Below are 72,089 nucleotides of genomic sequence, written 5' to 3'. Positions count from 1 at the left end.
ACTTACATGGAGGAGGATGTAGTTTTAACTGCCCATGTAAGTCATAAATTGCAAGCTCGCTTGTCTGCCGAACGGAATGAAAACAAAACTCCTAAGTAAATAACTTCATGTTTTATCATTAAACAGGGTTTAAAATATCAGGTATTGTTTCACATGGATGTAATCTGCTGTGTTCTCTGTGATTGTAATTGTGACAAAAATAGACATTTTTTAAATCTGTTCATTTAAACTTTAATAGGTAACATATGCTAGCATTGTGTTTGGTGTGTCTTTTTTATTTATTAGATTTTTTTCTGAAGAAGAGGAAAAGCAACAAGTTCAACATTCAATATTTATTGCTCAAAAAAGTGTTCTGTTTTTTGATACATTAACCTCAACCCCTTATATGGACCTGATGTTTTATTTTATTGAAAAAACAGACTGCATCTGTTCAATTCTGTTGAAAACAATAAATTACTTCAAGAAGCCACTTTTTATGTTTGTATTATCTATCTTTATAATAATGTAATAATTTAAAAGAAAATGCATCAAGTTGAAGGCTTTCCTTCGCATTGTTTGGTGAAATAAAAGATTAAATTAATTAATTAAAGATCATAATAAATTAATTGCTCAATTTTGAATCGCTTAACAGCATTAATGTTACATTGGCATAAATAAAAACATGATTAACATTGTACAAAACATAGTTTACCCACCACATAATTGTGGGTCTTGGTTTTGGTTGACAATATAGTGGGGCCCCTTGGCAGGATGGAGGAGGCGCTCCCACGGCAGTGAATTGGTGTAACATAGCTGGGAATTGTTGTGCAACAAGATCAAACCTCCACTGATGCTGCGTAGCGAACGCAACCCAAGAGACTGGATGTGTAGATTCTGAACAGCAAGGGAAAAGACACCCCTGAAAAGACAGTTGTTGTTTTTTTTTAATTGACAATCACTACATGTACATGATGTGCAATGCAGTATGACGCAGCAGTGTTGAGAAACATGGCCATGAAATGGAAAGGGAAGGAAAAACAAGACTATTTATTTACACTTGCTATGACCTAATTTGTACATGTTGTGCCTGTCCTCGTCCACACTGACTGTTACTTTTGTCCTGGCAGCCGTGTCTTTCCAGTAAAAGCAGCTGCGCTGGCTAATAATTAGCCTTTATAACCCTGAATCTGGCTCAACTGAAACGGAGAGGGTAAAGAGAAAGAAAGAACAGACTGAGCCTCAGATCAGTGGCATGTGGTGACACAGATCATGACAATGTTTGGGATCCAGAGCACTTTTAATTATTAAAATTGTTTCAAATAGTCTTCTTTTGTGGTTTCAGTTGTCTCTTCATAGTACACATACTCGCTACAGTAATGTGGCAATATTATCGGCGTTTACTGACAGAGAAAGCCTTACTTGTAGAGGCTGCGGCCTCGGATCACCTTTAGGTTCTCAAACACAGACAGGTCAGTCCAGTCTTCTGGCCAGGCATCCATGTACAAATAACCTGCAAAGCAATGTCCAATGAAGACACAATGTACACAGTGCAGAGGCAACATGCTCTGCATTTTTGCCTTGACTGCACAAACTGTTCTGAAGAAATGTCAAAATATCACATCGGATTATATTTGCAGGGTAAAATGATTAAAAAAAACAACCTGTAATCTCCTCCAGGTTCTTGAAAGCACTGAGTTGCTCGAGAGTCAGGCCGGTTGTGTTGGTAACGGCATCCCTTTATGACGACATTCAAGATAAGCGGACATATGACATGCAATTAAAGTAAAGTAGCATAAAAATCCAGCCTTACTTCCTGCTTTTTGCTTTAAGACTATTTGAAAAACACAGAGGAGAACATCTTACCAAGTAAAGCTCTGAGGGAGGAAGGCCAGACTTCCAAAAATCTTTTTACAAGCGTTGAACTGCTCGATATTGGAAGACGTTACCATGGTGACACCGTGATTGTCCATGACGCCAAGGTTGTCTACACCCAAACCGTAGCACACTGCAAATCAAAGTCCAAGGTTAAAGTAAAGTAATCAGAAAGTAAGTTGAACTAGTCATTCTCACCTTTGGGACAGTCTCCTTCACATTTTTCACATTTCTGAGTCTCGTTCCCATCGGGATGGGAGATGATGACTTCCTGGTTGGCTTTGGGGCAAAATAATGTGCACGCTACATCCATAGCCAGATAGTTATCTAACGAAAAGAAAGGAAGAATGGATCATCTTTCATCAAAAGCTGCACAGTGGCCTCTAGATTAGTGTTTCTCAACTGGTTCGGCACTATCACCCTTTAATGGTGAGCAGCGACCCAAATTAGTCATCACTCCAGTGAAAGATTTCAAGAATGTATTTTTCAACTTGATTGTGATATGTAACAGCTAATAAAAACCCAAATGTAGTATCTTGTATGTGAGAAATTGCCTACAAGTTGAATATTGTTTATAATATACAACTGGTTCACGCTCTATTCAAATTTTCTTCTATTTTCTGCAAAAGCTTCCTCAGCCTTTAATTGGTCTCTTTGTCCTAACAGTCTTAATCCAGTAAGTTTTGCAAAATATTTTAATTTATTGAGAAGAGCGAAGAAGAAGGACTCGCAGTCGGACGACTTGCACCTGCTAATCGGTTCTCATCACTTACTCATCACCTTTTATGCAAAACAAAAATGTTCTTACATATTGGTAACTGTTTTTGTGTATTTAGAATCTGTGCAAGTCCCGAAAGTTTGAAATCAAACCATATAGGTAGGGCGTAGATATTTATAAAATAATCTTGCCTTCCTTCACACTTCCCCCAAACAAACCGTTTAGAACAGGGGTGCTCATTACGTCGATCGCGATCTACCGGTCGATCTCGGAGGGTGTGTCAGTCGATCACCAGCCAGGCATTAAAAAAATAGTCCTAAAAATGAGCGATCATAAATATTCACTATGACGTCACTTTCGTCACTTGATTGACATTCACGGCACCCGAGGGTCTTCTGAGATGACGCTGGCTGCTGCCAGCTCATTAAAATTACCGACTGGAAGGCGAGAAACACTTTATTTCAACAGACTCTGGCGCCGTACCTGTCGTCAAAACTCCAAAGACCGACTGCACAGTTGCAGAATAAAAGCTCTGCTTCATCCTGCCTGCGCTACCAAAATAAGAGTCTCAGAAAGCTGGCGTGCACAAGCTAGCAAGCTACGGAGTTTGCCGACAATGTATTTCTTGTAAAGTGTATACAAAGGAGTACGGAAGATGGACAAATAAGATGCCAAAAACCAACCACTTTCATGTGGTATTGGACAGAAAGGAGGACTTTTTTTCTCCATTCGAAAATGCGGACGTTATCATCACCACTGTCTGATTCCAATCAATGCAAGTCATCAGAATCAGGTAATACACCAACTTATATTCTTGTCTTCATGAAAGAAAGGAATCTATATGTGTTAAACATGCTTGTATTATCTTTAACCACCTTTAACTTGTTAACAATATTAACTATATGTGTTAAACATGCTTGTATTATCTTTAACCACCTTTAAGTTGTTAACAATATTAACTATATGTGTTAAACATGCTTGTATTATCTTTAACCACCTTTAAGTTGTTAACAATTTTAACTATATGTGTTAAACATGCTTGTTTTATCTTTAACCACCTTTAAGTTGTTAACAATATTAACTATTTGTGTTAAACATGCTTGTATTATTTTTAACCACCTTTAACTTGTTAACAATATTAACTATATGTGTTAAACATGCTTGCATTATCTTTAAACACCTGTAACTTGTTAACAATATTAACTATATGTATTAAACATACTTGTATTATCATTAAACACCTTTAATGTATTAACAATATTAACTATATGTGTTAAACATGCTTGCATTATCATTAAACACCTTTAACTTGTTAACAAAAACATACATTTCATAAATAAGTAAATATAAATGATATATATGAATGAGGTAGATCCCCACGACTTGATCAATTGAAAAGTAGCTCGCCTGCAGAAAAAGTGTGAGCACCCCTGGTTTAGAAGTTGCTCAATTTGAGACGTTATACCCATTGGTTACATCAGCAGAGGTGAAGTTTTACCCGCAGAGTTTTCCACGAGTCCGCCATTGTAGCCTGACACTGTAGTCAACAAGTTTCTTGTTTTTCTCTATCCTGTTGTTGTGGGGCAGACTCGCTCGTCCATGCACATGCATCCTCCACTGTTGCCGTTTCTAATAGAAAGTAGTGTATTGTTCTAACATATCTGTCAGTAGACAGTACTCTCTTTACTAATACAACATTCTCCTAAAATACAATACTGGCTGTGTAGTTCCACAACAAGCAGCCAGGTGTTGCAAAGTGTGAACGCTGCCAGAAAACCAGTAGAAGTAGTAGTCACATGGCTCTGCCCCATCCAGTCCGCTACATAGAAATGTCATGGAGAAAAACTAACACCAAGCCGACAGAACAATGCGAACAGCTTGTTCCCAAAAGGAATACTATGTACGTTGTTTGGACACACTTTGGCTACATTACGGATTACGTCCACCAAAAAAGTAGTTCTCACAGGGACACGTCTTGACGCATGTGGCTCCAAAGTTGAACTTCTTGTCTGGGTTGAGTTTGGTCTGAAAGCTGACGGGGTCGTAAATGGTGGGCGGAGGACAGTTGTCTTTACACACGCCACTGTCATTGAAGTGTCGACACGCCTGCAGAGAAGACACCAGTGGACAATCTTTCACTGCGCTGAGAAATGTAACTTGGTAACATTCAAAGGCTTGTGTCGTCCTTACCAGGCAATCTGAGTCTTTGGGTCCTGTGCATCCGGCGGCACACTGCATGTGACAGCAGTCATTGGGCAGGGGGCCTTTACACCGCTGGCAGCCTGATGCACAACTAATATGCGTCACTGGGGGCAAAAGTGGACACATGTTCAGCTTAATTGCAATGTGTGTGGGCACAGAAAATGGTGTGAATAGGATTAAACATAACTCACAAGTTTGGCAATCCTCTGCTGTTTCTCCCCAGCATCTGTTCTTACATGCAGGAGCACAACTTGAACCTGTTTTTTGTAAAAAAAAATAAATAAATAAATAAATAAAATCATTTTGAGCTTGGCATTATAAAGCCACGTTGTCCAAAGTGCAGCCCAGTGGAACTTTTTGGCACGCAGATCGTTTTTTTAACTGGTCTTCTGGATATAGTATAAACTTAATTTTTTAAATGAGAATTACTATTAGATATTACTCTATTTTGCTTTGACACCGATATTACGAAGCTAAGATGACAATGTTTTTTTGAGAAATTTAGCATACATAGTAGGCCTGGGTAATAAATCGATTTTATCGATAAATTTGAGTTTTTTGTTGTTTTTGTTGACGATTTAAAATAAAAATAAAATGTTTCTCCTCTTGCTCCGCCATATTTTTTGCCCACCCACCCCTTTCTCTTTGGGTCCTTAGAGAGATTCACATACATAACTCAACAAGGCTAATACTAACGCAAACGAGAGCGAAACGTTTGCTCCAAAGAAAAGAACTGTGTCGTCAGTGTTTTTGTTTTGCGACAACAGGCATAGAACATAAGTCTGCACGCTGCAAATTTGTTTAAAAAAAGACAGCAGCACAACAAACTTATTCCAGAATCTGAAACAGAAGCATCCAGCCCAGAGGGGGAAATGCAACTCTTTACAAGGTCAACAAGAATGTAACAACAAACAAACAAACAAATCCTGGCTAAAAAGTAGAACTGCGGTGGAATCATTTACACAAGGTACCATGATGGGAAAAAAATCACTAAAGCGGTCGCTCTGCACATCACTAAAGATGTGGTGCCAAAACAGTGCAGAAGCATGTTTGTTGATCCACTTACTAAACTAGAGATCTCTCAATGTTAGTATTTTATGCAAGACCAAAGTTTTTCCTCCCATAAGAAGCTCTATATTGAATACATGTATTTAGTTAGAACATTGCATATTGATCAACATATGAACAAATCTATTGATATCTGTTCTTATTTTTGCTAAGAGTAAGATGTAATGTATGCAGTGCCATTTCTAACTACTAGTTGTTATGAATTATTATAATTTGTATTGATTGGTTTCTTTAAAAAGCAGGGGAAAATGTAACAAAAAACCCCATCACAAACCAAATATTTAGAGAAAAAAAAAAGTTTAGTTTTTTTAGGTCATATCGCCAGTGATGTCATTGTGGTTTGTGCAGCTCTTCTAGTCACCTGTGATTAAGAGTTGTATAAATAAACTTTGATTGATCGCGGGAGTTACGTTCCAGACCCCCCATGGAGGGTTCATTTCTGTGAAGTAGGGACACTATTTATTTTATAATGTATGAGGCTATTGTTTGTATTTTAGATCATTATAAAACCTCCTTATAATGATCTAAAATACATACAATAACCTTATAAATTATAAGATACACATAAAACCTCCTTTTAATGATCTAAAATACATACAATAACCTTATCAATTATAAAATAAATAGTACTAGTGAATGATGACTGAACAACATATTCACTTGTGGATCAATAAAGCTTGTCTAAGTCTAATGATAATGAGCCAGAGGTGGTGCGTCAGAGTGGCAGCGGTCACTATTGGCTTCTTCCGAGTGACAAACAAGTTAAGGAGAGTTGTTGACACAGTTTTTGTTTTTTTTAAACACTGTTGCCGTCATCCTTATATTTTATACCTCCTTCTTTATGTAGCAAGTTGAGATCAATTGACCTTGTAATTGGTGATAGTAGATAGCAACTTGTCGCTAAGTAACCCTCCTTTAGCATGTCAAGGTCCACTTTTTCTCTGATGGTAAGCAGCTTTCTGAGGTGCTTGGGTTCTGTGACAGAAGCCTTAAAAGGCGCAGAATGTTTGAACGACATCGTAAGGATTAAAACAAAAAATTTTCTCAGAAAAACAGTGAAACAAACACTCCAGCAGAGCTACACGGAGCTGAGCTAAAACTAATAGGAGAAAGGATGGTAATATCAAATAGATGCAGGTATACAAAAATACCTAAACAAATACAATTTTAAAATCCGCTCTAAATTTACTGCAAAGTGGCGAGAAAACACCGGTTTTCGCATGTTTGATAGACAAAATGTATCAAAGTAGAAGGGGAAAAGGTATATATTAAAAATAGGTGGGCAATACAATGCCCTAAAATGATCTGCTTACAGTTAGAAGCCTGAGGTTGCAGTCGGTACTGCTTGGCGTGGATGTTCTGTTCGTCCAAAGTGTCTCTCCACGAAATGTTCTGGGGGTCAGGGAAGCAGAGCTGGGGGTTCCCCCAAATATAGACCCCACCCAAAAGGATCTCTGCAGGGGAGATACATTTGTATTATATTGAATTTGAAAGGTTTGAAAGTGCGGCGACAGTTTCCGAACCTGTGAGGCTCCGGAGTCGAAGTGTCCTGAGTCCACCTTGTCCACCCAGAGTGTTATCCTCTACCACCAGGGCATAGCTGGAATTGTACAGCTGACTGCCTCGGATAATCCGAAGGTTGTCCAGAGGCACTAGGCTCACTGAGACATGAGCCACCAGCACATAGCCTTGTACCTCCACAATCCCCTGGTTAAAAATACGTAAAAAGGTGACTATATGATGCAACAAAAAGGGTAAAAGTTTTAGAAGGGGTGTCATAGTAAACACAGAACCAACCTTTGACTGAAACTATGTTAGACTACTCTTGCGAAGGCTTTTGCATTATTTCACATTATGGCGAATGAATGAATACCTGTAGGAAGGAGAGGTCGGGCTGTCCATGAAGGTGTGTGATCTCCAGGTTTCCATGGATGACCTGGCAGTCGGTGTAGAGCAGCTTTAATGTCTCATAGTGGTTTTCCAAGCTCGAAGGCAGGGCCAGCTTCATGTCTGTACCCAGGCACACTGCAACAGATGACAAGTCATCGATATGTTTGTGTGTTTACATTAGTGAGTGGAGAAATTAAATGCCCATTCCTATTTTACTTTTACAATACATACTTTACACATAATACAGAGCACATGCCATGTATTGTACAAAACCCAAAACCAGTGAAGTTAGCACGTTGTGTAATCTGTGAATAAAAACACAAAACAATGATTTGCAAATCCTTTTCAACTTATATTCAATTGAATAGACCGCAAAGACAAGATATTTAATGTTTGAACTGAGAAAATTAAAACATTTTTGCAAATTAAAGATGTAGCGGCGACCTGTAGTTACTGACAGTGGTTTTCTGAAGTGTTCCTTAGCACATGAGGTGATATCCTTTACACAATGATGTCGCTTTTTGATGCAGTACTGCCTGAGGGATCGAAGGTCCAAATCATCGCTTACGTGCAGTGATTTCTCCAGATCCTCTGAACTTTTTGATGATATTACGGACCGTAGATGGTGAAATTCCTAAATTCCTTGCAATAGCTCGCTGAGAAATGTTGTTCTGAAACTGTTGGGACAATTTGCTCACGCATTTGTTCAAGAAGTGGCGACCTTCACCCCATTCTTGTTTGTGAATGACTGAGCATTTCATGGAAGCTACTTGTATACCCAATGATGGCACCCACCTGTTCCCAATTAGCCTGTTCACCTGTGGGATGTTCCAAATAAGTGTTTGATGAGCATTCCTCAACTTTCTCAGTCTTTTTTGCCATTTGTGCCAGCTTTTTTGAAACATGTTGCAGGCATCAAATTCCAAATGAGCTAATATTTGCAAAAAATAACATTTTCCAGTTTTCGAACGTGTTTGCAGTCTATTCAATTGAATATAGGTTGTAAAAGATTTGAAAATCATTGTATTTTGTTTTTATTTACGATTTACACAATGTGCCAACTTGACTGGTTTTGGGTTTTGTATATGTTTACATAGATCTAATTCTTACTAGCCACAATGTGTGCAGAGATTCCCCCAGTGTCACAGAGCAGCACTACATTCAGGGTCATACAATATGACAATCCACACCAGTGTGGGGGTTGAGGGTTCACACATACTTGCATAGCTTCCATGCTTTAGTGTGCAGTCATATAGTGAGGGGTCCCTCCTCCTCCTTTTCTTTTTGAGGTTATAAATGACTTCCTCTGGCTTGCTTCCAACAGCCCCTCAATAGTCAAACCCACTTTTTCTAATGGGGCCCACCACCACTTTTGCTATCTGTGTACCTACTTTTACAGACATTGTAGGGATGCATCACAGGTTTTAATATCACATTCATGGCTCAGGTTATGCAGATCACTGAGTAGGTCCAAATATTGAGAAGGGGGGCTTAAACCTGACAGGAAAAACCACTGTCACTCTTGCTGCAGCAAATGGCGTGAGGGTTGACCGTAAGGCCGCCAAAAATACACACCCAGTCGTCACAGCTTGTGTCAAATGACAATTTCAGTGCCTCACCGCTCCAGCGATGACATCATAGTAAATCGTTTTACTTGTAAAATATGACAATCAAGTTACTAATAAATCAATTGATATCTATGTTGGTGCTGTCAAAATTATTTTTTAATCACATCAATCACACTTTTGAAGAAAAAAAATAATCAATGATTTATTACGCAAAATAATGTGGACGCATGTATTCATCGGAGTGAATTTTGCATTTTTACAGTGTTGTGTGTTAGTTAAGCCTTCTTTTCTTTTGATTTCTCATTGCTATACGAAAGTATTTCAGCAATGAAGTTGATATCGCCTTTGTTGTTTATTTTATTTTATTTTAGATTACATTTTATTATTTAATTTTTTTTATTTTATTCTTTTTTTTTTTTGTCCTGTCCAGCTACTCAGGCAAATCATATAGTTGAGGTAGATGCCCATGTCGGCTGTTCAGATTTACTTTACAAAAGAGAAGTGTAGGATACTTCTCTTGTTGCCTTATTTGTATTTGACTTTATTAAATGTATTTATATTATCATTTAGTGCAGCCGGGCCGGAGCAGGAGGGGATAGAAAGAGAAAAAAAAAAGAAGACAGAGGGGGAAATTGTGGGGACAAGAGGGGGATTAGACAGAGAGACAAAAACAACAACAGCAAACAACAACAACAACAACAATAGAGCAACATCAGCAAATATGATGGTAAAAGTAGTAGCAAATAAGCAGTTAGCGAAAAATAAAAAATAATACAGAAATGACAATGAGCATTATTACACTACAAATGGATCAATACAAATACCAATAGAAATAACGCTATTGATAATGAACAATACCAATAATTTACCTTTATTATCAACAATACAGTTGTTTAAATGCAACAATACATATACGTAATGATAACTTGAGATACGAAAGAATGCAGAAAAATGGAGGGGGAGAAAGAGAAGCAACCTACATTAACCTTGTAGATTGTTATAGTCACAATAGGTTAAGCTTTGTCAGTGTGCCATGTGTAATACCCAGTTTACCCTAGGGCAGGGGTCGGCAACCCGCGGCTCTAGAGCCGTGTGTGGCTCTTTAGCGCCGCCCTAGTGGCTCTCTGGAGCTTTTTCAAAAATGTATGAAAAATGGAAAAAGTTGAGGGGAAAATATTTTTTGTGTTGTTTTAATATGGTTTCTGTAGGAGGACAAACATGACACAAAGCTCCCTCATTGTTATAAATTACACTGTTCATATTAGACATGCTTCACTGATTCCAGTATTTGGCGAGCGCCGTTTTGTCCTACTAATTTTGGCGGTCCTTGAACTTACCGTAGTTTGTTTACATGTATAACTTTCTAGGACGTGTTTTATGCCACTTCTTTTTCGGTCTCATTTAGTCCACCACATTTTTAACGCTGTGCATGAATCCACAAAGGTGAGTTTTGTTGATGTTATTGACTTGTGTGGAGTGCTAATCAAACATATTTGGTCACTGCATGACTGCGAGCTAATCGATGCTAACATGCTATTTAGGCTAGCTATATGTACATATTGCATCATTATGCCTCATTTGTAGCTATATTTGAGCTCATTTAATTTCCTTTAAGTCCTCTTAATTCAATGTATATCTCATGACACACTATCTGTATGTAATATGGCTTTTATTTTTTTGCGGCTCCAGACAGATTTGTTTTTGTATTTTTGGTCCAATATGGCTCTTTCAACATTTTGGGTTGCCGACCCCTGCCCTAGGGCAACAACGTTAATATATGTTTGATGAAACGTGATTATGTGCATGAGTGTACGTATGCATATGTACTTGTATATGTGCTTGTACAGTGAATGTTTTATATTACAATCAACAATTGTAACGTCATATTTCTGAAAGAGGCACAGGGAGATGCGTTGCGCGCGTACCTACTATGTACAAAGTGGACTCATGAGCAAATACAGCCAGACGTATCAGCAAGTCTGTGATTGTTGTTATTGTGACACTTAAGTGACTGCGGACTGAGTCAATATGTTGACTAGTTCCGTGGAAGTTGAAAATGAAGGTTAAAACCACACCTTTAGCGTGGCTACGTGCCAGTCCATGCAACATCAGCATGGTTGTGTAAGCAATGAGTGACAAACACACGGCGCTCCTGCAGCAAGGTGAAAAACGTAGCAGTGCAAAGATCATCTGGTCACTGGGCTTAGTGGAGCCGATCCTTAGAAAGCTCCACAAACAAAACAAGTTGATCCAACAGAACTTTCTCTGAAGTTTAATCACCTTCACAACTAGTAATACAGTAATGCTTTTCAATGCTTAGATTTGTCCCCGAACACATTTTCTTCCCATTCACTCTGCGGCTGAGATGGAAACAAAAAAAAAAAGAAGTGTTGCTCAACAGACAAGCAGAACAGGATCTGAACACGACTGGAGTTACATACGTGTAGTCCTCACTCATGCCTTCTGTCATGCTGAGATTACCATCACAAACACAACTGGCTTTCCATTGCACACAACAAGCACGCACACACGCCACACACACAATGCTGCACATGTTCTACTGCTGTGTGGGAGCAGCTGCATTTGACTTTAAATGGCTGGATTGTATCAAAGGTTCAGACAAAGTGCAAATTGTTGAATACATAATAAATATGAAACTAGAAGAGCACAAGAAAGTGGCACAAAATACACAACTGACAACTGCGTAATATTACAGAAAGCTGCAATATTGAATGAGGTCCAAATAAATCGACTAAGTCCATCCCTTACTTTCAAGTAACATTTAAACACTGGTGGGACACCTAGTGGTGGTCTACATTTGTAGTTTACAGTGAAAGTACTAAATACCACTTCCATTCAATAAACTACCAATTGTCCTATAGCCACTCGGGCAGGCCTGGGCAATTATTTTGACTCGGGGGCCACATTTAGAGAAAAAAAATGTGTCTGGGGGCCGGTATATCTATTTTTAGGAACACTAATACAAAACCTCACAATAATGTCTGATTGAATGCTAAAAACGCCTTAAAAAACGTGATGGAATTTTAAAAATTTTTCTATGAAGGATAAAACTAAACTAAAAATATGTCACACCCCCTTTCGATCGACACATTGTACAATCAAGTGAAACGCAACAAAAATGCAGCAAACAGTGAAATATGAACGCGAAGGGTACAAAATAAACCCACCTATAATCTGATATATCTGATACATCACTAAGCTTTAGAACTTTGTTGTGAAAGTCTCCTTCCACGTCTGTGGAAACACTTCCCGCCCACACTGCTTGGTGCCTCGTCTGAATTGCTGTGACGTAGATTACCATAGTAACTAATTAGATGACCATAGTAACTAATTCGATTACCATAGTAACTAATTACATTACCATAGTAACTAATTACATTACCATAGTAACTGGTATATCATCAAAAAGCGCAGATTCCAACCATTGAAATACTTTGTATAGTTCCAGACTTAGAAAACATGACTGCACATCATAATGGCAGCTACACTTTCCATCTTAAAGATCTAAAAAAATTATTTGGGAATGTCCGGCGGGCCAGATTGAAAAGTTTAACGGGCCGCATATGGCCCCCGGGCCTTAATTTGCCCAGGTGGCAGAGGGGTTAGTGCATCTGCCTCACAATACGAAGGTCCTGAGTAGTCTTGGGTTCAATCCCGGGCTCGGGATCTTTCTGTGTGGAGTTTGCATGTTCTCCCCGTGACTGCGTGGGTTCCCTCCGGGTACTCCGGCTTCCTCCCACCTCCAAAGACATGCACCTGGGGATAAGTTGATTGGCAACACTAAATTGGCCCTAGTGTGTGGATGTGAGTGTGAATGTTGTCTGTCTATCTGTGTTGGCCCTGTGATGAGGTGGCGACTTGTCCGGGGTGTACCCCGCCTTCCGCCCGATTGTAGCTGAGATAGGCTCCAGCGCCCCCCGCGACCCCAAAGGGAATAAGCGGTAGAAAATGGATGGATGGATGGATGCACTAGGGGCATAGTGACTATAGCCTTCCCCACTATTAGAGAAGGACTGATTTAAAGTATATTTAGTGGTCAGAACTGCGATGAGGTGGCGACTTGTCCAGGGTGTACGCCGCCTTCCGCCCGGTTGTAGCTGAGATAGGCTCCAGCGCCCCCCGCGACCCCAAAGGGAATAAGCGGTAGAAAATGGATGGATGGATGGATAGTGGTCAGAATCCAGCAATTTTATCGACCTCAGCATGCATTTCAAAATGTTGGTTACGCTGATGAGCTGTTGGTGTTACACTTGCTGTATTGTTGGTTAAACAGCCACAGGACCAGTGTTGATGAGTTCATTACACTTAATGATGATAAAAGACCATGTGATCAAAGACATTTGCTCTGTTTTCCTTTCTCATCCACTCCAAATTATTACTAAAGTTTAAAAAGTTATCGCCTGTAAAAATTTTATGCTAAATTATATCATCCGTCCATCTTTGTTGTCTATCTGATTGGCATATTTGGAGGTGTGTAAAATCTCAATATCTCTAATGCTAACTGCTAGCGCATATATGGGACTTTCAATTGTAAATTATCATTGAGCTACAGCATTTGTTTGTTATTTATGTTGACAGTCACAAAGAAATTATTTTGTATTTTATGTAAATGTTCACGCTTTATGTACAGTCCCGATCAAACGTTTACATACACTTGTAAAGAACATAATGTCATGGCTGTCTTGAGTTTCCAATACTTTCTACAACTCTTATTATTTTGTGATAGAGTAATTGGAGCAAATACTTGTTGGTCACAAAAAACATTCATGAAGTTTGGTTCTTTTATGAATTTATTATGGGTCTACTGAAAATGTGACCAAATCCGCTGGGTCAAAAGTATACATACATCAATGTTAATATCTGGTTACATGTCCCTTAGCAAGTTTCACTGCAATAAGGCACTTTTGGTAGCCATCCACAAGCTTCTGGTTGAATTGTTGACCACTCCTCTTGCCAAAATTGGTGCAGTTCAGCTAAATTTGTTGGTTTTCTGACATGGACTTGTTTCTTCAGCATTGTCCACAGGTTTAGGTCAGGACTTTGGGAAGGTCATTCTAAAACCTTAATTCGAGCCTGATTTAGCCATTCCTTTGCCACTTTTGACGTGTGTTTGGGGTCATTGTCCTGTTGGAACACCCAACTGCGCCCAAGTCCCAACCTCCGGGCTAATGATTTTAGGTTGTCCTGAAGAATTTGGAGGTAATCCTCCTTTTTCATTGTCCCATTTAAAGCACCAGTTCCATTGGCAGCAAAACAGGCCCAGAGCATAATACTACCGCCACCATGCTTGACGGTAGGGATGGTGTTCCTGGGATTAAAGGCCTCATCTTTTCTCCTCCAAACATATTGCTGGGTATTGTGGCCAAACAGCTCAATTTTTGTTTCATCTGACATCACGTGGACAAAGACAAGACCTTCTGGATGAAAGTTCTGTGGTCAGATGAAACAAAAAGGTGAGGCCTTTAATCCCAGGAACACCATGCCCAACGTCAAGCATCGTAGTCACACACACACACACTAAGTGTGGTGAAATTACCCTCTGCAATATATATATATATATATATATATATATATATATATACATACATACATACATACATATTTATATATATATATATATACATATACATACATACATACATACATATATATATATATATACATATATATATGTATATATATACTGTATACTAGGGCTGCAACTAACAACTAATTTGATAATCGATTAATCTGTTGATTATTACTTCGATTAATCGATTAATAATCGGATAAAAGAGAAACTACATTTCTATCCTTTCCAGTATTTTATTTTTTTTAAACAGCATACTGGCACTATACTTATTTTGATTATTGTTTCTCAGCTGTAAATGTTGCAGTTTATAAATAAAGGTTTATAAAAAAAATTTAAAAATTAAATTAAATAAAAATAAATTTCAAAAAAGCCTCTGCGCATGCGCATAGCATAGATCCAACGAATCGATGACTAAATTAATCGCCAACTATTTTTATAATCGATTTTGATCGATTTAATCGATTAGTTGTTGCAGCCCTAATATATACACACACACGTGTGTATATATATACATATATGTATATATACACACACGTATAAGCTATTTTGACGCTATAAATATGGAACTTGGAGCAAAGCTATTTCGACATAAATGGATTGCTTACACAAAATCAAAAGGAAACGTCCCCGGCCAGCTAGACCAGACTGACAGCTGTCCATCGAGTGAGTCACTATAAAATCGATCATGATACACGCAGCACGCCATGCGTGTTAGTACAACTACAGTGCATACGCCGTCTGGCTAGCTCAGGTGTGTACAAACAAAACATTAAATGTGGGCTAGTACTTTACAGATACAGTTGTTCATGTCTTTCGGTCAGTACAAATTGGTGTTGTATCGCAGTGTTGTGCAAACGTGTTTCATGTTGTTGTAGAAGCTTGCTTATCTCTTGCTGTAGCTAGCTTTTACGGACAATACCATAGCATGGCGATGTGTTACTACGCTAGATAAATAGTTCCTTAGTGTTAGCTCTTACAATAACGCTACAGCTTGGTTATTATACGGGTTACGGAACATAAATGAAGTATTGCTGATCGTTTTTGAATGCATATTTAAAGTGATTGACAGGTAGAATCGATTGCTCCCATTAGCTGCATTGCTAGCCACCTAGAACAAGCCGATTTTTATATGTTAGAAAGCGGGAAAACATTTTTTTATCTTCTTGTCTCTCATAAGGATTGTGAACGATAGGCAAAATTCCTAAAAAAGTGCAGTTCCTCTTTAATTATGCAACTCCACAACATTAAACTGTTTCCTCAAAGGCTGATAATGCCATGGACCCTTCCTCAGCTGTTATATTACTAACATGTCATCTAGACTGGTGAGTCACGTCTGGCCGGGTTAACTTGAAACTGTGGCCAACTTCAGCAGAACTTAATCGCTTCACGGTGAGTTTGCCTGGAGTGGGGAAAAGGACATGAAGCCACCATAAGTCATGCAGAGAGTCTTTGTGAACGACGCAGCTCTTTTTATTTATTCTGCAAGTACTGTATTGTGTATTCTTCTGTGCATCAAGTGATAACAACCTCTGACAGCGCTCATGCTGAACTGATGCTTTGGATTGATGGACACGGTAAAATAAAGTGAACAAACTTGTTCCCTGACAACAAAGCAGATTTGTTTACCTGTGTCAACAGGCTGTGTCACAATGCGTTCAAAATGACTCCTATTTCATTAGCCAACTAACTAATGAAAACTGACAGCCTTTGTTGGTAAACGACTGTATTGCAAGAAAAATCTGTGATATTGATTTGAGTATTAATGGGTCATATTGACCCCTTTGAAAAATGCTTTTAGTGGTATTGATCTTCAAGCATTAACTTTAAATCCAAACTGGCATAAAGGTGTATACGAGAGCCAATGCGACCACACGGTGGCCTAGTGGTCAGCATGTCAGCCTCACAGTCTGAAAATGCGGGTTACACACACTAGGGCCAATTTAGTTTTGCCAATCAACTTATCCCCAGGTGCATGTCTTTGGAGGTGGGAGGAAGCCGGAGTACCCAGAGGGAACCCATGCAGTCACGGGGAGAACATGCAAACTCCACACAGAAAGACAATGAGCCTGGGGATCAAACCCAGGACCTTCTTATTGTGAGTCACACGCACTAATCGGCAGTTATGGGGATTTATTTTAAACGGACCGTAGTCACACCACCTGAGCCGCGTTCACCCAGAGTACACTGCTGAGCCGTAACTTCATAACTTCTTGGCAGAAAATAGTTATTCTCAAGTTTCTCTATGTTTACATTTCCACACTTTTTTTTTTTTTACATTTTATTAAAGCATTTCTTACATATTTATTTGTATTGCACCTTAGAAGTTATTAAGTGTTCAATGTGATTTTACAATTGTGTTTACATTGAGTGTTTTCCATGGTTGTGTTGACATTTGCTTTCCTTTCTGCCTTGGTAGTTGAGGAGATTACAATCAGAGAAGTTAAATATTAACAAAAAATGGTAAACATTTCATATGTTTTTCTCTTTGTGTTATTTTCAATATATCAATTCAATATCAAGCTCTAATGGAGTGAAATGTGCATACAGTAAGTAACTTTCACCGCAAACAGTGGTATTTACTACTGCTGCCACTAACGACTACTTTGATAGTATACGAGTCATCGATTACCTTAACAATTAGTCAACTAATAGGATTATAAAGCATAAACCTATCCAGTGGCTCTAATTTATCCACCTGCTTTTATATTCATCTTAAGATATTTTTAGCGTGTGCTAATAGAGTAGTTTATTCAAAATGTTTATTTATACTCACAAGGCTGTTGTTACAAAACAAAATTATCTATTAAACATTTGCCCATTTAAAAGCAAGGACAGGCCCAGTGCTGAAAAAACAGACTATAATTTTTTAGGAAATCAAAGGAGAGTAAAAATAGCAGCAATAAAAACAACAAACACCAAAGCTATCTAACTTCCTCAAAAAGAAACAAGCATTTTGTGATGATGTGTTTACAAAGCTGCACACAAGTATTTTATTATTAATCAACTCCTGGCATTATTAGCAATCTAATAGAATTGATTAGTTGAAAAATGTTTAGCTATCTAATAGATTGTATATTTTGGCCTAAAAATTCAATCTCAGGTGGGGTTTTTTTTCCAAATGTTTTCCCTTATTTAAAGAAACCAATGAGTACAAATGACAGAGATGATTTAAGTTTTGTTTTTATTCCATATAAAAACTAATAGTTTGAAATTACTCTGCCTTTTACTATTAGCAAAACTCTTATTTGGATAATGTTGGACTTTTTAAACCAGATAGAAACTGTACTTTTTCTGGAATAATTTTCAAAGAACTACTTTGAGAGCTTTCTCAGAGAAACATTACTTCTGTCTTTAATAAATGACTTCTGTTAAAAAAATGTGGCATCGCACATTGCATGCAAACACATAATCTCCAAAAAGTGCAAACTTAAAACTTTTGTCTCGAATAAAATACTTAAGTAAATAAAAAAAATACTATTAATATACATGGTATGCAAATAAATATCCAAGTGAGAAGACTATAGTTTCAGTAAGTGAATAAATGCAGGCGTTTTCATTCACACATTTTGGTGTGCAGAGCGACTGCTTTAGTGATCATTCAACTGTGCTTCTTTCTCAATATACACAATATATATACATACCTTGTGTAAATGATTCGACCACATTAAGCAGCTTTTTATCTGTAGTTTGTGTTTACGGTCTTGTTCGCTTCGTAAAGAGTTGCATTTCCCTCACTTGACTGAAGGCTTCGGTTTCAGATGCTCGAGTAAGTTTGTTGTGCTGCTTCCTTTTTAAAATAAATGTTGCAGCGTGCTTTTAATTTGTTCTATAACTGTTGACGCAAAACCAAACTACTGGCAACACCTTATTTTCTTTGGCTCAAACGTTTTTTTAACAAACGCTAGCTTTAATTAGCCTTAGTCATGTTTTGCTTTTTTAAATCGTCTGCAACATAAAACTCGATAAGATCAATATATCGCCTATAAAACATAATTAATAAATACCTTTGGACAAGGACTTGGCAAACAAAAATATGTACATATTTTTTCTTAATCTCAAGAACAGTTCTCAATCACGGTGGAGCTGACAATTCTTTGAAAAATTACCAAAGCAATAGTTCTTAAAGGGTAATTGCACGTTTTGGGGATTTTTTGCCTATAGTTCACAATCATTATAAAAGACGACAAAAAGTTTTGGGTTTTTATCGCTTTCTAACATAAAAATCGGCTACTTTTTTCAGGCCTACAATACAGCTAATGGGAGTAATCAACTATACCACTAAATCACTTCAAAAATACATTCAAAAACTGTCAACAATACTTTATTTACATTCTGTAACCTGTATAACAGCCAAACTGTAGCGACATTGTTATTGTAGGAGCGAACACTGAGGAACTCTTTTTGGAGCGCACTAACACATCGGCATGCTACGGTATTTGCCGTAGAAGCTAACTACAGCAAGAGATAAGCTAGCTTCTACGTCGGCATGAAACGTGTTTGAGTTTGTAATGCACAACACTGAGATAAGACACCAATCTGTACTGACTGAAAAACATGAACAATCATATTAGAGTATCTGTAAAGTATTAGCCCACATTTCGTGTTTTGTTTGTACACAGCGAGCCAGAGAGAGTATGTACTGTAGTTGTAATAACACATGCTGCTTGTATCATGATCAATATTAAAGTATGACTCACTCGATGGACAGTTGTTCGTCTGGTCTGGCCAAGGAATTTCCTGTTGATTTTGGAATTTCCTGTTGATTTATGTCGAAATATCATGGCTTCAAGTTCCACATTTTGCAGCTTTAATTCACTTTCACCTCACTCTCTCGGCTTTTGTCTGCTCCAACGTCTCACTCTTCCTTATTACTGGCTTCTAAAAGCATTAGTTCATCTTCCATAAATTCAGATTCAAAAGTATAAGGTTGTGAATCCTCATTTGTCCAAAAATAGTCGTCTTTGTTGTTTTCTACCAAGTGTGCCACAATTAGAACACACTCAAGCGTTTTTTATCTGGAAGTAGGAACACACTGAAAGTCAGACATGCGCTGCTATGGAAACGGAAATAAATGTGCCGAAGAATTAGTTCCGGCAATGAATAAAATTACCAAAATACAGTAAATACTACATAGTGTTATGAACGTGTCTGTTACTACATTATATATAGACTTGCAGGGATGAGTTTGCTAAGTATAAAAACGAGCCACATTTTTTTAATGAAAGAAACCGCTGTTCTAAATGTGTCCACTAGATGTCACAATAGCAATTCTTTGTGAATGTTGTCTGTCTATCTGTGTTGGCCCTGTGATGAGATGGCGACTTGTCCAGGGTGTACCCCGCCTTCCGCCCGAATGCAGCTGAGATAGGCTCCAGCACCCCCTGCGACCCCAAAAGGGACAAGCGGTAGAAAATGGATGGATGGATGGATGGGCTTCAAATGTATTAAAAAAAATAAACCACATGATGTTAGTGCACCAGTCAAGGAAAATGAGCAAACTACATAAATAACATCCTGTAGTTTGATTTTGATATTATTTTCTTATCTTGATAGATTGAAAATGAACGCCAATGAGTTGACTGATGAACATTATCATATAATTTATTCAGAAAGTATAAATAACGACAAATAAAGGTAGAATACTATTAACCGCAACATGTAAAGGTAAAAAAAACCCTAACAACATTATGATTTGTACATTTTCAGAATGTGCTTGTTCTGTTTTTAAACAAAGGAAACAATCTGAAGTTGTCTTTATTTTTAAGTAATTGTGCCGTGACTTTACCAGTCCGACCCACTTGGTAGTAGATTTTTCTCCATGTGGCCCCCGATCTAAAATGAGTTTGACACCCCTGCTTTATAGGACTATGAATGCTACAAGGGTGACTTCCATTAGCTGCATCTTGCAAGGTTTTTTTTTATCATCTTTAAAATCCCCCCCCCCCCCCCCAAAAAAGACATGTGTGTTCTTGTCTCTCATAGTGATTGTGAACGATAGGTGAAATTCCAAAAAATGTGCAGTTCCCTTTAAACTTTTCGTGCCAAGTATGACCTACAAAATGATTCACTTTGCAATAACCACCATATTTCCAATCTCTGTTGGAGCATCTATATGGAATTTGCATGTTCTCCTGGTGCTAAAATGGGGTTTCTCTGGGTACTCTGGCTTCCTCTCACACTCCGAAACCATGCATGTCAGGCTGCTTGGATACTGAAAATTGTCTATAGGTGTGAACATGAGTTTGAATTGTTGTTTATTTATGTGCTTCTAGTGATTGAGTGGCAACCTGTCGAAAAAGTATCCCAACCTCTTGCCCAAAGTTAGCTGGGATTGGGTCCAACACACCTTTGACCTGGGATATACGGATAGCATCAAAAATAAGCCCTACACTAGAAAATGTAATGAAGTCACGGTTGTCACCTAAAATGAGCAACTTCTGAGTTGCAAGAAGGGTTGTACGGTATACCGGTATTAGTATACTATTGCGATACTAATGAATCATATTCGGTACTACACCGCCTCTGAAAAGTACCTGTCCGCCACCCAAATCATCCAAAACTAATGTAAAGTAACAACGGAACGGTAACAACAAAGTAAACAACAGAAGAATGAGTGATTATTAAATTTTAACAGAAATGTAGATAGAACATGTTAAAAGAGAAAGTAAGCCGATATTAACAGTAAATTAACAAGTAGATTAATACTTCATTTTTACAGCTTGTCCTTTATAATGTTGACAAAATAATAGAATGGAAAATGACAATACGTTATTGCATATTTCAGCAGATAAGTTAGGAGCCTTACTTTGCTTACTTACTAATAAAAGACAAGTTGTCTTGTATGTTCACTATTTTATTTAAGGACACACTTGCAATAAGAAACATATGTTTAATGTACCCTAAGATTTTTTTGTTAAAATAAAGCCAATAGTGCAATTTTTTGTGGTCCCCTTTATTTAGAAAGTTACCGAAAAGTATCGAAATAATTTTGGTACTGGTACCAAAATATTTGTATCGGGACAACACAAATTGGACTGGAAATCTCATATAAAAAATATACAACAAAAAGTAGCAATAATGAATAAAGCAAAACATGTTCTAGACCAAAAATCACTCCATATTCTCTTCTGCTCGCTAGTGTTACCATATCTGTGTAGAAATATGGAGAAATAACTACGAAGTACACTTCATTCATTAACGGTGTTACAAAAAAGATCAGTTAGAATAATACATAATGTTGGATATAGAGAACATTAGGGGTGTAACGGTAAGTGTATTTGTATTGAATCGTTTCGGTACGGTTCGGAGGTGTACCGAACGAGTACACATTCTAGCAGCGACCGGGCTAGGACAACATGTAAAATCCAGAGCTGGAAGACCCTCCTGTCTCGTTAAGATCTCCCATTTGGGAACACTTTAGATGCACGATACAACAATGGAGTACGGAGGTTTGCCGACATTGTTCAGCAGCTGCTTCTGACAACACGTCAAACATGTGTTGCACCTTTCCTGCTTCCGACTCCCAGACCGTAGTCGAGGAGCACAGGGGAGACACTCCTCCAGAGCCGATGTATTCTCGGGGACAACACCCTTCACTCTACCCGGCAGTGGGTTTCCACAGCTACGGACTCCAGGGTAAATGACGAGTCCGGCGATTAGTTGCAAATCGTGGCTTTATTGAGGGCTTGCACACAGCCAATCCAACAAAACACTAGCCACTCCCCGCACTCACGCTACCGCTCCCTCACCTCGCTCGCCCACACACTCACCTCACATGCTGTCACATATTAAAGGGCCACACACACACATACGCTACTCTCATAACACATGCTAACCCATTTGAAGCGTCACCACCGCATTCAAGCAGCCTCTCCTTGGCGAGTCAGGCAGGGCTAATGCAATAACAAATGTTCTTAAAGCAGCAGATATAAGTCCATATTGCATTAAAAACTAGAGCGTCACCACCGCATTCAAGCAGCCTCTCCTCGGCGAGTCAGGCAGGGCTAAAGCAATAACAAATATTCTTAAAGCAGCAGATATAAGTGCATATTGCATTAAAAAATAGATTTTGACCCACTTCTATGGTGGAAGAACAATGAGCCCATATATCCTCTTACTGCCAAGTTAGCCAGGCTGGGGGGGGGGGGGGGGGGGGGGAGTTAATCTGAGGCTGAGTTGACTTGAAACTGTTTAATGTTGCACTTTTTATATGTAGAAGAAAAGTTTTGTCATTTTATTTAATCTGAGCAACAACTTGAGGCAGTTTAATGTTGATTAACGTGGACCCCGACTTATACAAGTTGAAAAACTTATTGGGGTGTTACCATTTAGTGGAATATGTACTGTACTGTGCAATCTACTAATAATAAAAGTGTCAATCAAAAAAAGCACTTTATATGTAGAAAGGTTTTGTTAAGAAACCATTCTGAGCCTTATCTTATTTAGTTTTTATTTTATATATGTTGATCACATTAACCCTGGCAATGGACCTTGTGTGTATATGTATGTTATGCCATTGTTTACAAATTTGGTAAATAAATAACCCAAAAATTTATATTTTGTTGTTTTCTTACTGTACCGAAAATGAACCGAACCGTGACCTCTAAACCGAGGTACGTCCCGAACCGAAATGTTTGTGTACCGTTACACCCCTAGAGAACATACAAACTCTTTATTCAATGTATCAAATATACTGAAATTTCATGACATAGTGAATTTGCAAACAGCTAAAATTATACACAAAGCAAACTATAACCTGCTACCCAAGAATATACAACAACTCTTCTCAACAAAAGAGAATAAATATAATCTTAGAGAAAAATGTAATTTAAAACATTTGTACGCACGTACAACACTTAAGACCTTCAGTATATCAGTATGTGGAATTAAATTATGGACTGGACTAAGCAAAGGAATCAAACAAAGTACTAATATGATCCACTTCAAGAAACTCTTCAAACTTAAAGTGTTTACAAAGTACAAAGAAGAAGAACCATGATAAACATTCTGAATTTATCTCATCCATCCATTCATTTTCTAGATAATCTTACTCATCTCACCATATGAAATATAACGTACTTCACCAATTATAATGTATTTATTTGTATTACTTGTGGAACATATTGTCAATAAATTGAGAACAGGAAGTGAACAAAAGTTTTAGCAACTGCTATGTAAAGAAACAGGGGTAGGATTAAATAAGCTCTGCTTCTTCCTACTCCTTTTCGAACACGTTGAACAGAGAAACTGGAAATTGTGATGTATCATGTTCCAAATAAACTCAAACTCAAGACACTAGTTGCAAGGGTGCACACATTTTTGCAAACATCTAACTAGGGCTGCTCACACTCACACATGATCCAATTAGCTTCCAAACAAGAATGTTTCAAACTGTTTTTGCGCGCTCAGTGAGTTATGGAGTCGTCACACTGGCTGGCATGTGTGAGACAAGTGGCCCTCTATCAGACATTGTCCTCTCTTTTTTGCAGCCTGCACTGGTGAATAATTGACATGGTCATGATCCTCTGCTGCACAATGCACTGCTTGTTGTTGTTGTTGTTGTTGTTGTTGTTGTTGTTTATGCACCCCAGCTAGCTAGCTAGCTCACCGCCTGCACACGCCACGCAATCTAAAGTGGCAAAGCAGGTTCTCGTATTTGTTACCTGGCCTTCTCTTACTACTACTCCCAGTTGTTAGTGTGTGTTTACACACTGGACTCAAGTTTCCACACAAAAAAACAAGCACTTGAACGCAACTTTTGTTGGTGACAGGTGTGATTCTTCCGGTTAATTATCGCGTCATCAATCCCCTCGAGAGGGTGGCGAGTGTAAGTCCACGTCCAATTATTTAGTTCTTAAACACTTTAAAAACTAAGAATTGTACTCAAATGACTGTTTTTTTAAGTACCGGAGTATCTAGTAGCGACAAGTATGGCTGCTTAAGTCACCCACCTTCTCTGGCCAGCGAGCCCGTCGCTGCGAGCAAGACGGCCCCGAGCAACAGCAAACTTCTCACCGCCTCCATCAGCGGCTGTAGTCCATACTCCCGAGCAGGTTTCCGTTCACTTTTCCCCGGTTCTAGACAGTGGCTGCTCCCACACGTAGAGACAACACGTCTGGGTAACTTGGTGATTTCCTCCGACTACAATCTCTGATTTCCTCTCTGGAATTCCGTGCCTGTTGGTAGTAACGCGTGTAGGCTCGCTCCCGCCTGGACTCGAGGCGCGCTCCCGTGAAGGCCTGAGAGGGGAGTGGCGGCTGATCGCGCCAGCCCGCCCTCATTTCAAACTTACTTAACTCTCTAACTTTATTCACAATGCATTTTATACTTTGTTTTTTCCTCATTTATTCAATACTTGTGCGGCAAGTCGTATATAGTCCGTATAAAGCGACTTTGAGTCACGTGATCGATAAGGTTCACGCCACTGGCCACTTAATTAGGCACACTTGCACAGTCAAATGACTTAGACTTACTTTAATTTATTTATTTGCAGAGGTGTGGACTCGAGTCACATGACTTGGACTCGAGTCAGACTCGAGTCATGAATTTGATGACTTTAGACTCGACTTGACAAAATGTAAAAAGACTTGCAACTCGACTTAGACTTTAACATCAATGACTTGTGACTTCACTTGGACTTGAGCCTTTTGAATTGACATGACTTGACATGACTTGCTACTTTTCCCAAAACCCAAAGATGAAAAAGTTATTCTGGAGCGCTCCGTATTTTTCATTGTGTACTTGTCTATCAGCGTTGCGTGTGTCAGCTGGTGTGCTCTCAGTACAACAGCCAATCAAATTAGATCTAATGGGTTGTACTTGTATAGCGCTTTTTCTACCTTCAAGGTACTCAAAGCGCTTTGACACTACTTCCACATTTACCCATTCACACACACATTCACACACTACTTTGTTTTCATCACACAGCATTCATCCAATCAAATTGCAGGACAACCAACGAAGAAGACATGTCCAAACCACACGCCAGTGAACAAAAAATGATACCTAAAATAATTTTGTTTGGGTATAAAAATTACGAGGTGGTCAACACAAAACGGTTTGCAGTATGCAACACATGCGGTTCCAAAATTACTGATGGAGAGGCAACAACTTCCAACTTCGTCCGGCATTTGAAGTTGCACAAAGAACGGTAAGTTTTGAATGTAAGATAACGTTTAACGTGACTTTTATTTGCTGTGTAGTTAAATCAGTGAGGCTGTAAACTCACTGCTAACGTTATAACGTTATTGCAAACACGGGAATCTGTTGCAGTTCACTACCTTATTCATACTTTTTGTTCAGTGATTTTTTTTAAGCAGGGTTACGTTAGTCAATATATCACACGTAACGTTAGACGGCAGTCAGCAGCACCGCGTATTTTAGCCACCTAAAAAAAGACAAAAATAGTCAAATAAAGGTCAGTTAAAATGTATACTATATTATGAATATGTGTACCGTTTTAGCTAGCTTTCTGACATACTGTTGGTTGTTTACCTCAGTGGTCCCCAACCACCGGGCCGCGGCCCGGTACTGGTCCGTGGATCGATTGGTATCGGGCCGCACAAGAAATAATTTTTTTTTTTTCTTTTTTTAATTAAATCAACATAAAAAAAAACACAAGATACACTTACAAGTAGTGCACCAACCCAAAACAACTCTCTACCCCCTTTTGTTCTGGGCATTGAACATGAAGACTCTTCCTTCACTGTTCCGAGTGGCCATGAGAGTCTTGGCAGTGCCTGCCTCCAGTGCTCCAGTGGAGCGAGTTTTCAGCCATGGTGGCATCATACTACGCCCCCATCGTGCACAAATGACTGACAGACTCTTGGCTAATTTGGTCTTTTGCAGATGCAATGCAGCATAGGGCCCTGACATATAAAAAGTACAACTTTTTTGTTATGTTCACGTATATGTCATGTTTTTTCAATGTTAACACTTTTGTACAAATAAGTACATTTGCACTTTATTTTTCAATGTGTTTGTTCTGTAAAGGAATGAGTTAATGTTTAAAATGACTGGTTAATAGTGCTATTATAAAGTGCAATGTCAGCACAATTTTCTTTCCTGCAATTTAAAATGCACTTGTTTTAATAAATAAATACAGCGTTTGAAAAGCATACACAATCTGTGTTAATATATTAGTTTGTGGTTAAAAGGACTTGAAAGGACTCGAAACTCAAAATGCAGGACTTAGGACTTGACTTGAGACTTTCCAGTCTTGACTTTGGACTTGACTCGGGGCTTGCCTGTCTTGACTCGGGACTTGACTCGGACTTGAGGGCAAAGACTTGAGACTTACTTGTGACTTGCAAAACAATGACTTGGTCCCACCTCTGTTTATTTGTACCAATGATTGTCACTAGAGCTGTCCAATAATATCGGAAATTGTCGGCATTGTTTTTTTTATTATCGGTATCGTTGTTTTTTTAAATTTTTTTTATTAAATCAACATAAAAAACACAAGATACACTTACAATTAGTGCACCAACCCAAAAAACCTCCCTCCCCAATTTACACTCCTTCACACAAAAGGGTTGTTTCTTTCTGTTATTAATATTCTGGTTCCTACATTATACATCAATATTAGGGATGTCTGATAATGGCTTTTTGCCGATATCAGATATTCCGATATTGTCCAATGCTTTAATTACCGATACCGATATCAACCGATACCGATATCAACCGATATATACAGTCGTGGAATTAAAACATTATTATGTCTAATTTGGACAACCAGGTATGGTGAAGATAAGGTACTTTTTTTTAAAATTAATACAATAAAATAAATAAATTAAAAACATTTTCTTGAATAAAAAAGAAAGTAAAACAATATAAAAACAGTTATATATAGAAACTAGTAATTCATGAAAATGAGTCAAATGAAGTGTTAAAGGTTAGTACTATTAGTGGAGCAGCAGCACGCACAATCATGTGTGCTTACGGACTGTATCCCTTGCAGACTGTATTGATATATATTGATATATAATGTAGGAACCAGAATATTAATAACAGAAAGAAACAACCCTTTTGTGTGAATGAGTGTAATGGGGGAGGGAGGTTGTTTGGGTTGGTGCACTAATTGTAAGTGTATCTTGTGTTTTTTATGTTGATTTAATAAAAAAATTTAAAAAACGATACCGGTAAAAAAAAACAATACCGATAATTTCCGATATTACATTTTAACGCATTTATTGAGATGTCCGATAATATCGGCAGGCCGATATTATCGGACATCTCTAATCAACATAGATCAATACAGTCGGTAAGCACACATGATTGTGCGTGCTGCTGCTCCACTAATAGTACTAACCTTTAACAGTTAATTTGACTCATTTTCATTAATTACTAGTTTCTATGTAACTGTTTTTATATTGTTTTACTTTCTTTTTATTCAAGAAAATGTTTTTAATTTATTTATCTTATTTTATTTGTATTTTTATTTTTAAAAGAACCTTATCTTCACCATACCTGGTTGTCCAAATTAGGCATAATAATGTGTTAATTCCACGACTGTATATATCGGTATCGGTTAAAATATTGGTATCGTAATATCGGATATCGGCAAAAAAGCCATTATCGGACATCCCTAATTGTCACACATCATCATCGGCGGTCACTGGAACACGTATGACGATCATACTTGCCAACCCTCCCGATTTTCCCGGGAGACTCCCGACATTCAGTGCCCCTCCCGAAAATCTCCCGGGGCAACCATTCTCCCGAATTTCTCCCGATTTCCACCCGGACAACAATATCGGGGGCGTGCCTTAAAGGCACTGCCTTTGGCGCCCTCTACAACCTGACGTCACGTCCGCTTTTCCTCCATACAAACAGCGTGCCGGCTCAGTCACATAATATGTGTAGCTTTTATACACACACACGTGAATGCAAGCATACTTGATCAACAGCCATACAGGTCAGACTGAGGGTGGCCGTATAAACAACTTTAACACTGTTACAAATATGCGCCACACTGTGAACCCACACCAAACAAGAATGACAAACACATTTTGGGAGAACGTCCGCACCGTAACACAACATAAACACAAGAGAACAAATACCCAGAACCCCTTGCAGCACTAACTCTTCCGGAATGCTACAATATACACCCCCGCTACCACCAAACCCCGCCCCCCACCCTCCCATCTCCCGAATGCGGAGGTATCAAGGTTGGCAAGTATGATGACGATCCTCCGGGTAGGGGTGTATCCCTTTATGGAGGATGCCTGTGCGTGACTTAGTTTAACGTGGGGAGACTGGTGCACAGACAGTCACCACACGATCCTTGACAGAATCGGGTCAGGGTCCAGTGGCATGGAGTCCAAGACGACTGGGGACCCTTTCCTGCTGCAGCCTTCTTCCGCCATCGCAGCCGTTGTGGTAGTTCTTAAAATCAACCGTCTTCCGCCTGCTCCACCGTTGAGGTCTTCACCGTATCCCTGGCTAGGGGGCAGTCAGGTACTAGGCCTTTGCCAAGGGCCACCTGGGGTAACAGTAGTAAAGTAGTTAACCTCCTAGTGCCCCAAGACCCCAAAGTGGAGCCTCCACTGCCGGATGCATTTTAACGTCATGCCCAGGACATTGTCACACACACACACACACACACACACACACACACACACACACACACACACACACACACACTAGGAGACTAATGATGCACCAAATTTTTAGCTATGGAATATTTTCAAATATGATACTAAAACAAAACAAAAACGGATGTCGCGATGACATAAGAAAGAAGTGTCTGCGGTGTGGAGTTAAAGTTAAAGTACCATTGATAGTCACACACACACTAGGTGTGGTGAAATTACCCTCTGCATTTGACCCATACCCTTGTTCCACCTCTTGGAAGGTGAGGGGAGCAGTGAGCAGCAGCAGTGGCCGCGCCCGGCAATCATTTTTAGTGATTTAACCCCCAATTCCAACCCTTGATGCGGAGTGCCAATGGGTCCCATTTTTTTTTTATAGTCTTTGGTATGACTCGGCCGGAGTCATGACCTACCGATCTCAGGGCGGACACCACAAGGCCATTATTGTCATTCAGATTTGAACTTTACAGTACAGATGAGAACAACATTGCAAAAGTTGCATTAGCTTGTTGTAGTGCAGGATAAAAGAGGCGTTCCCTGGCCAACAGGGAGACATAGTCTCTCCACCGTGTCCTGAGTATTCCCCATGTTAAGTAAGTTCATTTTTTTACAAACCCCAAAAGCAGTGAAGTTGGTACGTTGTGTAAACCATAAATCAAAACAGAATACAATGATTTGCAAATCCCTTTCGACCTATTTTCAATTGAATAGACTGCAAAGACAAGATACTTAACGTTCAAACTGGAAACCTTTTGTTCATTTTTGCAAATATTAGCTCATTTGGAATTTGATGCCTGCAACATGTTTCAAAAAAGCTGGCACAGGTGGCAAAAAAGACTGAGAAAGTTGAGGAATGCTCATCAAACACTTATTTGGAACATCCCACAGGTGAACAGGCTAATTGCTTCCATGAAATGCTCAGTCATTCACAAACAAGGATGGGGCGAGGGTCACCACTTTGTCAACATATCGGTGAGCAAACAACATTTCTCAACCAGCTATTACAAGGAATTTAGGGATTTCACCATCTACAGTCCGTAATATCATCAAAAGGTTCAGAGAATGTGGAGAAATCACTGCACGTAAGCGATGATATTACGGACCTTCGATCCCTCGGGCGGTACTGCATCAAAGAGCATCATCAGTGTGTAAAGGATATCACCACATGGGCTCAGGAACACTTCAGAAAACCACTGTCAGTAACTGCAGTTGGTCGCTACATCTGTAAGTGCAAGTTAAAACACTTATCAACAACACCCAGAGACGCCGCCGTCTTCGCTGGGCCCGAGCTCATCTAAGATGGACTGATGCAAAGTGGAAAAGTGTTCTGTGGTCTGACGAGTCCACATTTCAAATTGTTTTTGGAAACTGTTGATGTCGTGTCCTGCGGAACAAAGAGAAAAAGAACCATCCGGACTGTTATAGGCGCAAAGTTCAAAAGCCAGCATCTGTGATGGTATGGGGGTGTACGAGTGCCCAAGACATGTATAACTTATACATCTGTGAAGGCACCATTAATGCTTAAAGGTACATACAGGTTTTGGAGCAACATATGTTGCCATCCAGCAACGTTATCATGGACGCCCCTGCTTATTTCAGCAAGAAGTAAAAGAGTGCGGGTACTAGACTGGCCTGCCTGTAGTCCAAACCTGTCTCCCATTGAAAATGTGTGGCGCAATATGAAGCCTAAAATACGACAAAATAGACCCCGGACTGTTGAACAACTTAAGCTGTACATCAAGCAAGAATGGGAAATAATTCAACCTGAAAAGCTTCAAAAATTGGTCTCCTCAGTTCCCAAACGTTTACTGAGTGTTGTTAAAAGGAAAGGCCATGTAACACAGTGGTAAAAATTCCCCTGTGCCAACTTTTTTGCAATGTGTTGCTGCTATTAAATTTTAAATGAATGATTATTTGCAAAAAAAAAATAAGTTTCTCAGTTGGAACATGAAATATCTTGTCTTTGCAGTTTAATCAATTGAATATAAGTTGAAAAGGATTTGCAAATCATTGTATTCTGTTTTTATTTACAAATTACACAACGTGCCAACTTCACTGGTTTTGGGTTTTGTATATCGCACTTCTCACAGAGAGAGCTCACAAAGTGCTTCACATTGTTAAAATACAAATAATACAATTAAAACAAGTATACAGCATGATGCAACAGCAGAAACATTGCAAAATAAAAACAATGAACTTGATAATAAACATAATATATAAATTGAATATTACAGGAATGCACACTTAAATGTCATTAATTACTTGCAAATCAAACTATTTGATATAGTTTTATATTTATAGCTGCCTTAAACTAGGCTAAATATCAGGGAATGATATTATTTATAAGCAAGAACCATTGGTACATGTCTTAGACCGGAGAGACCGCAAACAAATGGGGGTAACAAAACAAAACCAAATTCACATCCGAATCGTGATTCTAACTTAACACGGTTTTGAATCAAGTCATCATTTTCAAAAATTGATTTTGGACATTTTATAATTTATACATTTTCAAAAAGCCGTTTTTAAGCCATATCCGCACTTATTCGCCATATAATAGAATACAAGAATCGTGTCTGAAACGAATCGTCACCCCAGAATTGAATCGAATCACAAGAATCTAAGATCTATTGTTGGTTCTAATACATGGTTTGATGCAAATACTGATTGCTATTTACTTGCACAATGTTTAGTATGGGTGGGAATCTTTGGGCACCTTTTGATTCGATTCGATTGACATTTTTGGTGTGATGATTCAATTCAGTAACGATTCTCGATTCAACACAATTCTCTTAACATTGTGTTTGGTATGTAAATTCTAATAAAACCTTTCCAAAACAGGTTACAAAATCTCCTTGGCTGCTGATGTACATTTTAAAAACGGTCTTTAAAAAATAATTATATATAAGAAATTTGAGAATAATAAAGAATTAAATAAATAAATAAAATAAATATGTATACTTTTTTTATTTACAAAATTCACAGAATGTTAATCAGTCTTAAAAAAATAAAAAACATAAAGTAACTGCAACCCATTCCTGACTATAGAATACTTAGGATATCAATTATTTACCTACCATTTGAGAAGACATAAAATACAATACTTATTATACAATATTGTAAATAGGAAAGCCGAATATGAATAAAAGCCACAGTATGAATAATAATAAAAACATAGTTGTTTATTGTTTTAAGCCCAAAAAATATTCTTAAAAAAAATTGGCAAATGAAAGAACAACTTTTTTTTTTTCGTTTCTCAAAAATGATGAATCGGTTAAGGATTGGAATATATAAAATCGCGATTTGAATGGAAATGGATTTTTTGAGCACCCCAAATGTTTACAGTAGTGTTAGTATGGAAACATTTTGATGCTATCCCTCTGTGATTTAAGGTTATCAACAAAACCTAAGAAGCACCATATTTTAGATGTGACATAAACTTTTTTTTACTGGAATTGAGTTGATAAAGTGTCCTGATGAACTTGAGACCAATTTTGGATTTGTTGTGTACTTTTAAATATGCTCACAAAAATGATAGTTTGAAATTGCTTGAAAATAGGACATCTGATGCATCAGAAATGTTTAAAAAAATATTTTTTGGATGTAGTTTTTAACCATGTGCACTTGCTAGTTGGACACTGTGTACAATATATTAAGCACATTTGGAAGAGAAAATAAACAGATCCAATATCATCACATCACTTCATCATAAAAACACAGTAAAACTGCACAAAACAAAATGAACTTAAAAATTGCGTCTGATGGGAAGTGAAATGTTTCCGTAACTTATGCTGGACTCTTTTCCTTCCACTTTTTCATGGATGACAAAGCAGTAGTAGAAGTAGGATGAATAAAGTCATTTCATCCCAGGAGTCACCCCCACCATAGAATCCAGGGTCAAAGTGCAAAATACTATCAGTTACTTCATGACATGTATGGTGGACACATTTCTCTATTTAGCTCTAAAATTGCTGTATTCCTATAGATGGATTCAAAGTAAAACAATATTTAGTGAATATGCAGCATTTCACTCATATTTTTATAAGTTGCAATAAGACAATAGAAATACAACCAGATGCATAATTTACATTAAACAGGAGTAGACCACACAAATACAGCAGATGCAATTACATTCCATGCACATAACACACGAGGGATGCTTATGCTTTATCAATAAAGAATAGTTTTATTCTTTCCGGTTGTTAAAATATTGTATAACATGAGAGCAAAGGGGCATTGCTTGGCAGTGGTGTAGTGCACAGGGTGGCAGCTAGAGGGCAGTAGATATGCAGGGGAAACTGCAGATTGTACAGAAAGGAACAAGGAAAGAACAATACAATATATTTTCTGGGAAATGATAATGAATATGCATGAAAAATTAAATTCAGCAAGGAAATGAGAGGAACTTCCTGTGAATTTTAAGTATACCCAAATAGTTTCTTGCTGTAAAACTGCATTTTCTGCGTGGATAGGAACATATGTGGAGGGCCACATGGGACACAACTATGGAAGTAGAATTGTCTCACATGAACTTATATATATATTTATATTCAATATGATATTAATACATATGAATGTATTAATAAATATACAAATACAAATGTGATATACAAATGAATAAATAATTTGTATAAATAAACGTTTATTTGCACATATATTTTTGAGATCTGAAAATATATACAAATATAATTTATAAATATAAAAATGTGACATACAAATAAATCAAGAATTTGTATAAATAAACGTGTATTTGTAAATATATTTTTGAGATTTTAATATAAATATGCTTGATTTTGGTTCATTGGCAACACTAAATTGGCCGTAGTGTGTGAATGTTGTCTATCTGTGTTGGCCCTGTGATGAGGTTGCGACTTGTCCTGGGTGTACCCCGCCTTCCGACCGGTTGTAGCTGAGATAGGCTCCAGCACCCCCCGCGACCCCGAAAGGGATAAGCGGTTGAAATGGATGGATGGATGGCATATAATGCTCTGTGAGCCAGACCGCTCTGACTGCAGTGCCCTCTACTGGTTGTTCAGGGGAGTGTGTAGGTCACATTTATTTGTGCATCTGGTTTATGGGAGGAATGTCTCATCGACACAAAAGCAAAAAAGTGATCCACATATGCAAATTCAATACAAATACAAAATCAAGCATTTTTCTATTAAAATCTCAGAAATGTATTTACAAATACACTTATTTATACAAATTCGTGATTTATTTGTATGTCACATTTTTATATTTATAAATTTTATTTGTATATATTTTCAAATATGATTTATTTGTATATCACATTTGTATTTGTATATTATTATTATATGTATATGTAATAATATATTGATATATATAAGTTGATGTGAGACAATTCACTTCCATACACTACGTAAAAAATTACTTGTGTCAATTAATTATAATTTGAATTTAATACATACCTGTGTCAACAAATGTGCTATTAATGTATTAGATAAAAAATACATTTAATTGTTAATCATATAAATATGATTTGATGTATTTATTAATTTAATTATTTATGAGACATGGAAGTAATTTTATAAAGATGCGTCCATTTGTTTATGTTATCCCATTTCGCCTACCATAATTATAATCATTTCTTATGGCAATCACATCGCCCAATATGACAACGCTACATTTTCCCAGCCATACATAAACACTCCCAATATATTAGGTACACAAATGCCCCTCATGACAATTTAATAAGGGTTTGAGGCAATGTTATCAATTATCGAGCTAAATTACTCAGAAAAATAAGGGGTCTTATGACTAAACCTACATAATATCTCAAATTGTTGAAAAGTCTTGATGTGGTGAAAATGGTTTAAAAATACTTTTATGAGAACAGTTTTAGGACTTAAAAAGGTAAAAAGTGTAACATTATTTCCAAGGTGTTGAAAAACTAATTTCAGCTGCAGGGCTGATGCATTCAACTGCACTCACTTGATGCATGTGTACCTCAAAACTGTCACGTGAGTGTACGTCTACACACAGAAAGGTTAGGAACCATCTAAATGTGCACCACAACAGCAAAAAACATGATGTAGTGGCCATTGTCCTCAGTGTCAAACAGAGCTACAAAGGCATGAGCGTGGATTCCAAACAAAAAACCATGGACGCGTGCATCCCTAAAGTGCACATATGGAAAAGTACAGCAGGGGGCTCAGAGAGGGGTGAAAAACATACATGGTATGACAACAGCTCTGAGGGGAATGTGCTCATTTACAAGCAGCAAATGAGGCCAAAATAGAGGATGATACTGCAGCAATGGAAACTCAATCCATACAAAATAAACCATCAAGCTATCATCTAAATACTCATTTAAATTTCATTTTCAACACTTTCCCTGTTTTTCTCACACTAAAAGGCATCCACGGTGAATAAAATGATCGTCACGCACGTCCCACCCAAGTCAAAAAACATAAAATGATAATAATTAAGGGAGCAGGTGATTAAATACAATTAAAATCAAGAGTTCGGATGTAGAAAAAGCAGCAACCGAGGCACAAAACAAAAGGTGGGGGAGAAATAGCTCAGTCAGCTAAAATTATTCCATTCTTTCTAGAACCATCCGTCGGACTGAGGGGAACCCCTTTTGGCACCATGACACATGCTGGAGGTAATTTGTCGCCACATACTGGCACGCAGCATCCGTGCAAGGTTAAAAGAAATAGTGGGAGTTCATTCTCAAAGCTTGAAAGTTCTCTTACGCTTTCATCCACGTATGATAAATGATAAGGCAAATGTAAAGTACAGTAAATCATGATCAAATCAACACAAATAAATAGGCAAAATAAAACCAGAAAAAATGTAAACACAAGTTTTGCCTGATGGAAGTGGAAGGTGTCATGCAGGTCATCTGGGAAGCGGAGCTACTTCTATGTCGGGGTGTCCGGCGGCCATGTTTGGACAGGTGCAACGGTGCTCGTGAATCTCCTCCTACTCCACTTTGACGCCCAGCTTCTCTGTGTTTAGTAAGTAGAGGCTGTCGTCGATCAGGAAACTGGAGGGAGCGGACGAGGACAGTTGAGAATATTGTTTTTGAAAGACGAAAGCAAGCAGGAAGGAAAAATAAACTAAAAACTTATCTATTAACCACCTATATTTAATGCCTCATGTAGGGTAGACTACTGTTGGGATTTGCATGGTTGAATGAATGTATGTATGTATGTATGTGTATGCTTGCTTTAGTACTATTATCTTGTGTTAATCATATAGCGTTGTTTTTTGTTTTGTTTTTTGTTGTTGTACTTGCTACCATGTTCCATCATTCCATCATTTCATGTATATTCTATCCTCTGGACCCCCTGTCAAAAGCTTCTTCTAGCTTATTTGGGGGACCCTTTCACGTACCAACATCTTTAAATGATGATATTTTACTACTATTGTATTTGTTATATGGTATTGTGAATAAACTTGAAACTGTCAAAAAAAAAAAAAAAAAGGGGAGTACCTGTAGAAAAGGAAGTGCACAGGGATGGTGCTCAGGTGCCAAATGGCGTGCGCATCCAGGATCCAGAGCAGCGGGGGGAAGTCGAGGAGCTCCAGCAGGGCCAGACCGTGGAGCAGCAGCACCACCAGGCCACACTTCCACCAGTAGGGCAGCGTGCGCCTGTTCCTCCAGCACCAACACAGCCACCACAGGAGGTTCACCATGCCTTCCAATGGAAGACAATACAGAGTGCCTATTACCTTCTTGTTGACGTGCAGTTCTCTACACATACTAGCCATTTTCAACACGTTCGTCATACCGATGGTGGCGTTAGCGGCCATGTTGTAGCCGTAGTCGAAACTGACAAACGTCAAGTAGGAGATGTGGGAAGTGAAGGCCAAGATGAGCAGCACTCCCACAATGCTGGACACCCCCGGGTGCCTCAGACCCAACGTTCTGGCAAAGAGACGCAGATGAAAAAAGGCATATAAAATGGAACTACCGGTAAAAATTGTGAAACAATATAATCACAATCTTACAAAAATTAAAAAAAATAAATATATATATTCACTAAAGATGTCCGATAATGGCTTTTTTGTCGATATCCGATATTCCGATATTGTCCAACTCTTAATTACCGATTCCGATACCAACCGATACCGATATATACAGTCGTGGAATTAACACATTATTGTGCCTAATTTTGTTGTGGTGCCCCGCTGGATGCATTAAACAATGTAACAAGGTTTTCTAAAATAAATCAACTGGAGTTATGGAAAAAAAGTGCCAACATGGCACTGCCATATTTATTATTGAAGTCACAATATGCATTATTTTTTTTAACATGCCTCAAAACAGCAGCTTGGGGGATGGGGGGTATATTGTAGCGTCCCGGAAGAGTTAGTGCTGCAAGGGGTTCTGGGTATTTGTTCTGTTGTGTTTATGTTATGTTACGGTGCGGATGTTCTCCCGAAATGTGTTTGTCATTCTTGTTTGGTGTGGGTTCACAGTGTGGCACATATTTGTAACAGTGTTAAAGTTGTTTATACGGCCACTCTCAGTGTGACCTGTATGGCTGTTGACCAAGTATGCTTGCATTCACTTGTGTGTGTGAAAAGCCGGAGATATTATGGGATTGGGCCGGCACGCAAAGGAAGTGCCTTTAAGGTTTATTGGCGCTCTGTACTTCTCCCTGCGTCCGTCACAGTCATACATTTTCATTTTTGAAACCGATACCGATAATTTGGAAACCGATATTGATAATTTCCGATATTACATTTTAAAGCATTTATCGGCCGATAATATCGGCAGTCCAATATTATCGGACATCCCTTATAATCACATTTGAATTAAATAAAATCAAGTTACATATATGGACATAGATTACTGTTAGTATGTAATTTAGCAGTTACATATGTACTTATTACGCAGGTAATTAAAAACAAATGAAATAAAATACATAGTATTTCATTAAAATACATTCAAATTTAATAATGTATGTGGACACACAAGATTAGTTGGTAAGCATAAAACAATAAAACTAAATTAAAGATTACAGTTAGTGTGTAGTTTGGCAGTTATGTATGTAGGTGTGTATGCAGGTAAATGTAAATATAAATAAACATATATTTCTTTTCATTGTTATGCCGATGACACACAAATGTATTTTCCGTTAAAGAGAAATCATGCCTCTTCAATACAGCCATTACTTGCCTGTCTTGAGGATATCAAGGCCTGGATGGCCCTAAACTTCTTCAATTTCAATGACAAGAAGACAGAAGTAATAGTGTTTGGACCTAGTGGTACCTGTGAGCTCCCCCCTGTTGACTTTGGCCCTTTGGCTTTGCACGTTAAGCCCATGGTCACCAACCTGGGCTTTCGTATTGACTTTGATTTTAAATTGGAGCGTCAGATTGGCACAGTGGTGAAAGCCAGCTTTTTTTATTGACGTCAGCTGGCCAAGGTTAAAAACCTTCTTTCTAGGCAACAGTTCGAGACAGTAATCCATGCCTTTATCACATCTCGGCTGGATTACTGTAACTCTTTGTATTTTGGAATAAATCAATCCTCCCTCTCACGTCTGCAGCTGGTCCAAAATGCAGCTGCCCGACTTTTAACTAACACAAGAAAAAGAGAGCACATTACTCCTGTTTTAGCCTCCCTCCACTGGCTGCCTGTGTCTTTTAGAGTCCATTTTAAAATGATCTTACTCCTTTTTAAATCCTTACGTGGTCTTGCCCCACCGTACCTCTCTGAGCTGCTCCACCTCTATGCCCCCACCCGGTCCCTCAGGTCAGCTGATCAGCTGATCCTGGAGGTACCCAAAACAAAGCGCAAGCTCAGAGGGGACAGAGCTTTCTCTGTTGCGGGTCCCAAACTCTGGAACGATCTCCCTCTCCATGTGAGACAGGCCCCTTCTTTGGCTATTTTTAAGACCCTTCTTAAAACCCATTTTTATTCACTGGCTTTTAACCCAGCATGAGACTTTAAACTGTTTTTAGCTTTTAACTTTTTGAACTGTTTTTAACTTTTAAACTGTTTTTATCTAACAAAACTGTTCTTAGGGTAATTTATATTTGCTTTTTAAATGTGTATTTTTATTTCTGTTTTAAATGTTATTTTTCAGTCTGTCCTTTACCTCCGTTTCTTTGTGGTGTACAGCCCTTTGTTTTTCAACTGTGCTTGTCTTAAAAGGGCTTTATAAATAAAGTTGGTATGGTATATAAAATGAAATGAACTAAAATAAAATATTTTGTTTGTGGACACACAAGCTAAGTTTACTCAAATAATTACCTGACACAGCATAAATAAATGGAGTAGAGAATCACTGCTGTAGCACAGAAATAGTCCATTTTCTGCAAGAGAACACAAAGCCAGATCCAGTTTTAGATCGATGCTTACTCATTAGCTAAGCTCCTAAGTGAATTAAAGTGCAAAACACTTCTCTAAACACGCGGACGTGGAAGGAAACCAGGAAGAGTGACACTTTACCTCAGTGAGGAAGGTGTCCCGTGTGTGGAACACTGTGGACCAGAACCAGGCGTTGAGAGACACCTGCAGAAATACATTTCAAAATAAACAGTGTTCATTTTTTTTAATGACATTACGGAGGACTTGGGATTAGCCGTAAATACCAAAGAGAAGGCGTTGATGGTGTGGAACATGGGGCTTTGTCTTGGCACGGTGCTCCTGTAGCGCAGCAGCATGAGAAGGCAGGCCAGGCCGTTGAGGAGTGAGGCCAGGGCGGACGCCGGCTCCTCGAAGCAGAGAAAGCGCGCAAACGGCCACTGGGAAGAGAAACACGGTTCATTATCTCCCTTTGCCCCTATTTGTCGTAAAACTACAGTATATGACTTCATGTTGAAAATAATACAGATTTTGAACCTTGCCATGGAACTGCGGGACTCTGTACCCCCCAGCCTGGTAAAGACCCACTGTGGCCCACATGCACTCATAGCGACAGTCGTCACGACAAGTCCAACCTACAAGACAAGGAAGGAAGCAACGATTTAGGGGAGACCCAACATTTCAAATATCCCCTAATATACTTTAATGATGCCTTAACAGTGATATCTGTCCACACAGAGCATTTACATAACTGAGGAGTTCCTCAAGGCTCCCCTTTAAGTCCTCTCCTTTTTTGGCAGTTACACATTTTTTTCGTATAGGACTTGACATTACTAAGGTGTTGCTGCAGTAAGGCTGGGCCAATAAAATGATGTCAATATATATCGCGATAGACGTGTTATCGATATCAATATAAAACGCGTTCGATAAAACGTTCAATAAATACATCATTTTGTTGGTCGGAATAAACCGGAAATAATGAAGCATGCTGAGCTTGCAAAACAGGAAGTGGTCAGTGAGCAATGGGAGGGACATGCTAAACAGCCAATTGTGTAACAGTATCAAATATTATGTTGGGTTGCGTCATCTCGATGTCCCGTTGTTGCTTTTATGCACAAAGTGAGAAGATAAATGAAAGATGAGTGCTGCAGAGAGCGAATAAATTGTGTAAAAAACAGGAAAAGTTACCTCGACAGTATGGCAGTTTTTTGTTTTTTTTCCAAACGCACTGTAGTCCTCCGCCACGCTCATCTTTTGTTTTTAACTCACGTCCGTTCCAAACGGAAACAACAGCTAGGAACTAAAGTACAGTAAAACTAAAACAAATAACATAATATAACAAATGTGCTACTTTAAAACAATAATTTGGTACACTAATATTTATTAAATACTAATTACTGCATAAGATATTTTCATTTCCAGAAGAATAACAGACCACCAACCAGATGTTACACGTATGTTAACGTCCTCTCAGTAAACCTGCAGAAAACAGTTCTTCACAGGTTTTCCTATTTACATTTACACACTTTGCACTTATTGTGTTACACTTTATTAAGCATTTCTTACAAATTCCCTAATTTTCAACCTTAATTTAAATAGATTATTGTTAAGTGTTTATTGTGATTTTAAAAATGTATTTACATTAATTGAGTGTTTTCCATGGTTATGTTGACATTTCCTATCATTTCTGCTTAATCACTTAAAAACACAGTAAAACTGCACAAAACAACCAAATTAACTTTCAAATTGCATCCGATGGGAAGTCAAATTATTCCGTAATTTATGCGGCACCCCTTTTCCTTTCACTGTTTCATGGATGACAAAGCAGTAGTAGAAGTAGGAATAATAAAGTCCTTTTATCCCAGGAGTCACCCCCACTTCTAGAATCCAGGGTCAAAGTGCAAAATACTATCAGTTACTTCCTGACATGTATGGCGGCCACATTTCTCTATTTAGCTCTAAATTTGCTGTATTCCTACAGATAGCTTAAAAGTGAAACTATATTTAGTGAATGTGCAGCATTTTACTCATATTTGTATAAGTTGCAATAAGACAATACAAATACAATCAGTTGCATTATTTACATTAAACAGGAGTAGACCATACAAATATAGCAGATGCAATTACAGTCCATGCACACAACACACGAGGGATGCTTATGCTTTGTCAATAAAGAAAAGTCCCCACATCTGCGGTCCCCTCCAAGGTTTCTCATTGTATCCCATTGGGTTGAGTTTTTTCTTGCCCTGATGTGGGATCTAAGCCGAGGATGTCGTTGTGGCTTGTGCAGCCCTTTGAGACACTTGTGATTTAGGGCTATATAAATAAACTTTGATTGATTGATTGAAAAGAAAAAAATATATATATACATGGCTTTGATGCACGTCTTATAATAAAGCAATACTCTTTTATTTTGTTGATATTCTCTTGTAGTGTTAAAATGTGTGGCGATGTACATACATAGGCGCCGATCTACATTTCTGCCAGTGGGTGCTCGGTGTGTATGTATTAAGAAAAAAAAAATAGACGGGGACGGCGTGATGTGCTTGGGAGAGTGGCCGTGCCAGCAACCTGAGGGTTCCTGGTTCAATCCCCAGCTTCTACCAACCTAGTCACGTCCGTTGTGTCCTTGAGCAAGACACTAAACCCTTGCTCCTGATGGGTTGTGGTTAGGGCCTTACATGGCATCTCCCGCCATCAGTGTGTGAATGTGTGTGTAAATAGGTGAATGTGGAAATAGTGTCAAAGCGCTTTGATTCCCTAGAACAGGGGTGCTCACACTTTTTCTGCAGGCGAGCTACTTTTCAATTGATCAAGTCGTGGGGATCTACCTCATTCATATACTGTATATAATTTATATTTACTTATTTATGAAATATATGTTTTTGTTAATAAGTTAAAGGTGTTTAATGATAATGAAAGCATGTTTAACACATATAGTTAATATTGTTAATACATTAAAGGTGTTTAATGATAATGCAATCATGTTTAACACATAGTTAATATTGTTAATAAATTAAAGGGGTTTAATGATAATACAAGAATGTTTAATACATATAGTTAATATTATTAATAAATTAAAGGTGTTTAATGATAATACAAGTATGTTTAATACATATAGTTAATATTGTTGATAAATTAAAGGTGTTTAAAGATAATGCAAGCATGTTTAATACATATAGTTAATATTATTAATAAGTTAAAGGTGTTTAAAGATAATACAAGCATGTTTAACACATAGTTAATATTGTTAACAAGTTAAAGGTGTTTAATGATAATACAAGCATGTTTAACACATATAGTTAATATTGTTAATAAGTTAAAGGTGTTTAAAGATAGTACAAGCATGTTTAACATATATAGTTAATATTGTTAACAAGTTAAAGGTGTTTAATGATAATACAAGCATGTTTAACACATATAGTTAATATTGTTAACAAGTTAAAGGTGTTTAAAGATAATACAGGCATGTTTAACACATATAGATTCCTTTCTTTCATGAAGACAAGAATATAAGTTGGTGTATTACCTGATTCTGATGACTTGCATTGATAGGAATCAGACAGTGGTGCTAAAAACGTCCGTATTTTCGAATGGAGGAGTAAAAAGTCCTCCTTTATGTCCAATACCACATGAAAGTGGTTGGTTTTTGGCATCTTAATTTGTCCAACTTCCGTACTCCTTTGTATACACTTTACAAGAAATACATTGTCGGCAAACTCCGTAGCTTGCTAGCTTGTGCACGCCAGCTTTCTGAGACTCGTTTTGTTAGCACAACTGTGCAGTCGGTCTTTGGAGTTTTGACGACAGGTACGGCGCCAGAGTCTGTTGAAATAAAGTGTTTCTCGCCTTCCAGTCGGTAATTTTAATGAGCTGGCAGCAGCCAGCGTCATCTCAGAAGACCATCGGGTGCCGTGAATGTCAATCAAGTGACGAAAGTGACGTCATAGTGAAGATTTATGATCGCTCATTTTTAGGACTATTTTTTTAATGCCTGGCTGGTGATCGACTGACACACCCTCCGAGATCGACCGGTAGCTCGCGATCGACGTAATGAGCACCCCTGCCCTAGAAGGTAGAAAAGCGCTATACAAGCATAACCATACTTGCCAACCTTGAGACCTCCGAATTCGGGAGATGGGGGGCGGGGGGGCAGAGTTGAGGTTGGGGGTTTTGGTGGTAGCGGGGGTGTATATTGTAGCATCCCGGAAGAGTTAGTGCTGCAAGGGGTTCTGGGTATTTGTTCTCTTGTGTTTATGTTGTGTTACGGTGCGGATGTTCTCCCGAAATGTGTCTGTCATTCTTGTTTGGTGTGGGTTCACAGTGTGGCGCATATTTGTAACAGTGTTAAAGTTGTTTATACGGCCACCCTCAGTGTGACCTGTATGGCTATTGATCAAGTATGCTTGCATTCACTTATGTGTGTGTAATAGCCGCATATATTATTTGACTGGGCCGGCACGCTGTTTGTATGGAGGGAAAGCGGACATGACGACAGGTTGTAGAGGACGCTAAAGGCAGTGCTTTTAAGGCACGCCCCCAATATTGTTGTCCGGGTGGAAATCGGGAGAAATTCGGGAGAATGGTTGCCCCAGGTGGGGCACTGAAATTCGTGAGTCTCCCGGGAATATCGGGAGGGTTGGCAAGTATGAGCATAACCCATTTACCATTTAAGTTAATACCCCATATGATTTGTGGCTTTATTATTGTATTAAACAGACCAAACTCGCCACAAAATTAACTACAACAAGATTGATTTTTCAAAAATGATTTTAAAGATTGAAAGTTGCCATCAATCCCACGTGGGTGTTCGGCATTGTCGGCGCCTATGTGTACATATGTGTAACAACAACATTTCCTTGTAACGCCACTGGCCCATAATAAACGAGCTACGGGCCACTCCAGGCAACTACAACCCTAGACTAACACCCTCCGGATTGTAAATAATCAAATGTATATACTTGTTCTTATGCTTTCTGAGCTCACTATGTTCACTGCTCACTGTACATTTGATATCCTACACCGTTTCAATGTTCATTTCTCAGATGATGCAATTGTTGATGACTGAAGTGCTGATATCAACCAAACCTAAACCCCCCGGATTGTAAATAATGTAAATAACTCAATGTATATACTCTGATGATTAACTTGTGTGATGACTGTATTATGCTGATAGTATATATTTGGACCATGAATTGATTAACGTGGACCCCGACTTAAACAAGTTGAAAAACTTATTGGGGTGTTACCATTCAGTGGTCAATTGTGCGGAATATGTACTGTACTGTGCAATCTACTAATAAAAGTTTCAATCTATCAATCAAACAAACGGCCCCTGAGCCGGACCTTTGACACCACAACATAATGAACTATAATAACTCAGCCAAGGCCCACTTTTTGTTCTTGACCTTCAGTATCATTTGGATTTAAATGCCTAAAAATACTATGTGGGTGATGAAACCAGAGTGGCTACTATACACTAGGATAGGCAAGAAAAACCGGTTTACATCTGATCGACTGACACAAGGGGGTGATAATTAGCTGATAGCTGTTAACAAAAACTAGTTTCTGCTCATGTTCGTTTTTCCATTCTACATTTAAGACTCTCAACAGCCTCACAACTTTCTTTAATTCCAGTGAGGGAAATAAATAAAGCAAGGAGAACTGTTTGTCTAGCTAATGCTAATTTAGCTAGTAAACACACCTGCTAACAACAATAACAATGGCAGCCCACCTGTCAGCGCCATGTACTGCGGTTGGACGGTCTGGTACCATCGTAGCCGAGGTCCGGTGCAGTTGGTCTGGACACACTGCTTCACGCAGTCCCGGTACACCGGCTCTTTGTCGCCCTGGGAAGACTGAACGGTAGCTGCCGACATCAGGAGCACGACGACGACCGCTACCGGCGTCACAGCGGCGGGTCTGACAGATGTGCAGCGGAGTGACGACGAGGCCATGGCGGGTCTCGGCCCGTCAGTACTCACGAAGGCACGGCGAGGCGACAACGGTATAGAGGAAGTCTGCTACCGACGGTCCACATCACCAAACCGACATTTGGCTTTGAGGTCTGGTTTCTACGGGTAAATAGTCCGTTCGAGTACTGGATACCCACAGTCGCCCCCTACTCTTTTGGAAGTGCTCAAAATTCACGCACAACCTTCACTTCCGGTATTAATTCCAAATTAAATGTATTCTGTATGAGAGCGCCCTTTTTTGTTGCTAACGTGTTATATATTAACCTGAATTCAGCTTTTTATTCCTACACACATGTAGAAATAATAATTGCAATTTATATAGCCATGTATTTACTGGCTAAAAAGCAACATGATTGTTTTATTTTTAAGAGGCAACTCGTTTTGTTCCTGGTAGAAGTTTACTTCCTGATAGTCACGTGACCCAGTACCGGACAACGCACACATGAGAACAGCCACTTTATTACGTACACTATTCAAAATCGATCTTTTTAAGGAGTTTTGAGTTTAAAAATTTAACAAACACTAATATATCAATTATTATTGGGGTTTTGTATAGGGTCTCATTTTCGAGAATATGGAATTTAAAACGGTCTGTTTGAAATATTGCAATGCAATAAAGCATTGCCTTATACTCGAGATGTCCGATAATGGCTTTTTTGCCAATATCTGATATTCCGATATTGTCCAACTCTTAATTACCGATTCCGTTATCAACCGATACCGATATATACAGTCGTGGAATTAACACATTATTATGTCTAATTTGGTTGTGATGCATTAAACAATGTAACAAGGTTTATCAAAATAAATCAACTCAAGTTATGGGAAAAAATGCCATATTTATTATTGAAGTCACAAAGTGCATTATTTTTTTTAACATGCCTCAAAACAGCAGCTTGGAATTTGGGACATGCTCTCTCAGGGAGAGGTTCAGGTGGGCGGGGTTGAGGTGGGGGGGGGGGGGGGTGTATATTGTACACAAATATACAAATATACAAAACAGCAGCTTGGAATTTGGGACATGCTCTTCCTGAGAGAGCATGAGGAGGTTGAGGTGGGCGGGGTTGAAGTGGGGGGTGTATATTGTAGCGTCCCGGAAGAGTTAGTGCTGCAAGGGGTTCTGAGTATTTGTTCTGTTGTGTTTATGTTGTGTTACGGTGCGGATGTTCTCCCGAAATGTGTTTGTCATTCTTGTTTGGTGTGGGTTCACAGTGTGGCGCATATTTGTAACAGTGTTAAAGTTGTTTATACGGCCATCCTCAGTGTGACCTGTATGGCTGTTGACCAAGTATGCGTGGCATTCACTTGTGTGTGTGAAAAGCCGTAGATATTCTGTGATTGGGCCGGCACACAAAGGCAGTGCCTTTAAGATTGATTGGCGCTCTGTAGGCCCTGTGATGAGGTGGCGTCCAGGGTGTACCCCGCCTTCCGCCCGATTGTAGCTGAGATAGGCTCCAGCGCTCCCCACGACCCCGAAGGGAATAAGCGGTAGAAAATGGATGGATGGATGGCGCTCTGTACTTCTCCCTACGTCCGTGTACCACTTTGTACAGCAGTGTTTTAAAAAGTCATACATTTTACTTTTTGAAACCGATGCCGATAATTTCTGATATTACATTTTAAAGCATTTATCGGCCGATAATATCGGCAGTCCGATATTATCGGACATCTCTACTTATCACAATGCTGTTTTTTAACTGACCTCCATTTATATTTAAATATTATGATTTACCTCATGTCTTAGGGCCACCAAATGGGGATTTTTTATAAGGAAAGCAAATAAATGTCCTATAAATTGATCTGATTGCAAATCTAATAAAGATTAATAAAAAAAATAAAAACGATTAATTTAAACCACTGCACCTTGCACACTGGAAAATAAGCAGTTGGTCCCTGTTGCCCAGTGACGTGCGGTGAACTAAACACCAGGTGAGGCATAGATACTTTTGGAATTTTTTCTTCTTTTTTTTTTAACTTCAATTCATATGTGCAGCTCTAATCATTGTTGATTTAGGTTGCACATTAGAGTAACGGGAAAATGAAGGGAGTTATCCGCTTTCATAAAAACGTTATCATAATGATATTATGATATGATAAATGGGTCCAAAAAGTATTTAATACAGTTTTTATTAAATACACACTCCCCTGAACAACCAGCAGAGGGCACTGCAGCCAGAGCGGTCTCGGTCATAGACATGGTCAGACACTGGCGAGCCAATCAGAGGCACACTAGGGAGGGTCATATGATGATTGATATATGATGATGATTTGACACACATTGCACTGATAAGAGATCAGTATCTACATCGGGACAAGGTCATTAAACGGCATTGATAAAATAAAATAAATAGCTAGCACGGTCTTTCAGATACATTAGCATTAGCTAATACAACACTAATGTTAGCAAGCTCAGGCCCGTTGTGCGTTCTCTCTGTAAAGACGTGAATTGTTTTTGTGCAGAGAACTCCAGGCATTTTGCATATAACGCATATAATGCATATAATGCTCTGTGACCCAGACCGCTCTGGCTGCAGTGCCCTCTGCTGGTTGTTCAGGGGAGTGTGTAGGTCACATTTATTTGTGGGAGGAATGTCTCATCGACACAAAAGCAAAAAAGCGATCCATATATGCAAATACATAATAGCATATTTATATTCAAATCTCAAAAATATATTTACAAATACACGTTTATTTATACACATTATTGATTTATTTGTATGTCACATGTTTATATTTATAAATGTTATTTGTATATATTTTAAAATCTCAAAAATATATTTACAAATACGCGTTTATTTATACAAATTATTTATTTGTATATTTATTAATATATGCATATGTATTAATATCATATTGATATATATATATAAGTTGATGTGAGACAATTCTACTTCCATACTTCCCCCCCCTGACAGCACGTCACTGCTGTTGCCACTTTCTAACATTTTTCATGAAATATAACCATGTAAATCCCTCAGAAGAGTTTGTGTTTTATTATTTCTTGTTTACAGTATTTTCTTTTAAAATAATCGCAATTCACACTTTAGTTGTGTCTCTGCGTTTTCGCTCACTCAATTATGTTACCCTAACACAATAAAAACATGTAGAAATGCTTCCAATATTCCACAAGTAACATGGTCAAGTATTGCGTATCATTCAGGTGCCACAGAGCAATATTTGATGTATTTGCCAATTCATATGCCAAAAAAACTCACCCCGATTTCACAGTGCTCCACTTTTTCAACAATTTGTTGTGGTAGTCTTATTCCAAAAAGGGGATGAATTATTTTTTTGTCCTCAAAATTCTACACACAATAGCCCATAATAATAATATTCAAATGTAATTTTTTTTAAAAGGTGGCAGATATTTTTCTATACCCTTGCCCAGGTCTACAGACAGTTCATTCGACTTCATTCATGGTTTATGCTCTGCCATGTCAAGTGTGGGACCTTATATGTAGACAGGTGTGTGCCTTTCCAAATCATGTCCTACCAACTGAATTTACCACAGGTGAATCCAGTTAAGCTGTAGAAACATCTCAAGGATGATCAGTTGAAACAGGATGCGTTTAGGCTTCGAGGCAAAGGCTGTGAATACTTTTCCATCCTTCCATTTTCTACCGATTGTCCCTTTTTGGGGTCGCTGGAGCCTATCTCAGATGCATTGGGGTGGTAGGCAGGGTACACCCTGGACAAGTCACCACCTCATGGCAGGGCCTACACAGATTGACAACATTCACACTTTAGGACCAATATAGTGTTGCCAATCAACCTATCCCAAAGTGCATGTTTTTGGAAGTGGGAGGAAGCCCACGCAGTCACGGGGAGAACATGAAAACTCCACACAGAAAGACCATGAGCCTGAGGGATCGAACCCAAGACCTTCGTATTGTGAGGCACATGCACTAACCTCTGTACCGTGTGAATACTTGCAGTATGTGCATGAGATTTCTTAGTTTTTCATTTGTAAAGAATTCTTAAAAAACGTGTATTGTGTGTAGAATTTTGAGGACAAAAAGTGTTTATTCCATTTTGGAATAAGGCTGTAACACAACAAAATGTGGAAAAAGTGAAGTGCTGTGAATACTTTTTGGATACATTGTATTCTCCATAGGGACTTACTTGATTGATTGATTGATTGAGACTTTTATTAGTAGATTGCACAGTACAGTACATATTCCGTACAATTGACCACTAAATGGTAACACCCCAATAAGTTTTTCAACTCCACGTTAATCAATTCATGGACCTTGCAGTTTCCCGAAATGGGCCAATACACATTTTAATATATGTTTTATCAGATTTGGAGTTGGAAAAAAGTACAGACATTGATTCAATGCAAAGGCCCATAAGCTAGTGTGAAAATCCTTGAGATGCATACGGCACTCAGTGTGTAGCAAATGCTATAGTGAAGTGAAGTGAATTATATTTATATAGCGCTTTTTCTCTAGTGACTCAAACCCAAAATCTAAGTTACATTTAAACTAGGTAAGTCCGATAACGACTTTTTGCCGATACCCGATATTCCGATATTGTCCAACTCTTTAATTACCGATACCGATATCAACCGATATATACAGTCGTGGAATTAACACATTATTATGCCTAATTTGGACAAACAGGTATAGTGAAGATAAGGTACTTTAAAAAAAATATTAATAAAATAAAATAAGATTAATAAATTAAAAACATTTTCTTGAATAAAAAAAGAAAGTAAAACAATATAAAAACAGTTACATAGAAACTAGTAATGAATGAAAATGAGTAAAATGAAGTGTTAAAGGTTAGTACTATTAGTGGAGCAGCAGCACGCACAATCATGTGTGCTTACGGACTGTATCCCTTGCAGACTGTATTGACAGCCCGGAAAAACGGCAACCGGAGCAGGGAGATGTAGCATCCCAAGCTGCAGCTCCCGCAAGGGAGCACCCATATAACGCTGCGAAAAACCCTGAAGACACATAAGATCAAGATAGGCTGCCTGAGGAAACCCGTGGTGCAACGCACAGGGCCAGTACCTTGTACGGCCCTGATGAGACGGAGGAGGACCCGGGCCCGGACACTCCCCACAGTGCCTGGAACCTCCAAGCACCACCGGCGCAACCCCGGGGTAGACCGTCGGAGGGGGGACGCGTGGCGTGGAGCGCTACCTGGACACAAGTCGAGGGACTGATCACCCTCGGCTGGGTCGCCCGGGAGAGGGTGTTTGATTAAGACCCGAAACACCCTATGACCCCGGGAGAATCACTGATGATGTGTCCAGGTTGCACCGTGAGGTGTATTATGAAACTGATATATAATGTAGGAACCAGAATATTAATAACAGAAAGAAACAACCTTTTTGTGTGAATGAGTGTAATGGGGGAGGGAGGTTTTTTGGGTTGGTGCACTAATTGTAAGTGTATCTTGTGTTTTTTATGTTGATTTAATTAAAAAAAAAAAAAAAAAGATACCGATAATAAAAAAAAACGATACTGATAATACATTTTAACGCATTTATCGGCCGATAATATAAGCAGGCCAATATTATCGGACATCTCTAATTGAAACCAGTGTGGGTGGCACTGGGAGCAGGTTGGTAAAGTGTCTTGCCCAAGGACACAAGGGCAGTGACTAAGATGGCGGAAGCGGGGATCAAACCTGGAACCCTCAAGAGCTGTACCGCCCTATATATTCTAAGACTTTCCCCTCACAACGCCCCAATTAAGGCAAAAGACAAGACACAGTCGCATACGAAAGATAGTGGATTTTATTTGTACTTCTTTCTTTGTTACAGTGATGATATAGACAGTCACAACGACAGGAGGGAAACAGCAGCGAGAGGGCGAGCAGGAAGTTATCCTTCACCGCCCCCCCCTCCTCATCTTTCGCCATCTCTGTCCTACATGCAGCTTTCAAGCCGCAAATGAACTCCCTGCAGCTTTAACTGTGTGAAGGAGAGGAGTTGGCAGACTATTCTAGTGCCCACTCTTCTCCTTTACAAAGAAAAAAAGACGGATCCATTAGGCGCCGTATGCAAGGTTGAGGCTATCAGACCAGGGTGGGTCAGGCGTCTTACTTGTTTCAAGTAAGTGACTTTGCATGCATCACAGCACCCGAGATTCAAAAAGACATTTCGTAGGTATCATGCACGCACTGCTGGCCTCAACCAGATGCACAAAATAAAGGGGGAAAGGTGACCAGATGAAAAGACATGGGACAGCGATGGAGAGAGAGTTTGTTTCAATTGTCACAAGATTATTTCTTATTTAGAAAATAATCATCCTGTCGGTTCCCACACACAAACACCCACCGCAGCCTTCAAGTCCTCGATGAAAGGAGTCTTTTCTGAGCTGGCGAGAAGAAAGGGGCAGGGCGGGTGGGCGCGTCGGAGAGAGTTGGTGGTGGTCGGCGTGTGGGGCGGGTACGGCGGGAGCTCGGCAGAAAGGCAACTTTTTACTCTTCCTTTTCCTCCCCGTGTGTGATGACGTAGCAGATGCTCTTGTAGTCCACATTGCCGGCTACATCGGGAGGGAAGGCGGCCCACAAGTTGGTCATCTGGAGGGCACATTAAAGAGAAGCTTGTAAATGCTGCGCCTGTGACATAATGTGTTGGCGATGAAGCCCACCTCCTCAGCGGTGAACCTGTCACACTGTGTGGTCAGGAGCTCCTCAAGGCTAGAGAAGGGAAACAGACAAATAAATATTTTAACAGTGATTTGATGTGAGAAAACGACATTTATTTATTTATTTTTTTTAAAGGCTTTGCTACACATCTTAAAATAAAGCTTTACCAACAATCAGCTGGTCAGTTACAGACATTTTGTATTTCTTCAGCAAATAGGCTATTGCTGTTAAAAATGTGAGTGTAATGCGAGCAGTGTAGCGAGCATCACTATGCTAGTCGGTAGAGATGTCCGATATTGGCTTTTCTGCCGATATCAGATACTGTCCAACTCTTAATTACGATATCAACCGATATCGATATATACAGTGGTGGAATTAACACATTATTATGCCTAATTTTGTTGTGATGCCCCGTTGGATGCATTAAATAATGTAACAAGGTTTTCCAAAATAAATCAACTCAAGTTATGGAAAAAAAAATGCCAACATGGCACTGCCATATTTATTATTGAAGTCACAAAGTGCATTCTTTTTTTTAACATGCCACAAAACAGCAGCTTGGAATTTGGGACATGCTCTTCCTGAGAGAGCATGAGGAGGTTGAGGTGGGCGGGGTTGAAGTGGGGGGTGTATATTGTAGCGTCCCGGAAGAGTTAGTGCTGCAAGGGGTTCTGAGTATTTGTTGTGTTGTGTTTATGTTGTGTTACGGTGCGGATGTTCTCCCGAAATGTGTTTGTCATTCTTGTTTGGTGTGGGTTCACAGTGTGGCGCATATTTGTAACAGTGTTAAAGTTGTTTATACGGCCACCCTCAGTGTGACCTGTATGGCTGTTGACCAAGTATGCATGCATTCACGTGTGTGTGTGAAAAGCCGTAGATATTATGTGACTGAGCCGGCACGCAAAGGCAGTGCCTTTGAGGTTTATTGGCGCTCTGTACTTCTCCCTACCTCCGTGTACACAGCGCCGTTTTAAGAAGTCATACATTTTACTTTTTGATACCGATACCGATAATTTTGAAACCGATACCGATAATTTCCGATATTACATTTTAAAGCATTTATCGATGTCCGATATTATCGGACATCTCTACTAGTCGGTAGTCAAAGATTTGAGGTGGATTCTGAGTAAGCTGGAAAGTATTTACTTCGGGATCACGCTTTAACCAACCTAAACTTATCATTTCAGCTTGCTTAATGCAAGTTGCTATTTGTGTTGCCAAATGTTTGGTGTGCTGTAACTTCTGTGTTACATTGTTTTTATTGTAACATTTTTCAAAAATATTTAACTATTGACTAAAAGCAGGTCTCATTTACAGTAGGGAAGGGATTCATATTGCCACGTTCCTGGATAGATTTCACGTGAGGTGAAGGTATAGCCGGCCGGGTGAATCATTTTGCAATGCAGTCTGCTGAAAATGATGGAAAGCGCCACTCTCCATAACAACTGACCCTGTGGTGAAAGTTGGAATTGCCGCAAAAACACATTTTAAGAAATTCAACACTCTACTGCTATCTGGTGGCTAAATTGGATAGTTCACTCACCAATTCGTCACGTTTCATGTGTCAGGTAAACTACAGGTAATTATATCTGACCTACTTGGAGTTTACAATCTTGTCAAAGATGATTATTTATTTAACACATAAACTTTAGCCTCAGGTCCGGCTGCCGCTGATTAGAAAAATAAGTACTTACCAAATATACTGCGTAAGAAGGAACTCATAAATAACTGACGAAAAAAATACATTTACATACAATTACGTTGTGCTAAAGTGAATCAACTAAATAATTATTAATATGTTTCTTAATTAAACTGGAATAAAAAAATGTTGACCTCAAAATTCTATTCACAATACCCCATAATGACAATGTAAAACGTTTAAGAATTTTTAGCAATTTTTTTTTTTTTTTTTTTAAATCTCATGCACATAAGTATTCACAGTCAATAAAACTAAAAAACAAATGAAAATACAGCTTTACACTTTAGTAAAACATGTGCAAAAACTTTTCTATGACTTCAGCTCCAGACTTTCTCTGTTTGTTTGAGATTGTCATTACTGCCACAAGTGGTGGAAAAGTGTATTACACCTGAGTACCACTACGGCCCACAGAATAGAATAGAATAGAATGGACTTTATTGTCATTATATTTGCATATAACGAGATTAAGGACTCCAACTTAAGGTGCGGTAGTGGGAACAAATATGGGGCAAAAATAAATTACACAAGAGGTAATAAAGAAAAAACTAACAATTGAAATAAACAGACTACTATCCAATAAAAATAATAAGCAATCCTGTACAATATACAAAACACTATAGAAATACAAAATACTGTACAATATACAGAGCAAGACAAGAGTACCGGAGTAATAAATAACAATCAGTGTCTGATGTATTGCACTCGAAGGGTAATATTGCAGCCCACAGCTGGGAAACTGATATTTTTTGGCGGCCCAACAATGGTGAAGAAACACTCCACTAAACCGGGAAGTTAAGTAGAGGGCCACAAAATATGGGCCGGGGGGCCGCAAGTTTCCCTGTTGTATGTGATAAAAGGCACAGTGCACATAGTACACAACACGCTCAGACTGGCGTGGACAAAAACAGCTCAATAGACACGCAAAGACTCTTATTTAAAAAAGATGAAAAAATAATAATATCATAAGCTTACAATTCTTTCTTGATGGAGCCCGTGGCCTCGGGGTCCAGGACCTTGAAAGCGCTCACGATAACGTCCTCGGGATCAGCACCTATATGAAAAAACAATTGTCATTATTTAAACATATCTTGTCCATAAAAATGGACCCGCATCCCATTTCTGGGTGCCAAGTGAGAGTTTTTAACGCACCCTTCAGCTTCTCGCCGAACATGGTGAGGAAGACGGTGAAGTTGATGGGGCCGCTGGCCTCCTTCACCATGGCCTCCAGCTCCTCATTCTTCACGTTGAGTTGACCCATGGTGGCCAGCACGTCCCTCAGGTCGTCCTTGCTGATGATGCCATCTCTGTTCTGGTCGATGATTGTGAAAGCCTGCCGGGGAGAAAACATGTCCTCGCATGACATAAATCCAACTTTTTTCTTGGTTTTTGCCAGCTCCTCTTCGCTTACTATTATTTCATGTGCACATGACAACAGAATAAAGCGATGATTGGCACGCGTAAATGTTGCACTTCTCCGCAGTGAAACCAAAGATGGCGACGGAAACCTTCCCGGGACTTGGCAGCTGGTCGGCCACTTGTCTTCCTGAGGTGTTAAAACGGTCTCGGAATGCCGGACAAGCCCGTTGCATTGCGTTACATTTAGGCAGAGGGTATTGATTACAGCTGTCACCCCCACTCCCACTGGGCCTCGTGACTATTCTTCCTCCGTCTGCAGTATGTTCCATCACCTTTGCACTTCTGGAGCTATGCGAGGACTAAAATATCACGTAAAAAAAAAAAAACACACCCGCGGCGCCCCATATGTACTGCGGTCAAAATGCTCTGTACATGTAATATATATAGTTTTACAATCAAACAAGACCCACACTGATTAGTTTGTGGCGGCCATGATTTTTTTATTTATAGTAATCTTGTCTAAATTTTACACACATGTGCTTGTCGGTCCCCTGAAGGTATGTACCAGGTTTTGTGGTGATTCAACAAAACGCCTCAAAGTTACCGCATAGATCGCATTGAGCTGTGTGAGAAATTTCAAGTACACAGACAGGTGAAACTCAATAAATTTGAATATCGTGGAAAGGTTTCCTTATTCCGGCAATCAAATTTACAAGGTGAAACTAATATGTGACACAAGATATGTTAAGCCTTTGTTGATATCATTTTGATGATTATGGCTTGCAGCAAACTTTTTGACTCGGGGGCCGCATTGGGTTAAAAAACATTTGGCCAGGGGCCGGGCTGTGTGTGTATGTATGTGTGTGTGTGTGTATATATATATATATATATATTCATATTCCTCACGCACTAATTGACTAAAAGAGTGCGTCGCGAGCGCGATGATGTCACGATATCGATGGGAAAATGCATTTTTAGACAATATGATTAGGAAACCCCGAGAGTGACAAGCGGTAGAAAATAAATTAGAAAAGACAAATAAAAAAAAACAACTTAAGACCTCCCGCGGGCCGGATTTTGGACGCTGGCGGGCCGTATTCAGCCAAACTACGGACGTAGTTTGGTTTACAGCTTATGAAAATCTCAAATTAAAAACCTCGGAAAATTTTTGGGTTTTCAAAAACTGTAAGCCATGATCATTAAAATTTTAATTATAACAAATAAAGGCTTGACATATCTCACTTTGAATTTGAATTGTGAAGTGAATTATATTTATATAGCGCTTTTCTCTAGTAACTCAAAGGGCTTTACATAGTGAAACCCAATATCTAAGTTACATTTCAGCCAGTGTGGGTGGCAATGGGAGCAGGTGGGTAAAGTGTCTTGCCCAAGGACACAACAGCAGTGACTAGGATGGCGGAAGCGGGGATCGAACCTGCAACCCTCAAGTTGCTGGCACGGCCACTCTACCAACCGAGCTATACCGCCCCACAATTGCTGACATGAATGCACTTTTGCACAATAGTCTACTTTTTCTAGTTTGACCTGAGGGGTTTTAGTAAAAGTGGCACCGTGTTGCGTATTTATTGGTCATGACAATAATAGCACAGGCACCGCAGTAGAGATGTATGTTTTGATACGTATTTACCCTTTAGTGTGCAGCATACTGAAAAACTTAATGCGGAGGCCACTTTGATGCATTAAATCTGCTAAAACTAACTCAATAGACATCAGTATATGCTAAGCTTTTTTTAAACATTGTAATCTTGGCTTGACAAAGCATAGTTATTATATCCCAAAAAAATGTTTAATAACAAATAAGTTTTTTAGAACATGTCAAAGGCCAATAAAAAAACAGCAAAAATGGCCCCTGTGCCACACTTTGAACACCCTCGTATAATAGCGCAAAGTTTGAGTTTCCAATGCAGTTTATTGATCCCATCAGCTGTGTGGCAGAATTCCAGTGGGGTCACCCAGGAGGCTCTGATTATTTTTTTTACCTCTTTGTACTCCTGGATCTGGCTCTGCTCAAACATGGAGAACACGTTGGAGGATCCACCCTCGCCCTGCTGCTGCCTCCTCTTGGCCTTCTTGGGTGCCTGAGACGGAAGGTCAAAAAAAACTCATGAGAATGGAATTCTTGTGATATGTGTGGGGAAAAAAAGAAGTATTTCATGCCAACTCCTACATAAACTAAACTCACCATCTCTCAAGTTTGTTGGGTTGTTGTTGGTCAAGAAGAGAAGCCTACGCCAAACCGATGTGACTGACATGCAAGCAAGGCACCCATGGGGCATTATATACCGGTCGGCGGGGGGCTAAAGTTAGCCCCCGCATCAGGTTTGGCAGGAAAACAGAGCTAAGGGAAAAGTAAAAGAAAAAAGGGCGGAGCGAGGAGGTGACAGGGGCCGTATCGCCTTACTGACCATCCAAAATAGGCATGAGGAGTCTTGGAATGAGGCGAATTTAACACAACGTGTGCGTACTAATATGGCCGAATAGGCCGCTTTTTGAAGCGGCCTATTGCCCAGCGTCCTAAGTGGCATAACCCGCCATCATCACCTGCCTCAGGGGCGTAGATGACTACTCGGGTGTATGAACAGCCGTGAAGCTTGGAAACAGTTGGCAGATGGGCTTTGGGTCCAGTCCAGGGGATGGATGGCACGCGACAACACGGCCTGCGATATGAGCGAGAAATGTAAACATGACACTGAAGCAGGCGGATGTATTTAATACTCCGACAGGAAGCCGATCGCATATCATTAAAGTGCTTCATTATCCCAATGATTGTTGATTTTTTTTTGGCAGTTGCACAAATTTGGGTCGCTTTCCAACAGCAAGAATAGAGGCCCGCCCACTTAACTCCATATATGAGCTGCATTGGCTGCTGTCAATCATGAGGCATGTCAGAGGGGAACTGATATAGGCCATCACAGCTACTTCTAATTGGATCAATATCCATGTTGTTGTTGTTTTTGTTTTTTGTCACTGCTCATTGCATAAGGGGTCTACTTTGGTTTGCTTTAAATGGTGGCAAGCACCTACAGGAGAGTCCGTTGAATAAGGTCACCGGCAAAGGAAAGCGTGGTGAAGGTGAAAAGAGAGAGAGAAAGACCATAAAAACCAGACAGCTGTACTGACTGAAATAGCCCTGGCCTCCCAACCTCGCCACCATTCTCTTTCTCAGCCATTTTCGCTTACTTCTTAAAATTCTGCCTTGTTGCCTTGACCCGACAGTCCCCTTTTAAACCAACCGCCCTCATTAAAAGGGTTCGAGTATCAGAAAATACAAGAGTTGATCCGTCTGACCATTAATTAATTCAGAGGCCATGTTAGTGGTTTGTGTGGACTACTAATCTTTAATTGGCTTCAATGCAGCACAGGAGTCATCTCAACTGAGCTGGATGTGCATCCATCACACAAATAAGTCATCATTACTTGTTACATTTTCAGTAAAAGTATGTTTTTATCTGGTGGATTTGTTTGTTGTGGCTAAAAATGACAATGAAGGTGACAAAAGACTTCTTCTTTAACAATATGTTTCAGTTTTGTTGTATTTTTAAGCTATGAGGATGCTGGTTTTTAAAGACCTATTAAAAAAGATAGTCAAAAATCCTCTATAGGACAGGTCGTCTGCTGTTTTAAAGAACTACTGTACAAAAAAAAAAAGAAGTGCTGGTCAAAGATTCCCAATACATGACACAAAAGTGCGTTGCTCTTTTAAAGAACCGATTGCCTAAAACACTAGTCAAATATTTTCCATCTGATCGGAGCACTCAGTTTTGTTTTTTTAAGGACACTGTAAAAAAATCATATAAATACTAGTCAAAGATTCTCTGCGTGACAGGAGGACAGCTGTTTTTAAAGACTTGTCAAAAATCCTCTAATTGAGACTGTTCTGAAGACGAATTGCAAAAAATCTAGTCAAAGATCCTCTGTATGACAGGTTGTCTGCTGCTTTAAGGAACTACTGTAAAAAAATAAGTGCTGGTCATAGATTCTCTTAATAACAGGAGGTCTCTGCTGTTTTTAAAGACCAACGATAGTCAAAGAAACTGTCAGAAAGGAGTGCTGCTGTGTCTTAAGGACCTATTGCAAAAAAGCTAGTCAAAGATCCTCTATATGGCAGGTTATTTGCTGCTTTAAGGAACTACTGTAACAAAAAAAAAAAGTGCTGGTCAAAGATTCTGTTGACGTTTTTAAGGATCGACGCTGGTCAAAGAAACTATATGACAGGAGCTTGTTGATGTTTTAAGGATCTACTGCAAAAAAAAAAATGCTCGTCATAGATTCTCTTAATGACAGGAGGTCTCTGCTGTTTTTAAAGACCAACGCTAGTCAAAGAAACTGTCGGACAGGAGTGCTGCTGTTTTTTAAGGAGCTATTGCAAAACAGCTACTCAAAGATCCTCTATATGACAGGTTGTCTGCTGTTTTAAGGAACTACTGTAAAAAAGTGCCGGTCAAAGATTCTGTTGATGTTTTTAAGGATTGACACTGGTCAAAGAAACTGTCGGAAAGGAGTGCTGCTGTTTTTTAAGGACCTATTGCAAAAAAGCTAATCAAAGATCCTCTATATAACAGGTCGTCTGCTGTTTTAAGGAACTAGTGTAAAAAAGAAGTGCTGCTCAAAGATTCTGTTGATGTTTTTAAGGATCGACGCTGGTCAAAGAAACTATATGACAGGAGCTCGTTGATGTTCTTAAGGATCTACTGCACAAAAAAAAAAAATGCTAGTCAAAGATTCTCTTCATGACAGGAGATCTCTGCTGTTTTTAAAGACCAAAGCTAGTCAAAGAAACTGTCGGACAGGAGTGCTGCTGTTTTTTAAGGACCTATTGCAAAACAGCTACTCAAAGATCCTCTTTATGACAGGTCGTCTGCTGTTTTAAGGAACTAGTGCAAAAAAAAAAAAATGCTAGTCAAAGATTTTCTTAATGACAGGAGGTCCCTGCTGTTTTTAAAGACCAATGATAGTCAAAGAAACTGTCGGACAGGAGTGCTGCTGTTTTTTAAGGACCTATTGGAAAAAAAAGCTAGGTAGTCAAAAATCTTCTGGCAGCTGGTCTGATGTCATTCCTGGGTCATTTACTGTAAATAGTCATGTTGTATATTCTAATCTCCTATACACTTATAACAGGTATATGAATATTTTGGGCATTTTTGTTTGAATAAAAAGATTAAATATCAAATAATAAAATATCTAAAAATCCCAGCTAAAAATAACTACCGGTAAGCACCGTTCTGTAAGTAAAAATGTCACTTTACCTGGAAATATGTCCAAGGTGCGTGCTGAAGTGTACATGCAAGTAAAATAAAACCCTTTTTAAATTACTGCACTGCTGTCACTAATATTGAAATGAGGTTTAGAAAAATGTATTTGGACACTCAGAAATCTATCAAATTCTCTTCGAGGGCGGCTTTGCCGACTTGTCTGCTTCTTGACCATTCGGCGATAAGGTCCTTTACTTCCTTTCCAAAGTCCTCGTGCAATTTTTCAAAATCCTCCTGTGTCCCTGAACACACCGCTGACCAGTCCCCGGCAGGCGGGGCAGGCTCGTCGACAGGCGTCACGTTGGCGGTCCTCTTGGGCCACAGTTTAGGTGACCTCCTGCTGGCTGACTTGGGGGGAATAGACGGGGTTAGGAGGGTCCTGTTGGAGCTCACACTCGGGCCTGAGGACACTGCTGCGGCTGCTGCGTGCCATGTGGACGACCGCGGGTTCCATTGACGGTCGGCTTTTGTCGTGAGGAGGTTTGGTGTGGCGACACTGTTGGCGGGGTCACTGAACAACGCATCTAACGTCTCTACAGGAACAGGAAGCAGATGTAAAAGAAAAAACATTTACATGAGCAGGAAGACAGATGCTCCAAGAACATTTTTGCTTAACCCATCTTTCTTAAACTTTACACACTTTACACGCTTACCAGTCCCCTCAATGTGAGCATCAATTTTTGTGGTGAGCGCACTATAAACACATTAAAGTTACGATGGGTGGTTTGTCAAGTTTCTTGAGTTGCGTGAGAAATTTCAAGTCAATATGACCCTTTGATGTTTAATAATAGCGCCAGCCATCATGTCGTGTATTTGTCAGAATAATAATAGTTCTGACTAGAGATGTTCGATAATGGCTTTTTTGCAGATATCCGATATTCCGATATTGTCCAACCCTTAATTACTGATTCTGATATCAACCAATACCGATATATACAGTCGTGGAATTAACACATTATCATGCCTAATTTTGTTGTGATGCCCCGCTGGATGCATTAAACAATGTAACAAGGTTTTCCAAAATAAATCAACTCAAGTTATGGAAAAAAGTGCCAACATGGCACTGCCATATTTATTATTGAAGTCACAAAGTGCATACTTTTTTTTAACATCCCTCAAAACAGCAGCTTGGAATTTGGAACATGCTCTCCCTGAGAGAGCATGAGGAGGTTGAGGTGGGCAGGCTTGGCGGGGGTGGCGGGGTTATAGGGGTAGCGGGGGGTGTATATTGTAGCGTCCCGGAAGAGTTAGTGCGGCAAGGGGTTCTGGGTATTTGTTCTGTTGTGCTTATGTTGTGTTACGGTGCGGATGTTCTCCCGAAATGTGTTTGTCATTCTTGTTTGGTGTGGGTTCACAGTGTGGCACATATTTGTAACAGTGTTAAAGTTGTTTATACGGCCACCCTCAGTGTGACCTGTATGGTTGTTGACCAAGTATGCATTACATTCACTTGTGTATGTAAAAAGCCGTAGATAATATGTGACTGGGCCGGCACGCAAAGGCAGTGCCTTTAAGGATTATTGGCGCTCTGTACTTCTCCCTACGTCCGTGTACACAGCGGCGTTTTAAAAAGTCACAAATTTAACTTTTTGAAACCGATCCAGATAATTTTGAAACCGATACCGATTGATTGATTGATTGATTGAGACTTTTATTAGTAGGTTGCACAGTGAAGTACATATTCCGTACAATTGACCACTAAATGGTAACACCCGAATAAGTTTTTCAACTTGTTTAAGTCGGGGTCCACTTAAATTGATTCATGATACAGATATATACTATCAGATATATACTATCATCATAATACAGTCATCGCACAAGATGAGGGGGCGGGGGGTTAGGTTTGGTTGTTATCATCAGTCATCAGAGAGAGAGAGAGAGAGAGAGAGAGAGAGAGAGAGAGAGAGAGAGAGAGAGAGAGAGAGAGAGAGAGAGAGAGAGAGAGAGAGAGAGAGAGAGAGAGTTCAGAAGGCATAAGAAAAAGTATCTGCATTTGATTGTTTACATTTGATTATTAACAATCCGGGAAGGGTGTTAGTTTAGGGTTGTAGCTGCCTAGAGGTGTACTTTTATTGCGGTTTTGAAGGAGGATAGAGATGCCCTTTCTTTTATACCTGTTGGGAGCGCATTCCACATTGATGTGGCATATAAAAATATCGGAAATCTCTAGTTCTGACAACACAGTAGGGGTACGTGTTCTGGTACATTTTCACACTTAAGTGCGTAGTGTTGGTATATAATTAAGATAATGAAGGATGAAGTGATTAAGAAATGTTTAATATATATATGCTTAGAATAGGCCGTGCAACTAATCATATGCTCTAAAGTTCCAGTTGAAACTGGGTCCAAGTTCATGCCTACGCACATACAACTCTTATCTCCTACATTCTTGCCACAGCTGACATGGCTTCTTTGCCGAGGTCTGAAGGACAACACCAAATATGAAGTTGGAGTCCAGGGAGAAGAAAGCAGAGGAATATTCCACGCCTGGAGGAAGCCACCTCATTGTATATTCACACATTGTGTTATATATTGTAAGAGCGCGTCCGGACAGCCCTGTGTAAGCTGCCGTGTTGAATGCTACTAGGGACAGACAGCGCTCAGACAAATTGTATTAGAATTGTATCCAATAGGGAATAAATACTTGTGATTTTAAGTTTACGTATCGTGTACTCTTTAAACATCTTCTAGCTCCAGATTAAACGAATACGTCGACTGTAGCCGTTTGCAAGTACAGTAAAAGAGTTAGCTTCCATTGTGGCAGCAATGATTCAATCGATTAATTAGATTTGAAAAAATCTTCTATTTATATTCGCATGGTTCAATTAATCATTTAATGAGTGTAACTAATACACATTTATATGATGCAGACCACATGGGGTGCCTGGAACTTTAATTTCGCTGACTAAGTTTTTGCACAGACACTGCAATCGAGCGCACAAGAGAGCAGTGATGTTTGCGTGTGGTGATCTGTGTGTTTTACATTTTTTAAATATTGCACACGCGCTAAAAGTGTTAATGATATAATCAAAAGAAGAAGGTTAAGGCAAGCAGAACAATTTATGTTTATTTCAACTATTTTAAAGTGTGTTTTATCTAATTAATCAAGTAATCAACAGCAGCAGATCTAGCTTCCACAAATATGTACAGTCATACATGCTATTCACTGAAATAAAACTACTATATAAAAAAATAATAATTCTATGACGGCTCCATACATTCAATCAATGTTCCCTCTAATTGTTCATGTGTGTGAGCAAAGGCAAAAACTCCCTGAGCAGTCAGTGGAGCACATGTGAGCAACATCAGACGTGCACACCAGCAGCACACCTGTCTCAAACCTAATTCATAACAAGTTAAATGTCTCATTATTTTAATCAAATGACAGCAGTCATTTCCATGAGATTATTTTCTATTATAAGTGATTTGTCCCACTTAAAAAACAAAACAACCAAAAAGATCTTGTTTTTCATTAACTATGTTCTACGGTAGTATTGTATGTCTAGGTGGGGGTCCTACTTTGGAAAGGATGTGTACCCCGTTCAGAGATCACATTAATTCCTAGAGGTGGGAATCTTTGGGCACGTCACGATTCGATTAAAATTACGATTCAGAAGCTACGATTAGATTAACAATCGATTATTGATGCATCTTACATTTATGTATATTGATGCAGTTTTACACATTTTTTAGTTTCACTAAACAAGCGTTTATAACTTGCAAATTAAAAAAAAAACCAGTGCATTTGCAATAACAAACATTTAAATTAATTCCCACATTTATTAAATTAATGGGAATGTGTGCAAAACTGCAACATAAGTGTCCTAAAATAAAGGAGCTGGTCGGATCTCTCTGTGAGGTGGCTCGATGGAGTCAGCCAAATTTTAGAACTGTCTGCATTACATTATTTACAATAAATACATAGATTATAGACTTTGACTAATTGATTTTATAATCGTCAATGTCTAAATTTCGATGCATCTAAACATCGATTATTTCCCCCACCCCTATTGATTCCCTTTCAAACATTCTTATGTTGCACAATGAGATGTAAGCACGGGATAACATTTACATTCCTGTAACTTTCTGTCTGTAAAATATATTTTTATTAGCATTTCTGTAGTCTAGTAACAGCATTCCATATTTATTATCCATAAATTAAGATTCTTAATAAATGACAGTAGACTAAGCTCAAATCAGATTGGGAAGTATAGTGTAACGATTGGGAATTTACACTTTATGCGTGGTGTTGGATTTTTTGTGTGGCCATGAACGCATTACTAAGAAAGTGCAATGAGTGTGTGTGTTGGGGCAAGTGAGCGGTGGATATGACCGTCGACACAAAGTTGGTTTTGGACATGTTTGTATGGCAGAAAATTTTGCTAAATGAGTTTTCTACTCATGTATTTGGTGTGGTTACGGCCGACAAACCGTTTTGCTCAATAAAGTGATCGATGGAATTCCTGTCTTCCTTAAAGCGTCTTGACAGACGTTACAAAAATTGAACAGTGCTGACGAATATTGTTTTTAATCTGTTGTGGCCGCTTGTTGTCACCTGTCACCCACAGTTGCTTTGCAAAAGCATACAGTATAAATTGTTTTTAATTTACAGTTCAGATGGGATTTGATTTTGTTCGCAGCATAGATGGGCTGTATGCAGAGGACACATGAGCAGTGCGCAAGCGTGCAACTCAGAGGGAACGTTGTATTCAAATTTATCTATTCATCATTTAAAATATCTTTAATTATTCTTTTAAACATACGCACCTTTTTTGGTATTTTAAATTAATTTTCTACTGTATATTTTAATTAATATCAAATAAAATTGTTTTTGAATGTTTATCAATGAAACCATATCTACCGTATTTATTATTTTACATATTTGCAGTTTGTGTCATACTTTTATGGAAATTGTAAATGAAATGTTTACCCTGCATAAATGATTTTTATTATTTTGACAAAGACTGATTTCACTCTAAAATGGCAGGTTTTCTGTTACACGTAAACTATCAGCTAATTGCTAACATTCTGGTCTTAAAGAAAATATATACAGAAAATGTTTGAAATATATCCTACACACCATTCTGCAGTAAACTGTTTTACCCGATCAACAATTATAAAGACAGTTTCCCTCCAAAAATAAAATTTTTCACATCCATACTCGCTCATTCGCTAATGGCATGCTAACATTTCGAACTAAAAATATTAGGTACACTCAGAAAATGTTTGTAAATGTTTTTAGTAAACTATACCTACATACTGCAGTAATGTATTTTACATTATCGCTGAAAAATAAAGACTGTTTCCCTTTAAAAAGACAAGATTTGACAGCATAGTAGCGGTCTGAACGCTACTTGGCGCTAATGACATCATGCTGTCTTTTTGAGGTTACTGAAAATGAGGTTAAAACTAAATATTGTATCTATATAAAACAGTTTTGACAATTTTTTAAACTACACTTTGTTACCATTCTCCAGTAACCTATTTTTTTTATGAATTTTTAACTGTATTTTTTAATTAGTATAAAAGTTAAAAACAATTTTGAATAATGTATTATTTCATAACACTCATTTTGACTTAACAGCAAGTCATTTGTAGCACCATAATCTCATATTGATAATGGTTGTCTATGATAAGCAGCTCATGTTAAAAATATATATATTTTGGGGTCCATTGAATGCTGCTGATGCATTTCTAGATGATTTAACATCAGAATCAGTTACATAAAAGCATAACTGATGTGTGTGTACAATGAATATATTATATATACATATATGTATACACACACACACAATTAGATATTGTGTCATTTTTCATTTCATTTTGAGACAATGTAACAATTGTGTATCGGAGCGTTCTGCAGCCACCTTGCAGAACAATGGACACTCAGTTTGACAAACAACGACTTTTGAGTATCTTACCTCTGTACTTCTTCTCCAGGTCCATCACCAGCAGGGCCAAGTAGCCGTGGTTGGCCGAGAGCAAGGCCTTTATCCAGCTCTCCTGGCCGGCCTGGTCCTCTGCGGCGAACTTGTAGGGTCGCAGACTCGGCTCGCTCCACACCAACGAGAAGGCGAACTGCTCGTCGGACTCACACAGCTGGACGGTGCAGCCCTCCAGAACAATGACTCCGATGAGGTCACGGTCATCCGGGTGGTCTTTGTAGAAAAGGAGGTTTCCCTTCAGAATGAACCAGCGCTTGTGGTAGGAAGGCCTGATGTCGCCCTGGTTAAAAATAGAGGGTTTTCACTCTGTGGCTTACACAACAGGAAGTTAAGACGTTAAATGTTGCAGGATTTGCTCAAGCTCCTAAAATGAATATTAGCTTCGCTGGGTTTTACTCTATTGCCGTAGTTTAGCCAATATAACAAAAACTATATAATAAAATACTGTACAAATATAGTGGAAAAAAACACAAATATTATAAAAAATTTTTACAACGAAGGTTTTATTTAGTGAAAAGAAACCTTAGGGAGGAACTGCACTTTTCTGGAAATTTCCTATCATTCACAATCCCTACCAAGAACACATTTTGTTTTAATGTATTCTAATTCGTAAGATACGGCTAACTCGAACTAACGCTATTGTGCCCATAAAGCCCTCCAAAAAACGTTAAAAAAACACCCAAAATACTCCACTTACCGCGTGACCTGAACATTAACCAAGTATTAGCCATATTATTATAAGCGCGAAGGCCGAGGAACTACTTTTGCAGCGCTGTGATCACACAGAGGTAAGCTTATGCAGCTGTTGACAAACTTAGACAGTGATATGCTGCATTGCTTCTAAATTGGTAAAAGTTAATTTTAGATTATAAGTGATGTCTCTCACTTCTGTAGTCGAAGAATGTGGCATTTAACCAAAACGTTTTTCTACTTTGACATTCAACTTAGACCTGGAGATGGCGAGAAAGACACAAAAAGATGCTTGTTTCGTTATTGTGGGTTGTTTTTTTTATCTGCATGAGGATTATGACTAATTCTTCATTTAAACGGGAATATATAAACATCTCATTAATCGGCATCCCAGTGAGAGCAGACACTGTACAGTAATTGTTTGTTTTATTATGTTTGTAGCTTGTATTTCTAGTTTAGCACTTAGCAATAGTGCTACTTGCTGGATCTACTTATCACTCATCTTCTAAAACTTCTAGCTCATCTTCTATACATTCAGGCTCAAAAATATAAGTTTCTGGATCATCATTTGTCCTAAAGTAGTCTTTGTTGTGTCTTATTAAGTCTGCCATAATTAGTCGTAGTTGTTGACGTAATAGCGAACGTTGTGATGTGCCTGTGAAATTAATGCGATTGCCGTATGTTTAAAAATCAGTTGAATATGTATATATTACATGTTAAGAATGGGCCTGTTACTACATTACATTAACACTTACAGCATGTACATAAAACATTGATAGAGGTTTTTGGATGTTTTTAGAGTGTTTTATGGGCGCAATAGACACATTGACGCAATTACTTTGATTACCCCCATTGTTAGCTGACTTTTGCTAGCTTTTATTTACGCTTAAGAATGCAAAAAAAACAAACGTATGTTTGCTTGTATCACATAAGGTTTATGAATGATATACAAAATTCCAAAAAAGGTTCTTAAAATTAATTCACACATTTTATTCTAATGACAAAAAAACTGCTCCAGAAATGTCATGTAAAGTATAGAAATCTGTTTCATTGTAGTATAAGTATTATTTGATGTTAAATAGAGACTTTTTGTCATTTGTATCCAAGGATGCATTAAACAACCTCTCTTTATGATCGATATCATATGGCAGGGGTGTCAAAACAAAACAAAACCGATTTTAGAATGAATACCGATTCCTATTTGGAACGATTCTTAATCCATTAAAAAACAACAACGTTTTTAAATTAATGTCTCTTTTTTGTCCAGCCTCTTTATTAAACGTTTGGGTAAAATTTTATTAAACAAAGCCAGTTTTCTTTTAAGTAATATAGAAATGTATCAGAGCTGTTCATCCATTTTAAGAAAGAATGTAGTTAATCACCCAATAGTATCAAAAAAAGTATTGATTTTTAATAGAGAATCCTGAATCTAATTGTTAACCCCAAGAATCTAATCGAATTGTGTGGTGCCCAAAGATTCACAGCCCTACCATATGGACTAATATCTAAATTGTCAGTTAAACAATTGGTTTTAAGAGACATAATAAATGTAAAATTCAACAATATAGTTCTGATGCTTAAAGATGAACACCTGTAGATATGAGGACAATTACAATCAACACGTCAATTATATTCACATACATGGAGGTTGTACAACCAGTTGACAATATCTCAGAAAACCAATATTAGACAGACATGGATTTCGATATTTTTAATTCTCACTAATTCAGTCTGTAATATACATAACAAAATGGCTGCACGATTTTGAGAAAAACCTAATTGCAATTTTTCCCTCCAAAACTACGATTGCGATTCGATTTGCCATTTTTATATTTTATACATAATAATGCAAAAAACGGGGAATATAAGGAGTGAAGGGAAACTTTTGGACTTTTACTTTTAGACTGTCATTCCACATATTCTTGTCTCAAGGTGCCACACATAAGAACAATATGCAAAATGATTTGGCTTTATGCAGACAGACTCAGAGCTTTTGTCCACTTCATGCTCTTAAACTGAATAAATAATCTATAAAAACTAGAGATGTCCGATAATGCCTTTTTTGCCGATATCCCGATATTGTCCAACTCTTAATTAGCGATTCCGATATCAACCGATACCGATATATACAGTCGTGGAATTAACACATTATTATGCCTAATTTTGTTGTGATGCATTAAACAATGAAACAAGGTTTTCCAAAATAAATCAACTCAAGTTATGGAAAAAAATGCCAACATGGCACTGCCATATTTATTATTGAAGTCACAAAGTGCATTATTTTTTTTTTGACATGCCTCAAAACAGCAGCTTGGAATTTGGGACATGCTCTCCTTGAGAGAGCATGAGGAGGTTGAGGTGGGCGGTGTTGGGGGGGGTAGCGGGGGGTGTATATTGTAGCGTCCCGGAAGAGTTAGTGCTGCAAGGGGTTTTGGGTATTTGTTCTGTTGTGTTACGGTGCGAATGTTCTCCCGAAATGTGTTTGTCATTCTCGTTCGGTGTGGGTTCACAGTGTGGCGCATATTTGTAACAGTGTTAAAGTTGTTTATACGGCCACCCTCAGTGTGACCTGTATGACTGTTGACCAAGTATGCGTTGCATTCACTTGTGTGTGTGAAAAGCCGTTGATATTAAGTGATTGGGCCGGCACGCAAAGGCAGTCCCTTTAAGGTTTATGGCGCTCTGTACTTCTCCCTACGTCTGTGTACCACTCCGTACAGCGGCATTTTAAAAAGTCATACATTTTACTTTCTAAAACCAATACCGATAATTTCCGATATTACATTTTAAAGCATTTATCGGCCGAGAATTTCGGCAGTCCAATATTATCGGACATCTCTAATAGAAACTATACAGTCATTGTAATGTAATGCAATCCTAATATATGATATTAATGCAAGTAACCATTTAAAAGGATATAAACTTGTGTTTCTCATTACTGTAGAATTTGTTACCTTTGTACTGTAATAGTACTTCACCTATATTACCTTACCTTCTTAAAGAGATATCCTTCTTTGTCCACAGGTGTGCTGCTGGCTTCAAAAAAGGAGACAACCTTCTCATGTATCTTCATTTCAACATCCCAGGCCGCTCCAAAACCGGAACCTGTAGCAACATCCAGCAATTGTTACAAACCTTGAGTCCATTTTCACCACAAGTAGTTATGTTATTTGGTGTTTGCAAAAGTGGTGAAAGACAAAGTCGTGTTTAAACCGGAAGTGGCGCTTTTTTTCCGCGTTGCACAGAAGAAAACGCTCCTCCGTTTGAAAAGTATAAAATTGAATGCTTGGACTTTTAAACAAGTCTACTTGGTATTTATAGTGTATTTAAAAAAAAAAAAGACAGGGATTGTGTGAGTTTAAAGCACCACCAAAGGAGTGAAAAAGCCGAGTATCACCGTGGAAGAGGGACGTAAAAACAAGTGTCTGTAAAAATACATTTAAATTTTAATGTAACACATTTATTGACACAATAATTAACAATAACAACTATTTATGCTATTTCACGTCCACTTTTCCGTTGTTGGTTACTCACCTTTGGGAAGCGTCAAAGGTGTGCCAATCTTTTCCGGTTGTGCCCGAGGAGGGGGCGTGGCTAAAAAAAATGAAGCGCCACAATATTTTTTTTTTTAGAGATGGATGATTATGAAATGTTTTAATTCAACAATATGTTTTCTAGGGATGATGTTTGATAAGAAATGATCGAGTTCGAGCCCATTATCGAATCCTCTTATCGAACCGATTCCTTATCGATTCTCTTATAGAATCCAGATAGGTTGTTGTATATGGAAAAAAAACAAAACACAATATTTGGTTTAACAAAAGTTTACTTTTATTTCATAAGAAAAAAACAAAATAAAATAAATAAATAAATATTGACTGTTACCCCCCTAAAAGTATATATATATATATATATATATATATATATATATATATATATATATATATATATATATATATATATATATATATATATATATATATATATATATATATGTATGTGTGGGGGAAAAAAATCACAAGACTATTTCATCTCTACAGGCCTGTTTCATGAGGGGGGTACCCTCAATCGTCTTGTGATTTTTTTTCCCCACACATACATATATTGCGCTCTACTACGGTATCGAGCACTATTTTTTGGATAACCTTATTAAGACATATATATATATATATATATATATATATATATATATATATATATATATATATATATATTGACTGTTGTTACCCAAAGTATATAAAGTGGGATTTTTCAGAAAAACAAATATATACAGTAACACAAAAACAACCTGTTTCTGTGATCACTATAGTGAATAGCCATGCCTTGAGGCGTTTTTTTCCGGTCCATTATTTTTGCTGCTTGTGTGACATCACAGGAAATGACGGAGCTCAGTCTAATGACTGAGCTCCGTCATTTCCTGTGATGTCGCACAGGAAATTTCTTGTGGGATGGGATTCATTCCCAGGGATTCGAATAAAGAACCAACTCTTTTTCTTTACTATAGTGGCCTCGATAACGGGAACCGGTTCTCAAAAAGGGATTCGAGTCCATGGAATCGGTTCTTTTCTTATCGAACGGTTCTTTTCTTATCGAACAACCGGGAGAACCGGTTTCGAACATCATCCCTAATGTTTTCTAAGGTGTTGCTAATATTTGGACTAATGTGTATCCAAACAAGGCTACTGAATAACGAATTCTGATAAACGTCTTGAACCTTATTGAAATTAGATCTTTTTTTTTATCTCATTATGAGAATCTTAACTATAAGCCATTTAT

The 72,089-nt window shown here is 38.6% G+C and overlaps 4 protein-coding genes across 5 annotated transcripts in view; all 4 read right to left on the bottom strand.

Annotated features, from left to right (window-relative positions):
• erbb2 (erb-b2 receptor tyrosine kinase 2) overlaps window positions 1–25,125 on the bottom strand; it is a 39,454-nt gene extending 14,329 nt beyond the window's left edge. For both annotated transcript variants that reach the window (XM_061967823.1, XM_061967824.1), the window contains exons 1-12: window positions 24,841–25,125; window positions 7,713–7,864; window positions 7,363–7,546; window positions 7,153–7,293; window positions 4,963–5,028; window positions 4,760–4,875; window positions 4,534–4,675; window positions 2,050–2,178; window positions 1,843–1,984; window positions 1,641–1,714; window positions 1,399–1,489; window positions 696–898 (exon numbers count right to left, since the gene is read on the bottom strand). In XM_061967823.1, coding sequence (XP_061823807.1) covers window positions 696–898; window positions 1,399–1,489; window positions 1,641–1,714; window positions 1,843–1,984; window positions 2,050–2,178; window positions 4,534–4,675; window positions 4,760–4,875; window positions 4,963–5,028; window positions 7,153–7,293; window positions 7,363–7,546; window positions 7,713–7,864; window positions 24,841–24,913 — 1,513 coding nt within the window. In that variant the 5' untranslated portion in view covers window positions 24,914–25,125. The remainder of the gene's footprint in view (window positions 1–695; window positions 899–1,398; window positions 1,490–1,640; window positions 1,715–1,842; window positions 1,985–2,049; window positions 2,179–4,533; window positions 4,676–4,759; window positions 4,876–4,962; window positions 5,029–7,152; window positions 7,294–7,362; window positions 7,547–7,712; window positions 7,865–24,840) is intronic.
• Window positions 25,126–31,703: 6,578 nt separating this feature from the next.
• On the bottom strand, window positions 31,704–45,932 carry pgap3 (post-GPI attachment to proteins phospholipase 3). Its single transcript, XM_061967822.1, has 8 exons — window positions 45,504–45,932; window positions 40,307–40,404; window positions 40,057–40,209; window positions 39,914–39,976; window positions 39,716–39,777; window positions 37,242–37,378; window positions 36,944–37,148; window positions 31,704–36,493 (listed from the first exon to the last, which is right to left on the bottom strand). Exons 1-8 carry the CDS (start codon window positions 45,724–45,726, stop codon window positions 36,430–36,432), a joined length of 1,005 nt encoding a protein of 334 aa, XP_061823806.1. The 5' UTR covers window positions 45,727–45,932; the 3' UTR covers window positions 31,704–36,429.
• Window positions 45,933–51,475: 5,543 nt separating this feature from the next.
• mylpfb (myosin light chain, phosphorylatable, fast skeletal muscle b) lies at window positions 51,476–57,932 on the bottom strand. Its single transcript, XM_061967821.1, has 6 exons — window positions 57,609–57,932; window positions 57,406–57,504; window positions 55,199–55,379; window positions 55,022–55,100; window positions 52,353–52,401; window positions 51,476–52,281 (listed from the first exon to the last, which is right to left on the bottom strand). Exons 1-6 carry the CDS (start codon window positions 57,609–57,611, stop codon window positions 52,180–52,182), a joined length of 513 nt encoding a protein of 170 aa, XP_061823805.1. The 5' UTR covers window positions 57,612–57,932; the 3' UTR covers window positions 51,476–52,179.
• Window positions 57,933–58,737: 805 nt separating this feature from the next.
• LOC133610997 (sesquipedalian-1-like) lies at window positions 58,738–70,859 on the bottom strand. The gene is made up of 4 exons (XM_061967820.1): window positions 70,848–70,859; window positions 70,306–70,418; window positions 66,600–66,903; window positions 58,738–61,211 (listed from the first exon to the last, which is right to left on the bottom strand). Exons 2-4 carry the CDS (start codon window positions 70,384–70,386, stop codon window positions 60,793–60,795), a joined length of 804 nt encoding a protein of 267 aa, XP_061823804.1. The 5' UTR covers window positions 70,387–70,418; window positions 70,848–70,859; the 3' UTR covers window positions 58,738–60,792.
• Between the last annotated feature and the right edge of the window lie 1,230 nt (window positions 70,860–72,089).

Source organism: Nerophis lumbriciformis, linkage group LG11, assembly GCF_033978685.3.
Source record: "Nerophis lumbriciformis linkage group LG11, RoL_Nlum_v2.1, whole genome shotgun sequence".
Lineage (NCBI taxonomy): Eukaryota > Metazoa > Chordata > Actinopteri > Syngnathiformes > Syngnathidae > Nerophis > Nerophis lumbriciformis.
This window is presented reverse-complemented; position numbering and strand designations above follow the sequence as displayed.

Excerpts from the sequence above, each read along its gene's own strand:
- pgap3 (XM_061967822.1), bottom strand. The coding sequence starts at position 45,726 with ATGGCCTCGTCGTCACTCCGCTGCACATCTGTCAGACCCGCCGCTGTG. Across the intron at positions 40,405-45,503 it reads GCAGTACATGGCGCTGACAG|GTTGGACTTGTCGTGACGAC; the intron begins GTGGGCTGCCAT and ends CTTGTCTTGTAG. Across the intron at positions 37,149-37,241 it reads GGCCGCTAACGCCACCATCG|GCATGGTGAACCTCCTGTGG; the intron begins GTATGACGAACG and ends TTCCATTGGAAG.
- mylpfb (XM_061967821.1), bottom strand. Across the intron at positions 52,402-55,021 it reads GGCTCCATCAAGAAAGAATT|CCTTGAGGAGCTCCTGACCA; the intron begins GTAAGCTTATGA and ends TCCCTTCTCTAG. Across the intron at positions 52,282-52,352 it reads ACAGGTTCACCGCTGAGGAG|ATGACCAACTTGTGGGCCGC; the intron begins GTGGGCTTCATC and ends TGTGCCCTCCAG.
- LOC133610997 (XM_061967820.1), bottom strand. The coding sequence starts at position 70,386 with ATGAAGATACATGAGAAGGTTGTCTCCTTTTTTGAAGCCAGCAGCACA. Across the intron at positions 66,904-70,305 it reads AAGGATATCTCTTTAAGAAG|GGCGACATCAGGCCTTCCTA; the intron begins GTAAGGTAATAT and ends ATTTTTAACCAG. Across the intron at positions 61,212-66,599 it reads CCTGGAGAAGAAGTACAGAG|AGACGTTAGATGCGTTGTTC; the intron begins GTAAGATACTCA and ends CTGTTCCTGTAG.